This window comes from Leptosomus discolor, chromosome 18, assembly GCF_034619465.1.
Source record: "Leptosomus discolor isolate bLepDis1 chromosome 18, bLepDis1.hap2, whole genome shotgun sequence".
In the NCBI taxonomy this organism is placed as follows: Eukaryota; Metazoa; Chordata; class Aves; order Leptosomiformes; family Leptosomidae; genus Leptosomus; species Leptosomus discolor.
Genome location: NC_141408.1, coordinates 3763203 through 3835291, shown reverse-complemented (window position 1 = coordinate 3835291; position 72089 = coordinate 3763203). Strand labels below are relative to the sequence as shown.

The following is a 72089-nucleotide window of genomic DNA, read 5'->3' as shown; positions in this document are numbered from 1 at the left end:
AAGAGAATCTCAAGCGAGTTACTAATTCATCTGCATTTTCTGTTGCATTCTGCCTTCTCCTGGCATGTTTCTTTTAGACAAAACCCTCTGGGCAGAGACCATCTCTTTTGGTGTCTGGTACATCAGTCACATAGTTAGTACATAGTAATAAAGGAAAATAGATTCATGGTAGGAGTTAAACCAGTCAGTCTGGTACTGTAATTGGAACATAATCTTATATTGACAGTATTTAACACAGGATGTGCAGGGAACAGATGGCAGCACGCCAGGCCTCAATCGCTCTGCAAATATTGGGAAGATATTTTCCAAGTCCAGCTCCTGAACCTCATCTCCGATGTCGGAAGCTTTGCTTCCTCAAATGGGCCTAGATCCACTCACTAATCCTGGTTGAAGCCCAACCACCCGTGTGCTCCTCAGTTTGCAGACAGCCTGGCTAGCAGTGCTCCTGTTGCTGACTATCTTACAAATGCTTAAAGAGAGATTTGAAAAAGCATCAAGGGCAAAAGTCTCCGACATCCGTTGGTATAAACACTCCCAAACCTCTCGAGACACTCGCGAGCCTTTCCCTTGCAGACAGAGATCTTGCCTAGGACACAAGATGTGAACCCATGTGCACTTTCAGGGCCAGGGGTACCCACCAGCGTATCGGCCTGCTCCTGCTTTCATCTCCCAAATCCTCAGTCATACATCTAACTCAACAGGGCACACTGGCACACAGAGCTGTTCCCTTCTCTAAGCCTAAAACACTGAGACAAAGTGGGTGAAAGAGGAAGCACATTCATGTCTGAGATGCATCTTGTGGTGTGGAGTGAGAGAGTTCAAGTGCAGACACAAAGTCAGCTTTCCAAGGGTATGGGAGAAGTATACTGTGCTTCTTACGTCTGCTACAGGAAGTTTAAATTGATTTTTCTTTATTTCAGCAATTAATTCCCATTAATCAACTTACTGTACGATGCTGCACTATAATTCACAAGTTTTATGTATTATATGAATAAAATTGCACATATATTTTTATGTGATTTTCATTTAATTGAATTCTGAGGAGATTTATCTGCTGGGTTATTAATAAATCTTAATATGGCCTATAACACTCAATTGATATTTAATTAACCTGCAATAACTGCCTTGTAAAATGTAAATTAAATGCTTTATTTTTTCAGGCATATAACCTTAAATCAAATTCTTCATTCTAACAGCAAAGCAAAAAGGAGTGGGGAAAAAAAAAGATTATAGGCAAACAAACCTTAGACCTGAAAATACTTGATGTTTAAAGAGGTTCAAACTGGAAACTGGATCCATGCTTTGTAATCAGTTCTCCTGAGGAAGTACTTTTCCACTGTCTCCCCACCTTTAAAGATCATAAGAATCTGGGTGGATTTAGATGAAACATCAAAATCTTAGGAGGCTTGAAGAGAAGTGAGAGGCGCCCATTACTAATAATAAGGTTGCAAATTCCCGTAGGTTTTGTGGTATTTGGCATTTTTCTTAAAGTCTTGGCTCCTAAAGTGACATTATCAAATGAGAATGTCAATTTTCATTTAAAAATAAAAAAGGAAAGATGTTAGAGCTCTTTGATAGGGGAAGAAGTTTGCAAACCTGAATGTCAAAGGCATGAGAACTAAGAGACAAAAATACATAAAATTTGATCCTTATCTTTAAAAGTATCAGAACTTTTTGAGAGACTTGAGATGTTTGAAAACTGGGAGGTGGCAACAAATTATCAAAACAGCCCTTACAAGAAAAGATGAGAACAGTCCAAATTATATTTTAAGATCAAACTGTTCTCCTCCCCCTCCCCTAGTGATTTACATAGATCTACATTAAATACTGCAAACTGCAACAACTATTTCTGATTTCAGAACTAGGATAGCTAGCTACCTTTGCAAAGTGATTTGAAAACTTCAGGAGAGTATGACTGTCTAAAATTGATAAGCCTATAAAGTTTTAATGCCATGGCATCTAAACTTAGTATATCCTTCTTTTTTTAATGCATGGAGTGGCCAATCTGTCTCACAATATTCTATTAAATAAGGTATTTCCACTAAAGGACAGTAACCTTACTGTCTGTAATCTGTCTGCATTAGGTCACTTTAAAAGGTAGTAAATGAAAATCAGAAGTTAAATGTACCATGGATTTTAAAGGTGTCACAGCACGGAAGAGTAAAAATGAAGAGAATGGATTCTGACTTGCAATGAACGAACAGAAATGAATCCAGATCTTCCGTAATGGAAAGCCTGTCCTGCCTCGCTCTTCATCCTCTCCAGGCACTCATTCGCCACCCCGCTTGCACACGCTACAGCCAGCGAACCCCGCTCAGCCCGACCCAGCGCAGTCGTTCTGCCCAGGAGCCCACGAGGCTGAGGGGTTTCTTAAACAGCTCCAGTGTGCCACGCAGCACGAGGGAATGGGATCCTGCCGTCCCACAGTTACTCAAGGGCTCACGGGAATTGCGTCGCTTGGAAAAGCATTGCTGACTCGCCCAGATTTTGCCACTCTCACACTTTGTGAGGAGCTTCGCTGCTTCAGAGAGCAGTACCCGGAGCAGGGAGTCAGCAGATACAAGTGGCCTCATGCTCGCAGTAATTGAATGGAATTTTGCAGACCTGGGTTTAATCCCCAGCTCCAGCACGGACTCACTGGGTGATTTACAGCAGGTTTCTTCCTCTCTCTCTCTCTCTCTCTCTCTCTCTCTCTCTCTGTGTTTTATGATTTTGGCAATTGATCAGAATTAGCCTCCTCTCCTTCTCTTACCTTTCATCTTTTTAATGGAGGAGAATGTATCCTGCAAACGTGCTGCATCAGATCTGCTGTCAGCCATTGCCTGGGGGGAGCTGAGCCCAGTGTGAGCCTGCAGACCCAGTGCCTTCCCAGGACAGTTGTCTTTTACTCTACTGGATAAACATTGACACGGTATATTTTTTTTCCCCTCAAAGTGGGTTTCTAATTGAGCTGAATCTAGTACAGCTCTCATTAAGGACTGACCATGACTGACAGTTCACATTTACTTGGGCAGTACTTTTTACCAGGCAAAGTCACCCAGGAGCTGCACCAGGAAGAGACAATGCTCCTGGGAATTAAATCACAACCTGAGGAACAAATATAATGGAACAAACACTGGGGGGCTGCAAGTTCGCAAAAGTGCTTAGGACCTGACAGGCTCCCCGCAGAAATTTTACCACTGAGTTTAATAAAAGCAGAAGTGGGCCAAGCGTAGGACTGCTGGGGGCCCCTGCGTGAGCAGCCTGGCTCTCGAGGATGTAAGAGCAGACCCACTATCACCTCAATTACTTCTCTCTGCTCTGCCCGCTGAACAACAATCCGCATGACTATCCTATAGTCACACCCATGTCTAGTCCTGGTCTTAAACTCTGTTATCACCATACATCCTCCTCTCAAATCCCAGCTTGCATCCCCTTTGCTTTGAGAAACACAGTGGGCTAAATATTTCTGACAATTCCACGACGCTCAAAGTCACCTTTTGTACAGGGCGCTCACAGCAACAGCCTCAGTGGGAACGGAGGGAACTCACCTGCTTGGCAGATACGGCTGATAGCAAACCTGTTCCACAGCAAGTAACCGAGAGGCAAAGCGCCTACAGTCCTGCTGCTGCTGCTACCGCTGGGAGTAATCCCACTTACTTCTATGGAGTTAGGTACTGACTATGGGGGATCTTTAACAGAAGACAGACACAGCACTTGCAAGCTCTGCCTTTCTCAAAAATTCACATCTGGAAGCAAGCAATTGAGCAAGAACCAGCCCCACGAGACACATCTAAATCAGCCCATCTTAATATTGGGCACATGCTCTTAACTTGCACATTGCTGTGCATTCAAATGATTAATGGGTTCAATATAAAACTCCCATTGTACAAGGGTACTGTAGCACTTCACCTAGATCAATGCACACACCTTGCCCCAGGAGAAGAACTGGGATTTTTAAACCAAAGAGAATTAGGTGCCTAATTTCTATTACATTTCAAAGGGATTTAGAAGCTCTGCTCTCTCTTAGAAACCTCACCAGACTATCTTAGAAGCAGTACACATGCTTGACATGACACCAGATAATGTTTGTGGGCTACAGCATAAATGGGGATTACTGCCTCTGAAAAGGAGGACTTGCTGAAGTGGCTGTGGTTTAAGGAAGGATTTGAAAGGGGAGAGAAGTACAGAGGGAAGCTGTTCTAGACAGTAAGTCACATAAGAGAAGGCTTAAAAACTGAGAGCAGGAGGAAATGAAGGGATCTGAAAAGGAAGGGATTTGGGATAAATGAGAGGAGGAGGAGGAGAATGTCAGCTAGCAGCAAGATTACACAGGGCAACGTGTGAGTTCCTTCAGCCGTTCTCCATGGGGTAACTGGAGTGACGGGAAAGGAAAGATGCACCAGTGAGCTTCTGGGCCGGCTGCAGGAGAAAAATGGGCAACCACACAGTCGTGGTGGGAGTAGAGGGAATTTGGTGAAATTACAGCCTGTCTTGCTCCGATCACAGAGTAACTGATTGTGGTAACGCGTTACAGGCAACTCCAGCAAACCTATGGATCAAAACACAGCCAGCGGGCATCCAAGCAGAGAGTGAGCTCCGCCGCACGGGTCAGGAGAGGAACGGTGTGGGGAGGAGCAGGAAGCCGAGAGATGGTGCAGCTACACCCCGAGTATAATGGTGTAATGTTCAGTCACCAGACTGAATTAAACAGGACTGGCTCTGTTCATGGATTTTCCTGCACTAGTTTGCACTGGTTATCGCAGATAAGCCACATTAATGCAACTCTGTTACGATGTTGGGAAACCTCAATGATGGAAATTAACTGCTCTGCATGGACGGATGAATGGAAGTTACACAACCACTGCCCTATTTCCAAGCGGCACAGCAACATTGAGTGAGTGCTGCCAAATTTAATAGCTGTTATCAAAATCAAGGAAAAGACCTCCATTCAAAAGGTAACCAGGAGAAAAGCAAGGACTTGGTAGTATTGCACAATCACAACAACTCTGGACTCACACCAACAACAGTAACTCCAACTCTGGAACAATGTACCAGCTTAGTGATTTGACACGCAGCCAGGGGGCTTACAAAATACCTCCAAACAGTTAATGTAAATCCATATTACTAGGTCTATTAATGGCCTGTCATTGCCTGTCTGCAGATCACTTTTTCTGCCAGTAAGCTCTAGATTTCCTTAATCAGTTATCCTTAACTGACATTTCTAGCGCTGGTGGGATTCCATAAAGTCCTAAAATCAGGAGGACCAATCTCTTTTGTACCCGTTGAATCACCATAATATCAGACCCACCGTTACCCCACTCCTTGGCCTCAGTTTCCTTTTTCACATAATGGGGTCATCCTGTACCTTCATGGTAGCCGTGGGACATTTGTGTCCGACTGTTTTCAGACCTGAACGTGAGCTAAGTCAAGAAGATCTATTATGTTGATTTTCTTATTACTTTGATTAACATTTTAAACTGATTCTTACAATCTTACACACACACGCGACAAAATGATCAAAAGCCATTTACAGCTGGTTTTAAATGTGCACTAGGCTTTACTGAAACCTGGCGTTTCTGCCCCATTTGCAGAGGACTTGGCAGGGAGGACAGAAGGACTGCATTTCCCTTGTCTCGGTTTCCTTGTCTGTTAAGGTGAAACCTAAAATACTCCCCTCCATTTTGCATCAATGTCACATAACCTCATTTCCTCAGCTTAAGAAAAAGCCTTAGATTTTATATGTTGCACTAAAATATGTCAGCACCATTAGGTTAATAAACAGTGCTAAATCAAAACCAGGCCCCAGTTCGTAGATCATGTGAGCTATGTCAAAGACGGGGAGTGATACCATAGAAGAGATGTAATGGACAGACTCCTTAGCCTGGTTTTTATGGCTGTGAAAGAGAAAAACCTGGTGTTCAGTCACTTTTCATTCACCAGAGGCTGTCACACAATCTCTCACAGCTTTTTGGGTTATGTTTATTTTTCCTGGGGGTCCCAAGAGCCCTACCTTCTGATCCCCTTGCAAAACCTCCTGTGTGACTACCTAAAGGACTAACTTCTGAGTTACAGCCAAAACTTGACGCTTTTACTGCACGTTAGACCAGATCCTTACCTGATAAATCAGAATATCCCCCATCAATTTACACCCGCAGCAGAAATAATTTTCACAATTCAGAGGAACAAAGGTTTTATTTTCTTCTCCACATTGGCTTTTCCTATGTGGCGACTCTGTTAAAGTTAAGAAACTTCTCTCCCTCTCATTTGTCATAGGACATCCCAGCAGCTTGTCAGGCCGTAATTCAGCACCTATGGCCACCCTGGCCTGGCAGCAACTCCCACCTCTGCAACCAGGAGGCCACACTGCAATTCCTATGGGTCTCCTGGTGGAATTAAAGGAATGAATCTCATCAGGCAATTGCCTTCTCAGAGGCTCCTTGTTAGCGGCACCTCCTAACCCGCATCCACAATTTTGGGGGAAAACAGGAACGTGTTTCAGAGGCTGTCACACACACTCATTCATTCAGAACTCCCATGCTCCTGACGACCAGCGTGAGTAGACATGCATTGAGACACCCAAGCAGACATTCACTGTCCCTCATACTTGAAATACAACTGATTTCTGTGTACCTTCAGAGATTAATCGTGAAAATGCCCCTCTGTCATTCAGTGCAAGAAACAAAATGTTTTTGGCAAGCTGTTCATGTCATTTTATAGTGTCCAGTTTTTCCACTGAGAAAAGCAAAACCTGAAACCCACACGATGGTTCAGTTTTTCCCTTGGCACATCCCAGCAAAATGCTGCTCAGCGTATATATACACCTCTTGCTGCTGCTTCTGAAATCTGTCACGAATTAACGCAGTGATGCCAGCAGGCAGCCAGAGCAAGGCACAATCCAAGGCCACCTGAGTGCAGTGTGCAGGGGAATACTTGTGGCCATGGCAGAAATTACACAGTTTTGGTCCGGCTATAAATATCTGCGATATTGCAGCAGGCTGACATCCTACTGGAGCCCCCATCTCTGGCAGGGAGAGAGAGGGAGTGCCACCACCTTGCGAGAAGTCATACCTGTCACTCACAACTGAAAAATAGCCTCCTAAAAGTTAGTTTAAGTTCAAACTTTCAGCCTCTGCTGAAACAGAGAGAGAAATTGGCACCTATGGAGGGCTATTCATCCCACCCCAAGATAGCTATCTGAGGCAGGTAGGGTGAATTGATGCTGGAGGTGCCAGTGTCTTTCGACAGGGATTACAAAAGGAGCCTAGATGATTATCTTGGACTAGACACCTAACTTTTAGGCAGAGTCAGTTAAGGTGAATCTTTGTTGAATTGAAATCAGTGATGGTCTTGCCTTTGCCTTCAGTGGGGCCAGATTTTCACCACGGCATTCTGAGTAGATTAGAAAAGAAAAACAGACAAGGGAAACACATCTATAAGGGAATGAAATATTTATTTCCCCCTATTCACAGGGAACAATTAAGATAGACAGAGATTAGGGCAATTCTCCACAGACATGGAGTGGGCTTACACTGAACAAGAAAGGAGGGTTTGGAGTCAGTTTGCACACACAACTTGAGCTATCAGCCACCCTGCCTCGCTCCCAGGAAAAGCAACATGCAAATTTTAGGAAGGAAGGAATCGCGGTAGACATGCCATCTGGGAGGATGATGGACAACAAGCTGACTAGGAATAAATAGCAAAATATAATAAATTCCAAACCATGCCAACAGCAACTGTTGTGCTATGAATTAACAGTGCTATTAAATGTTTACGCACACACTTCTGTCAGCACCTGTCAGCATTTATGCAATACATACGTTGGCAAATCTGTATTACGTTATTTCTTGCAACTGATCTGCATTAATACTGCCCGTGCACATGTTCAAGCAAATTGCTACACTTCTTTTTGACCTATCCATGTGCAAAAGGTGCAGCAGTTCACAGTATTTTATGCCTATGCAGCAAATTACGGTTTTATGTGCTAGGCAGCAGAGCAAGGCTGGGGGATAGAGGGCAGCAAAGGAAAAAGAAAGAGGAGCAGGGAAGAACAAGGGACCTGGGCAGCCCCCGGCCAGGGCAGAAGGATGCCCGAGGAGACGGTGTGGGCTAAGGGCAAAGCTGGGTTCACCCCAAACCAGGCCAGAGAAGGGGAGTCACACAACAAGCCTTCCTGAGCAGGAAGAAAAGGCTGGGGCTGGAGCGGGGGGGGGACCCAAAATACAGCCCTAAGCTGCAGCCCCATTTGGCCAGGGCTCCTGCTAAAAGCGTGCTGCAGAGAACAGAGTTATGCTATAGCCAGTAAGACGGACTGCAGTGCTCCCAGCACCCAGGTAGTTCAATTAACTTTCCCCCTTTCATTCCTTCTTTTTGCTCTTTCCTCCCTTCCCCCAGCCCCGAGTGCAGAAGCTGGGGTGGAGGAGATAAAAATGTATAATTAAGGGAGTTGCCACTTGCTAAAGCTGGAGCCCGCTCGACCAAAAAACAGGGTTTGTGGTGACAGAGCTAAATCTGGGACCCACCAATTGTTGTTAATGATGAGAGCCTGTGGTTACTGTGCCACCCAGGCAGAATCGGTGGAAAGACAAGCTTGTTATTGCAAAAGGAGCATTTGTGCCCCACCTCTCCTCTGTGCAAGCGGATTTCGGAGCCTTGCAAAGAGAGGGTGTTTGCAGGGCACTGGGACAGCTGCACAGACGCAGGCAAAGCAGTGGGAATCAAAGCAAGGACCAGCAATGCAAGCTGCTGCCCTGCACATGGACATCCTAACTCCTTGGCCAGGTTTAATCTGAGCATGGGTCTTAGGCCAGGAGTACATGTGCTGCAGAGGAGGAGGGGACACACAGTGCCTTCCAGGGCTGCTGCAGACTTGGGAACTGTTCCTGTTCTCTCTCTCTCTGTGATTGTGCATAGAGACTGTGAACTTTTGTCTTTTTACCTTCAATTTATTTGAAGTACCAAAAGCAGCAGCCAAAACAGTCATTTAAAAGAGCAAGCCTTCAGAGTTGCTCCTCCTGGCTTGATTGAAAGAAATTTCTGTTGAAACTGAAGCCAGAGAAGAATCCAAAACCTGTTGTGAATAGCAGCCAGATGCAGGACACAGGCAGAGTCAGCTGATGCTCCTGACAGTTGGGTGCCACATATCAGCCCATCAAACTCACCTTGAACTCTGGAGTTGCAAAGGCCATTTGTGCTTAGCACAATCAGAAGTCCCATTGAAATCCAGAAATGCGTAAGGATGTTGTATTGACATTTTTGTGCGTGAATTAAACAGGATTCAAAGAGAGCAGGGAGTGAAAGGACTTACCCCGGCCACATTTACCCTCAGTCAACCACATTCATTCATCAATTATCTTCCTATGTCTTTAAAGCCACAGGATTTTGATTCAAACTAACTAAGGTTTTTTACACTTTACATTGGAATTAACATGACAAGCGATTAGCTGATCATCAAGAATAAGACTTCTCTTAACAATATTAATAAAAAGGGAGATATTTTTAAATGCAGTTCCTAGGATTAATAATTGCCATTCTGATAGAGTCAGAATTTCCAGCATGAGCCATTCCCTCCATAGCCACAGGTGCAGATGGATGAAGCAGCTCAAACAAGCTGAAGTTGATCACATTTTCCATGTAAAAGGGCACAGTAATTACAACTGATGAGGGTGCTGGAGCCAAAACTGGGTCTTGGTAGGGAAAAAAACCCAGATTTGTAATCAACAGGGGTAGCCACAGGAGAAGTTTTAAAATCCTAATTTAAAACCACTTAGCAGTAGGCATGCTATGCTCCTACTATTACTGAGTACTAGGACATTAGAGAAGAGGAAATAAGTGTCCCTGGAAAGTGGTGCTATGCAGAGCGACTCTTCAGCTTTACTGGGATTTTCAGTGCTCACACATCTCAAACTCATGGTTTTTCTTCTATTTAAGGAAGGCACAGAGTATTTTAGTGCATCTCCAAGATTAAGTGGAAAAGTGAAGAGGTTGCTGCTTAAGATTCAGTTTTGAGGACTGAAGTCAGCCTGTAGGGATAACAGCTCCATCCTGGAGTTAGAACACCCTTGAAAAACAGAAACATTAAGTTTAATACTATAAGTGTGCATTTGTGTCTTTAAATAGCATTCGCTTTGCTGAAAAAGATGCAAAGATCTTGTCTTGCTGAATAGTATGTAAATCAACGGCACTTAAAAGCCGAATTTCCAAAGGACTTCAGCCCCCAGTTTGCAGAGCAGCTTTGTACCACAGACTGATTGCTGTTTGTCTAAATGAGTGCTAAGATCCTTGGAAATCTTTACTCCTGGTTGTGGGTTCTGCATACTTTAAAACATGCCCTTGGTCTCTTCTAACACACTGAACCCCGAGGAGGAATACCAGTAGGGTTGGAAACCACCACCAGATATATTTTGAGCTTGATTGCCTGTATTATCTTAACACCCTATTGCTCCAAAACCTCTGAAAACTACATATCTCATCTTTCTATTGTTATTACACCCAAAGGATATGTCTGCACCGCAGCGTTGAGATGCCCATGCCAGCTTTCAACAAGCTTGCTGTGGTACTGGAAACAGGCTAGCTGCAGCAGCACTGAGCAAATTTCCTCTGCAGGCTAATTTACCCGGCTTCTCCTGCCCCGCTGAAGGTGGCTGCGAAAGAAAGCAACGTGATCTTGGCTTGACTCTTCTGGCAACACACAAATGCAACAGGGCAACCACTCCTGATTAGCTCGCTCCCACACCATCTGTTTTCCAAGGCTACATGGACTTTCTGGCACAGAGATTCCTGTTTGAGGGTATGAGCTTGTGTACAACAGTTTACCATAACCAGCAAATCCGAGCTGACACTCCCTCCCTCAGAGACAGCAACAGTTTTGCCTTTTTTTTTTTTTTTTTGGTAACCCTTTGCCTATTTTGCATCGCTGGGTACCACACCGGTATCACATCACAGCGGGGCAACTGCTGAGATCTCCGCATTCACGGCAGGTTTGTTGGCACGGAACATATCATCTCGTGGGTACGAGGTGCCGCGGCCAGGCAGCCCTAGGAAGGAAAAGCTGATCCCTGAAATCGCAACAGGCCACTCTGCGACAGCCCCTTTAGCTCCCTGGCGAGAGGCAGCGCCGAAGCCTCACCAGGCTGCAGGGTGAGGGCAGTAAGGAATTGTAGGTCCTCCAGTGCCACCCGGGAAGGTGCAGCACAAGGCAGGAGGGCTGCACGGCCCCTCTCCTCACACTCCTTCCTCCGTCTGGCAGCGATGGAGCAGCCCTAACACAATGCAGAACCCAGGCCAAAACCCATAGCCACTCTGTCTGTCTAACTCTGTCTGGCAGTGGTGCAGTACATTATTACCTTCTGTAATTCCCCCAAGTTATTTAGGGCTGTCTCCTTATTATCTCGATATCTTGGCTCCCATAATAATTACAGACCCAGTTTTACAAGGGCAATTTTTTTTTTTCTTGATTAGTTTCCAGGATTCTGTTGTTGCATCAAAGCTGTGCTAGTTTTTGTGTATTCCTGACAGATGTCTACTGGGGGAATTACAGAATGGGCATGCAAAGAGGAAACCATCCACAGTGAGATTAATGAAACAAAGGACAGTTCTGTGAATTTAAAAAAATAAAAATAAAAAAAGAGCATTTCTCACACACGTGAGCACATGCACACACGGCTGGTCGGGTGAACCCGACCACACTTCGGCACTTGAATATCTGTCATTTCTCCCTGCTTTTGCCTGTCCAGAGCACAGCATGTTACAGAAGTGCTGTGAGAACCTCCTCTTGTCTATGCAAGTGTAAGGAGGAATTAAACAGAATTTGCCATATCTAATTTCTTACTATTTCTGCTGAAACTCGTTGTCTCTACCCAAACCTCTCAAAGCCCTTTATAAAGGGGCTGGTTGCTAATTACACTTTTCATAGAAAGGAAACTTTGGTGAAAAGTAATGAAGTGGCTTGCCAAAAGCAAGGAGCTAGGAATAAAGGAGAGGTCTGCAGAGTCCTTCCATCTTCCCCACATGCTCACATGAGTATTTGCTCTGCTCTAAACTCAGCCTGTGCCACAAAGTCTGCTGGGCATCTGCTGCACGTTTGCTCGCTGCGTGCCTCCAGCTTGCAAGCAGGATTTGGCCAAGAGTAAACAACAAACAACAACAAAACACCCTGGTTATTTGTACTACACTGGTGCCTAAAAAAATACTAATTATCTATAACAGAGCAGTGCCTGCAGGCCTCAGGTGAGACTGGCACCCCATTGTGCTAGGTGTTACACAAAACAGATTATAAAAAGATGGTCCCTGCCCTGAAGAGCTTACAGTCTAATTATGCAAGAGGAGGAGTGGGTGGAAACAAGTTCAGAGAGATAGAGTAACTGATTCAGTATCTCCCAAAGCAGAGCTAGCTAACAGTTTCCTGGCCTCTGAACTGGTGCCTAAACCACACAGATTCCCTCAAACCATGAGGGTCTTCGTACTCTCTGTTGGCTTCTTCCTTGAGGCTCCCAAGCAGTTGACAAAGGCAACAACTTCACGGCTCTGAAGGGCCTAGGAAAGTGCCTCCGGTCTCTATCGCTTACACAGAGAGGTCAGGCCCCAAGCAGGGCTGTCTGAAGCTCGACAGGGAAAACAGCCACAGTGCCACCAGGATCATGCCTGCAACCACCATTTGCAGCAGCGAGTGACCCCTCTGGCTGTTCGTCTGCTTCAGCAAAGGGTGCTTCTGTGAAAGCATGTTTTTAGCCACTACCAAAGACAGTAGATTGGACTTGTTGGACAAAGAGCTCGATCTGGAATGGCAAATCCCGTATCTTAAGGGCTGGCGATGAGTAGATCAAACCGTGTGTCAAATAAATCACCCACTCAGTCCAGAACCATACATGAAAATACAATTAGAGATTAGCCCATAGAGTGCATAACTGGCAATATGTCAGCTACAAATCATTTTAAAAGCATGTAGCTGATCTAGCCTCCTTAATTCCTCGAGTTGTTGATTCCAATTATCAGCAGCCAAGTAGCAAAAGGTTTTTTCTCCCAGAAGATTTCTTACTTTTGGATACAATAAAAGTCAATTTATTCGATGATTACTAGGACATGGGCAGTTAATAGGTTGCGTCTGTTCTTTCTCCCCTCAGATACTTCAGAGTGGATCCATTAACACATTTACAGACTAGACTTAAACAATAATAGTGCTTCTCCTTCTCTGGGGGTAACCAAACCAACCCACTTTTTGTACAGGGCTCTGGGATGTTTTCTACTATTACAGCTCCAGAGGAATTTACATAATTGGTTATGAATAATTCGTAGCTTGTCTAAGAGTCTCCATGTAGCTATCTGATTTACCACAGCTTCCCACTCTAGAACCAGCAGAAGACTTGAATACAGTTTTTAATTGCAAGATCATAATTTAAGCATATCAGTGCTGCCTAGTGTAGACAGGACATGAGACAAGCTCCTCTCCACAGCCTCCCCCTGTACCCGGTATCCAGCTACGGGAGAACCCACAAGGCCGTGGAAAGGCTGCTGAGATCACCTGCAAGGCAGGGACCAAACGCCACTGTCTTCAGTGCAGACATCTCTTCCCTTCCATTACCTGCTTGCCTCCAAATTATTTCCTCTTTGGAGGGAAGAAGGGAAGAAAAGCCCTCATGGCTTAAGCATTGGCCTTCTGCTAGGGATGTCTGCAATCGGTTGATATCTCTGTGCACCTTGTTCACTCCGTTAGTCGGACCATAAGAGCAATAATGGGTAAGGCTACGGGAACATAGGCAGGCAGTACTCCAGGGATGGATGGATACTCTATGACCAGCTTTATAGGGAAAACAAATTACCTTCATCAGGGCTGGGGTGCTGGGGAGAAGTGACATGCAAAGCCAAAGACTTGGATTTTGAAAAAGCAGCCTGTGCACTTCAACTGCTTGATGGCAAGTGTTGCTTCTAGCGTTCTCTTTTGGGAATTTGTCCCTGTCAGGCAGGCGGAGATAGATAAAATAATCTGATTTTACATAGGTACAAATCACCTGTTCAAAAATCAGAGATCAATGCCCGTGACTGAGATGGTGTGTAGGAGAGACGGCTTGAAAGCCAGTGAAATAAACTGGGAGAGCCTCTGCATGAAGGAGACCTATGGCCTCTGAGTGCATGCCTTGGCCTGAGTGCTAGTTCCTACCAGGGTTTTACCTCCGGCCTGTTCCCCCCGGGATGCTCCGGTGCCTTGATGTTGAGGTTCTTGTGGCCAGACCTTGACCTGGGTCTGGGCAGTCACCTTTTTTGAGGCACCTCATCTCACAGAACTTGCAGGAGTTAGCTTTCTTCCAAAACCTCCACCCAGTTTGGAATAAATCAGCCATCAGATCCAAAGTCACTGAGCACCACAGACTGACTGCACAGGCTCCATTTACTAAGAAAATAGCACTAAAAAAAGATTCCATATTTTACTCAGAAGAAAGTATAAAGCACAGGACTGCAACAAACTTTCTCTAATTTTTTTGCTATGTGATGTTTTTGCTTCACAAATGGAATTTAGGACTAGGTCACTGAATCAAATAGTCCCAGAGGAAACCTCTTCATGTAGCTCATTTAATTATTAATATTTCTGCCCCTCAGTTCAATGAAATCACAGGAAAACTCCTAAATTTGTTTAACTTAAAGCAAACTGCTAATTTTCAACTGACTCCAACTAGTATTTCAGAAGGCAAAGGACATGCTGATGTGCCTTACAAAATGCTGGTTTAATAAAAGATTCTATAACTCTCTCTACAAATTTCACTATGCAAAGGGTAAATAATTGCTTAAACTCAGTCTTTAGCCAAGAGAGCATAAGCTTCACATTGAGGCAAGTCCCCAGAGAGAGTTTTAAGCATATGCCTAAATGCATCCTCTGAACTGGGGACTGAACAACTAATTTGCCTTTGCTATAATAGGTCCTTTACTGTATTATTTTCCTTCAGTTACACTTTCTTTTAAAAAAATTAATCCCATCAAACTACTAAAAGAGCCACCTCACTTCCTTCAAGTTTCTTCCCAGCATTTATAAAAAAGATGGTTTATTGTCCTGAAACCAAAACCATTACAGCCTGTCAAAACCTTTCTGTAAGGCGGCAGCTAGCTGAATAATACATTTCACATTAAATTACACAACTGTGTCATCGGGCTAACATTAAAGGTAAGTCATTAATAAAAAGAGAAAATAAAGTGGTCCTTAATTATACAAGACGTTAAAAGGCTGGGTGTTTTGCTTCTGCGGCACACTCACTTTGTGAGAATAAACGTTTTAAGACGAGTGTGAACTTTTCTCTGTGGAAATTACAGCTCAGAGATAATCCCTTACACCCACTAATACAGCTCATTGCTGTGAGATGTGTCCTTACACACCTTCTGACTTCTTAGCGCTAGTCCTATGGATGAAGCCAGTTTGCAAACCCTTGGCTCACACACACAGTTCTTGCTTTTGTTTTGTTATTTATGGGGAATATTTTCAAAAGACTCAGGTGAAAGCACTTAATAGCTAAACCCCATTGATTTTCTGTAAAAATAGGTCATCTTGGTGCTTCTGACAAACATCTGAATACACTCTGGAAATTGGAGCCTAACAGGATAAAGCCAAAGGAGCATAGGGGGAATCCAGGCACAGAAATCTCAGCAATCAGGGCCAAGTGTAGCCATGAAGGACGGTGACAGGGAGAGAGGGGCACTTGCAAGCACACAGCCACTTCTGCATCAGCAGAGGATGAGAGGCACACTGCCCCTCCTGCTTCCCAGCTGCCAGGTAAATCCACACCTGGGAATCCCTGCAGTCCTACTTCAGCAATTGAAATCGTGTGGGGACAGTGTGTTTGCTGCAAATCCCCATTCGCAATACTTTCTTTACCTTGCAACTAAAAGCAGAAACTCCTTGGAGCCTGAACTCCTATAGGAAAACCACAGATTTAAACCTTTTGGGGACTGTCACCAGTTCTGCCTGCAAAATACCTTTTCCCAGCAGAAAAACTATCGTCTCTCTTCTGTATAGTCCTTCCTGGCTCCTCCTTTGTCCTCGAGCTTCCAGAAGTGCAAAGCTACCATTTTGAGAATGTGAATCCTCTATCATTCCTCATCAGCTGAGCCAGCCTTGCCTTGTGGAACAGGACTGAGAAAGGTACCTTTTTTGGCGGGTCACTGGGAACCGCTGAGGTACACCTGCAAGGCTGAGCTTTCTAGCAGGGACCATGACATACTTCTGTTCATGGCTTAAAGCAGAGCCAGCCACGTGCAGCCCTCATCAGATGTCCACAGGTCACCATCATTTGGTAGCTGCAGAGCGTTAAGTAGGAGTGAGATAAAGTAAAGGCTTAGGAACAGAAGGGTTAAGGGGCCACAGGAATATCCGTGACATGCTTGTACTAACCCTTCTCTGCCCACAGAGCCATGGTTAAGTGGAGTAACTTTGTGTTAGCCTGCTTTTGAGGACTTGAGTCAGGTAGGCTGTGGATCCTTCCCCTGCGGCGGGGTGGAGCCCGAGTTCTCCAACAGAAACAAATTAGAAGGAAAATTTCCAAGGAAACATGAGAGGCTGTGAAAAGCGTTGGTTTGTGTGGAAAATTTTTGCCCTATTTTTCCTGAAAAACTAAATGCCTAAAAACAAAAGTATTTTGGCCAAACCCTCGAGTTTTTCAGTATTTGAATTTCTGAACCATAAAAGAAGAACTTTTCTTGGGAACTGTAGATCAAAAAAATCCCCCTGAAATGAATTTCCTTTTAGTTTTCATTTAAATTGTCTGCTTTATTATGGCACTAATTCTAGCTTTTTTCATTTTTAAATAAACAAACTATTCAGCATTGCAGTTACAGTAAGATTCAGACAACCTCTGTGTTGTGGATACAGCCTTTCATCAAGTATAGACTAAAGTTTTCCACAAAGCTTCAATACTAGGGAGCCATCATCTACGGCTTTGCCTCATGTAGCCAAATTGCCCAAAAATTAGTTTGTAAAGAAAACATCAGGGATTTAACCATATGCACGTCCCAAATCACGCATCTACAATCTAATCAGCTGGTTTTCTTTCTGTAAATGCCAACAGAATATCTGCTATGTATTAAAGAATGCTAATAAAATTCATAAGATAAAATAAACTTCTTCCCATGGAGCACAGGATCTGCCCCCACTTTGCACTTTCCGTGCTTCAGCAGCGTGGTAGAACAGGATGCACAGGGTATATCGAAATCAGTTTGCAAACTGGAGGGGCGCTTGGGTGATTTCCTCGTGCGAAGGCACCCTCTCTCTGGTGCCTGCTAAATCATTCTTGCCAAACACTATTTACCCCTGAAGCTAACAAAAATACTTTGAAGAGCAAGTCTCAGCATACCAAGTGTTAAATATTTCACATATGCAGGGGTAGCCTTCACATTAAAAGATGTCTACTTTACCTCAGAGTAATTAACACATTTGAACTGTCCTGGGGTTAAAGAAAAAAAACCCAAACCCATAAAACCAAAACAAACCAGAAAAAAAAACCCTCAACACCAAAGACCAGACACCTGAAGTTAACCATTCATCAGGGTTAACCCCAGGAGAAGATAAAGGGCTGGTTTTGGTGGATGCCCCTCACAGTAAAAGTCTGGGCTTCCCTTTATTACGTATAAACCTTGCTGAACTTGGAAATGAGCACTCCTGGGTAAAGAGAAGAAAGAAAGAATAAAAGAACCTTAAAGGGGGCAGTCCCCATCCCCACCACGTACAAAACAGCGAGAGACGCCTACCCCGAGAGGGCCAGCCGGCATGAGCAGGACCGGCCACCACAGGACACGACAGAGCAACACCTTCATCGATTCTTTCCCCGGGCACACCATGAAAAAAATGGCTTGTGCCAACCCATCTCGTGCTCCGTTCTTTCGCCTGCCCGCCTCTCTCGGCAGCACGCTTCCTGTTCCTCGAGAGCAGTCAGCCAGGTGAAAGGAGCACGTTTTTTAGGGAGTACCCTGCTAAAACACCAACAGCGTGTTCTGGCTGCCTTTCAGATCAACTTCCTTTCCACCTCTCACCCCCAGCCTTTGAAACACTAAGGAATGATTCACTTGCAGACACTGTTGTATTTCCCTTATTATTAAACACTTAATCCTGTCCGTCTGTGGAGGGGCACGGAAATCACTGCAAGTACACACACACCCCACGACACCCACACACTTCTGCGAGAGACATCTTTACTAAGAGGCACATGGACTGGCTGGGAGAGCAGAGGGCTGAGGACTGTGGCAATTACTCAGTAACGGGCTGTGAGCCTTGGGCTTTCAAGTGGAGTGACTTTGCATTAGTGCAGCGTTTTCCATCACGGCTAAGGAAATCAGTTGGGAAACCGAATAAATCGTCGAGACCCCATCTGTACAACCTGAACAGCTCTCGGGGCAGGACTTCCACCAGGTAGGTGAGGATCTCCTGGAGTCTCCCATGCTGCTGGGTCTGCAAAGCAGCTTTGGAGCCCACAGTGGTGCCAAGCAATTGGCGGAGCATCGCTGGAGCCTCAGTGATGAGCCGCGGATCAATGGAGCAGCACTACTGCCTGTATCGCTGCCAGGCAATTACTGGAGCTGCGCTCGGCAGTATTACTGCAAGCTGCTCTATGGAGCGGCACTGGTATTTCTATTGCCGCCATTTCATGAGTGAAGTGGCACTGGAGTCTGTCTCCCTGACAGCTGATCGATGAGGAAGAATATAATAATCATAATGTGGTGTTTTACAGGATATAGGCCTTTAACCCAAGGACCTCAAATCCCTTTTCAGACATTCATTAAGCCACAAATTCCACAGGCGTGGAGATGGTCACAAATATCCAGATCACCAAGGTATTGCAAACTCATCTCTGTTCTTGTTGTATAGATGAGTGATCTGAGATGCCATGGACAGGTTAAGTGTCCTGGTTTAATTCCCAGTGATACTAAGGGTAGGGTGAAAATAGGTCCTCAATACAGAAAGTCTAAAACAGGATGGGTTCTCCAAAAAGCTTTCCAGAAAGCCCAGCTAGAAATACCACAGTGAGAGCTAAAACATGCTGGAAATAAAAGCATGCCTGACACCAGACTTGCAGGTCATTCTTTGACTCCCGAGAAGTCAATGACAGACTTCAGTACACAAAACAGAAGTACGGAATGCCTTGGTGAAAGCCAGCACCACTGATGCCTCAGCAGGACCACGGCCTCACCTTCTCTCTGTTCTCTCTCCACAAAAGTATCCTCCAACTTCAACAGCAGAATGAAATTCAGGCGTTTAAACTCCTCGTGCTCCCATCTATCCCTGCACTCAAATCCCACACGTGGATTTGGGGTCAGCCTCAGCACACTGAGACGGAGCTTCACCCTCCGAATCTTTCACGGTGCTTTTTCCAGCAAGTCTGTCAAAGAGCTAAGGTATTATTTTCCTGAGCTTCCAATTCAGCATCACCATGCCTAAGTAAGCTGCTCAGCTCAACAATTCTTGTTTCAAAGTTATAGAGGCCAAGCCTAGCTAATCTTTCTTTATAATTCATTCCCCAAATCCCCGAATAACTTTGGTTGCCCTACACTGCCCCTTCTGCATTCTCAAATGTGTGACACGCTTCCCATAATAAGGTAACTAAAACTGCACACAATAGCCTACGTGTTTTACTTCACGTTCCCCACTGATTAATGCTGAATGCTTCCATACAGTATATCCACACACTTTACACTTAATGCTTCAATATATACATAGTGCAATAACCTCGTTGCTTTTACTTTACAGCTGCCAATTTGTGCAGATGGCCGTAGCGTATTAGTCACCACCAACGCTCCCCTCCTCCTCCTCCCGACAGACTTGTTCTCGGTCAGTGTTTCACACGGCATTTCCTTTCAAGGTATCTATGGCTATTTTTGGCCCGAGAGTTCCTGGTATATTAAATGCAATGAGCCACATCCTCAGCTGGTGTAAATCTGCACAGCCCTAATTCGGTCAGCGGAGCTGTGCCAATTCACATGAGGGGAAAGAGTCCCGTAAATCAGTTATCAGACCAATACATTAAGGCAGCTTATTTAAGCTGCTTCTGCTTTGTTTTTATTTATTTACAGATAGCCCACAGCATGTAAGGATGATGGTCCTGCACCACAAAGCCCACAAAATACAGGCTGACTGACTGGGGATAAGGACAGACACACAGACAGGGCAGCTCAGTTCACTGTCGCACCACCACAGTCAAGCACTGCTCTGGTATTAGTGAAACAACCTTCTCTGTTCGGACTCCTTTTGCCTGAACAGCAATTTGTTTCAGGCCCAGAATGGGTGAAGATGACTTTTACGTAGTGAAACAGAAGTGTAGCTAAAATTGACCCATGCCACACATCTTCATTCTGAACCGTTTCCTGGCTGTAACATCCTCTATTTTCTGTCCAAAAGCTAATTTTTAACCCATCTCTACCCTGGCTTTTTAGAGCAATCTGCTTCATACAAAGTCTTCCCAAACGCTTGATAATCTGGCGCAGAAGCAGCTCCACGTTCTGTGGCTACAGCCTAGAAACACTGGAGAGGAGCAAGGCACAAGGGAAAAAACCCAACCCGTTAGACTCTTGCCTCAGTTCCTTAATGTTTTGAGGTGTAATTTAGGCTGTAAGAAAAAGCTTCCTGACAACAAGATCTATTAGTGTATGGAATAATCTTCCAAGGGAAGCGATGGAAACATTTCTGCTTGGCACACAGCTAGTGTTTGTCCAGACTAGTTTTTAAATATACAATCCTGAGTTGGCAGAGGAAAAGTCTAGTCGAGGTAGTTGCTCTTATCTATCTCCATATTCCAGGATAAATCAGGTCATCTCCTTTGTTCTTGTCTAAAAATTGAAGAATGCACTTAAAACAATTCATGCAGTTTTAATCAGCCATGATCTCCCTTTTATGATCCACATGGGTTGTATCTTACTAAATTAGATATATCTAGCTGTTTCTTCTTAATCATCGAGTTTTTCTAATATAAGGCAGCAGCACTGTCTAGCACAGCTGGCATGAACTGGGGCTGCAAACACCTTCAGTTCTCTCTTTGGCTATGCCCCAGGCTCCCAGGCAAGTAAATAAACCCCTCACTTAAAACTAAATAAAATAAAATAACTCCCTACTTTGTTTTTGTCACTCAGAGAGCCTGGGACTGACTTTCGGAGGTCATGAGTGTTCGTGGCTCTGGTCAAAGTCACAGTTGAGGGGAGCTTGGGTAAATTTATGAAAGAGAAGGACTCAAAAGCATTTGGAAACCACAGCACTTTGTGTGATATAAAAGCATGAAGAGACACTCATACTAGAGGATGAATTAAGACTGAAATCACCGCATCCTGAAACAGAGAATGGGAATTTCAGCCTTAGTGTTATTTTGCAAGTGTAAATGATAGCTACAATGCTCAAAACTGGAAATCAAGACCAAGTGCAGCAGACCCCTGACTGACAGATAGAGAATTTTGCTTTCAGAGACTGTTAGCATGTGCGTGTGTGTCCAAAAAAAAAAAAAAAAAAAAAAAAAAAGGAGCATATGATATTAGCGAATTCCTTTCTGCTGGAACACAGCATCCTTCCCTCCCTCCCTCAGCTAAGGGATCACAGACATGATGTCAGTAAAGGCAATGACTGGAGGCTTCTTCAACACTGTTAGCATCATCCTGCAGGACAGAACACAGAAGCAGCCCTAGAAAATGGCAGATTTCTGCCCTGTGCCTGCCCAAGGACTTTGCATATGATCCTAGGCACGACCATACGACAAGAATGGATGCTGAAGGGTATGTAGAAAGGATTTTCTTTTGTACAGCAACCAGCACTGTGAGACCCTGATCCTGAACAAGGCCTCTCAGGAAGGATTTGTACCCATCACTGTTCAGTACCAAGAAATCTCAATATGACAGATCACTAATTCATTTGGCTGTCCTTAAAAAATTTGCCCCCAAACAGAGGAAACTTCAGGTAGGAGGCTGTATGAGATTTTGTTCATTTCTTATACTCTTTAGATTATTCCTTGAATGCACTGGAAAGAACTTTTTTTAGTGACACAAAATTGTCTGAGAAGCAATAAATATACATTCAGATGAACGTAAAAAATGATAAATAAGATACAGAGCAACCACTCCAGCAACCATAAATTTAGCTCTATTTTTCTTTCCGAGGCTTCTATATCAGATCTTATCTCCTGTAGGAGACTAGTTCTCCTTCCCTCAACTCCCAAACACTCATCTATTGTTTTGAAAATGAAAAGCCTGACAGCAGAACAGGACGTCCTTTTAAGAACATGTCTGATACTAGAAAGTCACAGCAACTCTGGTATTGCTTAAGATTCAAACCACTGTCTCTTAGTTCAGAGTCTGCACCGTTACTCGGTATGTTGTACAAAACAGAGTAAGCATGCTAAATTGGGTCACGTTGTGACTAGAGAGGGTGTAGAGGGTCAGAATACAGGAAGATGCAATGGATTTCATAGAGGGCACAGTCACATTTGGGGGCATTGAATAGTTTTCTCAAGCAGGAATGAAGAATCAAAAATAAAGCATGTTGTCTTGCGCGGTTATTTTGTAATCTGCTCCTAATGGTGGTATGGGTTCTTATAAATATGACGGCAATGGGACTTCATCAAACGTATTAAAGCAGATGAAAGTCTTTTGGTTATTATTGAGTCCCCTCTGTAGCTTCTTGTGCAAAAGAACTTAATTCCTAGCTTGATATTCAGCAGGACAAATCCACTAGTCTGGCCACTGAAGAGCTATTCACTGGTGTTTGCAAGTGTTGCCTGTGCATATTTTTCTATCTGGAGCACTACTGCATTTAGCAAAGCAGTTCTACCCCTAAAGGTATACATATGGATCTTAAAGTTCTCTGGAAAGACAAAGCTATTGGGGGCTTCCTGAACTACTTGTTATCACTTTGAAGCATCTGGCTCGTGGTCAGCTGTTTCATGTTACTAACTTCTACATTTGTTTCTGAAGAAATTAGCACAGCTTCCTTCAATGCTACATTCTGCAGCGGTTTTGGTTTTGATTGTTACATCTCGTTGTTCATCTTGAAATCAAAGTCATTTATGGAAGCTGCAGAATTTTAATGATCCTCAGACTCAAAAGATTTGTTTAACCACCACCAGACAAGGAGATGAATAAGAGAGACTGTCTGCTCGTGATTTAGTGGGACCAGATTTTTTAGAAGAGCTCAGCAACCAGTGTATGTCTTCAACGCAGTAACTTCTTTGGACGGGCTGGGTATTTATTATGTGCTTAAATAGAACGACTCTCACGAAAACCATGACCTTAGTGGACTGGACAGTTAATACACACTATACATTCCTGTATTTCCCCCTGACGGAGGGGATTTATTCACAACTTCAACCTGCAATTTAAAAACAGCTTTTGATTCTCATTATTTCTGCATCTGTTTTATTGTTCACCCAAAAGGCCTGTCTACATGATTATTGAGCTATGAGCTGTGTTTAAGAATCACTGCCTAATACAAACTGATATGCAGGACAAAAACAAAGAGACGGTATCTTCTTAGGTTACTTTTGTTTAAGCCCTACACAGAGAACAGAATAGATTAAAGCAGTGGGAAAATAAGAGATCGAGTCTTGTGATGTGGCAGAGGCTGCTCCTTCCAGCCAACCGCACTTCATTTTTCTCCACTGATGCTTCCAAGTGGTTTTCTAGGATACCCCTGAGCAGAACTCATTGTAATAACTGGAGGAAATAAATTAATGGAGAATTACCGCAAGGTTCATCTAAGAGAAGTTTTGATAAACAACACTTCCAGGCTGAGATATTCAGTGCAGCCTGAGGAATGTGGACTTTCCCACTCCTGTCAAACTGAACGGGTATCTGTACCTCTGAGTCAAGCTGGGAAGTGGCTGCCACAACCACCAAAAGCAATCCTGGATTTCAGGTGCAGTCAGAGATCAAGAAGTACCCTTAAACTGAAAAATTCAGACAAAGCAAAAGGTGAAACAAAAAGCGTTTGACCTATCCAGCTGGCATTGCTACCAGACTTAGTCTCAGCAGCAAACTCTCCAGTGAGTTGCAATCTCTGCACTCCCAGTCTCAGTCAAGAAAATGGCACAAACTTCAGGTACAGAAGAGGAAACAGAACAATGGACAACGGTGGAATCACAGCCCAAATGCCACCACACACACATGGAGAGGTCCCACACACGTGCAAGCCAGAATGGAACCTTATAGAAATCCGGGCAATTTAAATATTATCTTATTGCTTCTGCCAGATTCTCCCCAGGCAAAATCCCCTCTTGGCAAAGGGATAGCTCGCCCCTGAGCATTATTTAAGTCCTTTCCAGACCAAGGTTTAGGCAAACCTTAATTGGTGCGTGGGCTTTAGGCTGCCTGTCTGGATGGACAAAGTGTTTTCCACTTGAAATGGTTTTGAAACCACTGCCGACACCTATGCAGCCACAGATACATTAGGTGCTTCTGTGTCTTTAAAAAGCAGCGCACCCACACCTGGCACTCTGAACCCAGATTCTACCTCATTTGTACCCATGGGATGCTGGTGAAGTCATCATGATTGCACAGGATAAACGAAGGTTGAAGTTGGCCTGTTTAATTTAGGATTTTTTTTTTTTTTTTTTTTTTTAAAACCTGTGTATTCTTCCCATTGCTAAATCTTTTACAGAGGCTACTAAGGCAGAAGGCTGCTGAGCTAATCCTCTTTGACTCCCTGCCATCCTGGCAGGTATAGCAAAGCCTAAGGTAAAGTGGAGCATCAAAAGGAAAATTAATGTCTTCTAACAGCAATTAGAGGAAATTATTTAGATATAAATCTTGTTTTATATCTTCTCATACTTGTTTTTCAATCTTTCCCCTTTGATTTTTTTTTCCTTTCAGGCTTTTCAGAAAGAAACATTTAAAATCCCTCCTGTAAACCAGTGGCATAATTAGCTGCATGTTACACCTGGTATTTTACTCTTCTACAGAGCAATTCCTTTGAGCTCTCTTTTTTACTAAGCCCCGAGGTCTCCTGAAACTGAATCTACTTGTTCTCTCATCTGCTGGCTGACAGGAGTTCGAGGGGAACCAAAGGCAGGGACTGTGGGTGCCCTCCTGCTGCCCACCAGACGACCCGCCGGCCACCGCAGGGGGTGACCAGAGGTGCCAGACGCACGCAGGGCCTCCGATGGCAGGAGAACGCACCTCCCGGTCGCCCGCACTTGGCCTGTGCCATGAAGCAATGCATGTAACCTAATTGTACTCTGATAACAATCAAACAAAGTCTCTCTGATCCAGCACCTGGCAAGCCGCCATCCTATCTGGGGTCTGATCTGACAAGCTTGCCGACTGATCAAATCATTATCTGGTCATGTAGGTGTATCGTCTAACACGAGCCAAATTCCTTCAGTTGCTTCGTCTCTTTTCTAGAGAGGATACAAGGCTCCAGTGGGCTCCTTGCCCCTGTGGTACATGACTGATGGCTTCAGCAGCATCTTTTACGAAATGCAGAGTGGCTCTCGTTCACCCAAGGAAGGCTATGCTTTTTGCTTCCCAAATATAGAAGAATTGCTTTGCCCACAGTGTTATCATAGAAAACTTACAAAACGAAGAAAGAGAACTAGTTAGCTCTTCTCAGCAGCACAGCAACCTACATTTCCAGGGACAGCCAGGGACAGCTAAAACTGCTGACCCTTCTAGTTTTGTCACATCCTCTAAGCTGAACTCACACTGGGCAGAACGTGGCACTGGAACTTTTGGGGTCCTTTTCCACCTCGTTACTACTCATGGGATGCCTTGTTGGTAAAAATCCCAATTATTGCACCTCTGCAACCTATTGTCCACATGCACCCTCTTTCCCTGACCTAGGCAAAAGGACATGCCTTCTCCTGGAAATATGTCCCTGTTAGTGCTCACAAAGGACAAGACCTCACTTTTACACTTCCCTCATGTAGCACCAGGCTTCTTAAACTCCTTAAACAGATAATTTGGGGACAAGATTTCCCTCTGAGCAGGAACACCCAATTGCTACAGGCTTTGAGAAGGCTGAATTGGCCATTTGTCTGGAGCTGAACAACCACACCTAAACTGACCAAGACTACAAGACTGAAGGTTAGACACGAGCAAGGCCCACACAGACTGTAGATCCCAGCTGGCCGCGCTTCATTTCAAGCAACTTTGCTTTTGTTCCCATACCAAGAGGCCGAGTAGAGCATGATGGGGTTCAAAGTCTCAGATGGCCACTTCTCAGAGAGAAAAAAGGGTGGCCACCGACCACACTGCAAAACTCCGCAGAGACCACTCGTCATTAAGCTCACGGTGAAGCCATTCCGTTTGTGACATACCCACCCCATCTCATCAGTCCCAAAGGAACAAAGATGACACAGGTGGATGTTTTTCCTAACAACCCTTTTCCTCCTTTTGTGAACTTCAAGTTCAGAGTTAAAGAAAGGGCTTGGCAGGGGCAGGAGATGGTATACTCATTTTAGCACCACCAATTCAGCTCAGCATTTCATCTGGCCACCTTGTGGCACTTCCCGGAGTCCTATTTCAAAGTAAGCTATCCAAGGTAATTTATTTGGTTTATATGCTTTATTTTATCCACATAAATCATGAAACAAAGTCCATAGGGAACAGGCACTCTATACTTATCATAATATGTAACTTAGTTCCCCAGAGACTGAGTATGTACAGAACAGCTAATAAATGGTTCAAAAAACCCTGGGTCATTAAATCTTGTTTTATATCTTCTTGTTTCCATCAAAGTATGCAGGAGTGGAAATTCTCTTTCTAAGACAGGCTCCTACTTTTCAGCCAACTGGGAATAGAGCCAGCTGAAAAGAGAGAACCCCACATAGAGCACTGACAGCTGTGCACAAAATTCATGAGCTCAAGAGACAGACTGCTGCAGAGACAGGTGTCCGAGATCTAAGTTTAGCTTGAAAGATTAAAACAGCATCTACAAAGAATGCATTTATTCTAATCCTCTCTGTGCTAGAAACTACACGTGCATCACCGATGTACGCATCCTGGAAACATTTGAGATATGTCTTTCCTCTATAGGATTTCATCCCATTGTGTTCAGGGATAAAATAGGTTAGTGTTAAGACCACAGAAATGCACAAACACAGCAGAGAGAGATGTTCCTGCTGTCTGAGGAAGGGTTGCAAGCAGTCAGGATCTACAGTTACAGAAGAGGTAGGATTCAGGCTTGCGCAGTAATGACGGCTGCCCACCCTGGCAGCAAGCAACCCCACCCCAGATGTTCTCAACACAGTGAGGATGTCTTATGTAAATTAGAGCTGGGAGGCAGATGAGGTGTGGTTCTTCAGACAAATGTGCTGGGGAATTATGTATGATTCCATGTTTAGCTACCCTGGTATAAATCCAGAGTAATTCTTTTGATCTTAAAGCAGCACGGCTCTAAATATACGTTAAATGGAAGAACATACCCACTGTCACTAGAAGAGCCAAAGGTCCAGGAGGACTCAGCTTTTGCAGCTCCCCAGTGTAGCTACAAGTTTGAAGGAGGCTCTCTTCCCCTCACTGGTGTAACTGGGTGAAGAATCAATTTTCTTGTCACAAACTATAGATACAGCACAGCAGATTTTGATGCCTTAAGCTTGTAGTCTCTAAATTAGAGACAGTCTGGGAAGGCAGGAGACCCAGATTTTAAATTCACAAGAAACAAAGGATGAATCACTCCTTTAGTATCATGTGATATAGTGCAGTTGCATATATAATTGTCTATCAATACAGGCAGAAATTATCATATGTTAATACAAAGAGAATTTGATAATCTGGAGGACATCAAAGTGATGAAGTCAACAACAAGTCAGACTTAATAAACTTCACCTCTTTCACTGAATAAAACAAGGGGCAGGTGCTCTCCTTTGGAAAGCTACAGAGCACAATTCCTGGGTTGATAACAAAAGATTTACAGATTCTTTCCCCTCTGTGATGCAGAACATATTGAACCATAATGCCAGAATTTTTAGAACAATTCTCACTCCCAAAGAAACAAGAGTAACAGAGGCCAGGGTATTTTAAAAGGGCAGAATCACTATTTAACCGCAGAATTCCTCTACATATCTAATTTTCACAGATTCAAGAAAATTCCCCAGTTTTGTTCAGGGAATGGAATTTCACGGTCATTAAAATTTGCAAATACTTGTTTAATTCAGCACTTTCACAGGGAGACAACATATCATTTCTAAGATCTTAGGGCAAAGCTGCTCCTAAGGCTATCACAGAGATTACTTAGTTGGCGCCAACCAGCACAGAATTATAATACATGGCTGGAACTGCCATGCAATTCTTGCAAGCAGAAGTAATCTCTATCCTTGCATCATCAGCTCTACCAAGCAGGAGGTCATGTGATGGGTGCTCCAGACAACGTGGGAGAGGACAGAAGTAGGAAGGATGTTTTTAATTTATGTATTTAACATATCTGTATGTATTAAACATATCTGAGAACAGAAGCTGCAGAGTAACTTTTCTGCAGCCTCTGGGAAAATCTCTTTAGGGAATTGGCTGGACAGAGAGGGGATGCAGAGAAGAGGAACAGGGTGCAACTGCAGCCAGTAGATAAACCTGCCTATGGGTGGTCACAACCACACACAGCCACTGAGTTCATGATTTTGAACATCCCCACAGCATGCAGAAAAACCTCTTCTCACTGGGGAAGAGTACCCACTTGACCCATCACTCGGGTAACACTGGTCATGTTCTCCCACCACTCCAGCATCCCAAGCACCTAGGAAATAACAATGAGCATTGCCCTGCAAAACCCCTGTGCGGCAGGGAAGCACTGGCTGTCCCTGCTGTGCAGAGAGGGACACAGGGTGCACAGACTAAGCATCTTGCCTCAGACTTTCCCAGTATGAGTGTGGCAGACTTCCAGCATGTAGTGCTTTCACAGCAGGATCAGCTTTCCATGCTGAAGAATGGTTTGGAGGGGGAGCAGAGGGGAACTCCGTGGGCTGTACGTCAAAGCCTCCTCCTAGGGCTTTCCCACAAGCAGATGGCAAACTGACTCCCAGTTAGCAACTCATCACAAAATGAAAAACATCTTCCCCGTCCCTTCTCATTGAGGGCGGGCTCATGTGTTAACTGTTTAGCTTTGTTTACAGGCTCCTTGGGGTTGGGCCTTTTGTATTTTACAGATTCTTGCCCTCATACAATAGCAGACACCAAGAAAAAAGAATAATAATGATAAAAAAAATAAATCAGTCCAACATTGAGAATCATGAACATTGCTCGGGTTTTGACAACCCAAGTGTTTTGGCTTTGTTGAGATTCCTTGGTAATTCACAGCTGCTTCTACCCTCTCCCTGGCTTGCCCCCAGGATCCCAGGCACTCACAGCCTCACCACAGCTTCAGGACATAACAGGCCTGGGAGTGGTCCCATGCCTCAGAGCAGTGAGACCCTCCAAGAAGTGGTTTCCTCAGAAGTATGAGATTAAAACTCAAGAGGAAGGAGCACTAACATTTATTTGAAAGGGAGAAAAACAGCCTGGGTAGCGAATCTAAGAACTTTGTCCCAGGGTTAAACCCCAAGAGTCACTCCACATCAAGAGCAAATGGTTGTTCCTTCCTTCCAGGGCTGGGGACACCATTACCATCCTGCTCCACCCATCCCATGTCAACACAGGAAACGCAGACCCGATCCAGCCACCAGACTCATTCTTTTCTCCTCCTACTCAGTAGCATATTACAAGGCCACTAAATTAAAAGGAATGCTCTTTAATTCTTCAGCTTTCATCCCTTCCCTTCGCAAGCACTGCTTCTTTATAGATTTTAAACCAGTTTGACAATATACGGTTCTTTTGGTGTACATGTGGGTTTTGGAGCAATATTTAACAACTAAATTAGAAGTATGTGTAAAATATACACAAGAGTGTCTAGATATAAGGTGGAGTGTTATTACATAAAGGCAAGAACAAAGACCATTTCTATTACAGTACGCAAAACCAGCACACAGATTTGCGCACAGGTACGCCGGTTATAAGCGAACTAATAGCTCAGGCATTTTATGCGGCATTATTCATGACTTTCATATTAAGCCATCCATATTCTTTTAAATTCCATTTTATGTTGCCCATATTATTTTTAATCCGTGCCGTTTACGAGGCCGTAGTGGAAGAGGTCTGCAGTTATGTTGTGGTGAAGCCTCCATAGCGTGGCCACAGACGTGTGTGGTGCAGGACTGCTCCATTATGCGAAGCAGCCAGCCGTGAGCGTATGCTCCAAGTACGAGATCATCACCTCTTCAGACAAAGCATAGTGTAGCATTAGCTCAGTGTCCTCATTGTTTGTCTATGTTCCTTGCAAGTAAGAAGTAGTTCACTGGCCAGAGGCCAGCACTCTTCAAACCAATCTGCAAATGGCCTAATCAGAGCTGTGATCTGTTCTGTATACTCAATTTGTTGAGTCACATCAATTTGTTGAGTTTCCTCTCCCATTAGAAATACATGCAAGTGCCGTTTTCTAAACATATTAACTCTCTTCAGGCTATTTTGTTGTGTAAACAGAAAGAAAAGTGACTAGGCATTGCAATCAAGACAATGATGTTCACCGTGGCCTAAATTCTGTGCAAGTTCACCAGTTTTGTTGCACTTTCATTTCATTTCATGATGCCGTTTTGACAATTATGCGATGCCCTTTTTCCTAGAGAACTCCAGTTTAACTGCAGTTAGAAAATAACATACACTACGCAGGAGAAGTATGCTCTTCAGTTAAATAGAAAAAGATGCACCTTTTTCAGCCATGCTCAGATCCACCCAATACCCAGATCACCAACGGGATTAACCTTGAGGTTGCCAAAGCCGTAATTTACCAGTGGTCCCGCCACGATCCTGGGACCATTGCTCAATTACAGATCAGGGATCTTCCCACCACTGCCAGTCCTCCTCTTCTGAACCGTGTCTGGAGCCAGCACAGGCTCAGGGCACAGAAGCCAACCCACAACAATCCCACCGTTCCCACTTCTCATCACTCCTCCCCAGTTCTGCTTTTCTCTACTACCCACGGGGAAGACAAGCTGGCCTCAAAACAACTCCTAGGAGGGCCCAACTTGCAAATTAGGAGGCCAATATAACCGGCTTTGCTGCAGGCTGCCAGAAACAACACAGAGACTGGTTAAGGTAACTTCAAGGTCAACATCAAGTACTGCTGTAGACATACCCTTTCTCTTGAATTTTCTGCCAGTATCTTCTGTCAGTCTCTCCACATCACTTCTGTGAGGTACAGTCATCTTCTTCATTGCTGTTGCTCATCCCAGAACAGGCTCGTTTGGGACAGGGCTCTGTACACTCTGAAGCAAACCATAAAACGGGATTATTCATAGGCTGCTTTTTCACAGGATGTTTTCTGTGCCACCATGCACAGCTTGTACAAAGGTAAAGATTTTCAGCTTTCTTCGCTCTGTACAGTAAAGACTTATCAACATTTGTTCCTTTTTGTGTTGCAAGATCACAATCAAGCTGCCAATCATCTGGCCAAGAGGGTTATGCAAGAGTCAGGTTTACAATAAAGTTGGACAAATTTTATAGCACCACAAACTCTTTAACTACCATGATGCTTAAAACTCAAGAGCATTTGGAGAACAAGGAGAGTTATTCAAGCTCCACACCATTTTGGCTGCATGTTTTCCAGGTGTATGATTTCACCACATGGAAAAACACAGCTATTGCCAAAGTGAACTCATAAAAACCTTTGATGAGTAAAGTTTGGATAAGCACAAATCATTTGAACCGACAGTTGGTCCAATTCTCAAAGGGGTTTGGCAGACATAATATAATTCGTGGTTTCACACACAGGCCATTTTTCCCCTCCCTCCCCCCACCCCCAATCTTCACAAATTCGGAAGATGTTGTTCTAGAAGGTGCACTGGGTTGGGTTTGTCATGTTTTTCTTTTCCCCCGAAGGGTTAGGCACCACACTATTGCAACTCAAAGCCATTTGGGGCTGTGAGTAAGCTAGCAAACAGGTTTTCCAGAACTGTGTTTAGATAGTTGCATGATCTGCCTAATAGACATTTAAAAAAAAAAATAAAATTAAACTCTAGGTCTCTCACCACCCATTTGCTAGCAGGCAGGTAATGTAAGGCAAACGCTTTAACAATCTCTTCCTCTGACACATTTGGACATGTTATTTCAAGATGTGTGGCGTCATTTAAGGCTGTTCCATGAGATAACACAATATTTACATCTCTGGGCTGGGAGCAATATTGCTACAGCTTTTAGACATTATTGACATAATATTTTCTTTGATTAACAATCTATCAGGAAATTGTCAAACTCATAACTGAGGTAATGCCAAGGACTAAGCAATCCTACACGGTCCAAGAGGCAACTAGAAATAACATTAGAGAGCATAAACACAATGAAGATGATTCCTGTTCCAAACGGCTTTTGTTAAGCCCTGCTAGGGAGAAAAGCATTCATTTACAGCTCATGCGGTCTCTTCTCTAGCCACACGGGTAGGTGGAACTGACAGCGGAGGTCTTCCTGATTAACCTCTCCATAAGCAAGATCAAAAACTGCTTGCTCCTCCAAAACTGGAGTGAAACTCTCATCCCTTTAAATAGAAAATTTGAAATCTACCAGTAATTAGTAAGTTTTGGATACTTGGGTGTATTTGAGCTGAAGAATTCTGTGTTTTGCACTCCACAATGCAAATGAGGAACAGGTAGAGACTGGACATTTAATCCATAGCATTATAGTTCTAGTAGACTTTATGCACCTCATCTTCAACAGGTCACTATGTCATCTTACACCTGCATGAAGGGGCTTACAGCAAATAAGTAGAGCTTTTTCCCCATTTTTCATTTTATGAATTTCTCCACGGTTCAGAATAATTTGTAAACTGATGCTAGCCACATGCAACTTTCTAACATTCACACCAAACCTAAAATACAAATTGCCTAAGAAGAAACTTGGAGTGGTCACACGAGGTGCCTCTGTCCCTTGTTCAGGCATATAAAAGAGAATCAGCTGCAGCAGCACCACATAGATTTTTGAAATTCAGTCTCCATCCAAGCTTTGCCATATTTCCTTATAACCTTTCCCAGTGAATGCTCCTGAAGATTCATGCCTGCAAATTCACTGGATGGAATAATCAGGGTAAGCACACGCAAAGTGAGAAGCAATCCGAATCACCTTTTTGTTTGTTTTTTAAAAATCTTCAGTCTTTGCACAATTTGTCACAATCCTCCCCTTCTTTACCCTCAAAAATAAATCACATTTCCTCCTACAGGAGCTCGATGGATGTGACAGAAGTTGCCCTCATGCAAGTCAGAAGCAAAAAGGAAACAGAAATAAGCACAGTCATCTCAAAGCATCACTGTCTTCTCACATCTCCCTGCAGCGAGGCCCAGTTTTCCAAAGCAACCACACATCTAAAGCTGTAACAATTGCCCTTTTCTTTTAAGATGCCCATATCGCTCGGGCAGTTTGGGGCCTCAAGTGTGCCACTTTAACACGTACATAACCGCCTGGTGAGGCTGCAAACGAGCTGGGCCTTCCTTCTTTCCATGGGATTTAGTAGTGACATACTCCCCTTGACTTCAATCAAGCCCCTAAGTTGTAACATGCTTCCACATTCAGCTTCTTGGTTTGTTTTTAAGTGATCAAGCTCACACAAGCCTAACGATTCCCTTCAGTTTTACAAGCATATTCATGTTTGCTGTCAAACGCATGAGTTAGTTTTCTGCAGGCTATTGCAAGAGAGCAACCATTAATTACTGCAACTGCACAAAATGCTTTTTTATTTAGAAAGGTATTTCAAAATGTTTTCAGTGATTATACCATCACTCTCCCAAACTAGGTAGTCACTGGTAAACAGTTTATCTGCTCTGAATTTGTAGAAGATTGGTGTATTTTGATTTCCAACAGAATAGTATTTCCTCTGCCCTTCCCTTTGCCTTCTGTGTGAACTGATTTTTACCTTTTTTTTTTTTTTTTTTTCCACTGTGCCTTTAGGGGCTTAATGGAAGATTTCCAAACACAAGGAAGTGTCTTAAAGGGTAACAGAAATGCACATTTACTCATTACTGAAGCTTTGCAACAGGATTTGTTCCAATGGAGAGAAACTCAAAGGTATGGCTTCCACCGAGAGCCCTGGGAATGGCGCTTCCCTTCCCGCACTCGTGATGGCACCAAAGCTGATTGCTCAGAAGTTCAGTTTGCAGTTAGATACCTCACAGCTGCAGCCTTCAGAAAAGTCTCGACATTATCAAATGCTACTTAGCATGATGCATGCTTTTGGTAACACAACTTGTATTTAGCTGTCTAAACGAGGTCTGAATGCCTTCCAAAAAAAAAAAAGTTCTACCTGTCTCAGAAGAGACCCCAACCCTCCAGCTTTCTGCCAAAAGAAAAAGTAGCTCAGGAAACAGAAATTTAAGTTTCAGTTCATTAGTTTATGAAATTAAATTAAGATATATTGTTATGTGTAATATATTTTATAAACTTATTTATATAGTTACATTCAAATACTATATATTAATATACAACATGCATTATATAATTTTTTTACGAAATTCGAGAAAAATTCTGCAGTCCTCCAGTAAGTTATCCTTTCCAATGAGTCCCACAGTTACACTCATGACAGCTATTTGGACATCAGCAAGGACTGTCAATAGGATTTTTCCCAACACGGTAAGTAATTACAGGCTCAATCCTTGAGTGACACCAGATTTCAGATTTAGAAATGACATAAAATCATATTTCTCTAATTAGCTATTAATCAAGCATTAGCAAGTAAACATTTAAACAGCTGAAACCAGATCCCCTTTTAGAAAATTGCTTCCACTGACAATTAATGTTGTTAACTTTTCCTATTGTCCTTTTGCAAAAGAAAATATTGTTGTTATTGACAACAACTAAAGAAAACTTCTGCTTTTCAACCCTGGTTATACACAGGCAATAAAGGACCCTTTATTTTAGCGAAAAAGAGGCTCAAAACTCTCTTGAGTTTGAAGACCAGTTACTGGGCAACTGAGACAGCGTTCTCACCACTGCTTAGAAGATGAAGGCTGAAGATAGCCTGGAAATGGTGGTTCTGAGATATCAGGTCTCCTACGGCCTCTGCTGCCCCACGCATTTCTAAACACGTGCTTCTTCACTCACGCACATTCTAGCTCAGGTCACCCAGCAGACGCTCACCGCTTTGATGGGCACTCACAGCTGTACTCCCACCACAGAAGCCACACTAACACCTTACAGAGCGACGGGCTAAGCAAGACAGCTGACTTTCGTCAAGGCATGCTCTCACTCATGCTTTCTATGAAAATAACCCTGTACGTTTGCCTGGCAAAGGGGTTTTAAGCTACACCATACTGCCCAGTTTCTTTCAATTTCACTTTTTGTTGGTTCGTGTGAAATCCTCCACTCTTACAGTGCACGTACTAGCTTCCTGGGTTTCATTTCCATCCAGTTATTTGTCTCCTTATTTATGAATGAAAGTATCCTTAGGCAGAAGGTGTTGTCCAGATTAGAAGCAGGCAGAGTTTCTCAGCTGAAACTTTTATCCCTGCCCAAAGAAAACAGGCATATTTGGGTCAACAAAAACATTGCAAATTTATTTTGGATTTGTCACTTCAGCTGAAAAAATAAAAGTCATCAGCCTGAAAGTGCTTACACATTTTCAAACTTAAATTAATAAATTAATTTCAATTAACAAGAAAAGATTACAGGCGTTTTAATGAAAGAAAGCATTGTGTGTTGCATCAAACAACATAATCTATTCAACCTGAACCAATTCCCCTTTTTGGTCCTTTCACAAGTATCATCACCCTCTCCTGAACCTGGGGGGGCTTTTTTTTTTTTTTTTTTTTTTTTTAAGAAACATTTTCCTTGCAGCCTTTTGGAGCAGACTGTTCAGCTTGTTTTGGTCCCTGCAGCGTTCCAACTCCTTCCTGCCTCTTCCCAGACAATTTGTGCCTACCAGTATCAAGACTACTGTTACTTAGAAACCAGAGGGATTCTTGCTGGAGGGAAAGATCAGGGACAAGCCAACAGTTTGTAAGGCAGGCTAGCACTACACTGCTGCGGAAGGCGTTTTTTGCCGATGCCCAGCCTGCCGGGATAGGCGCCTGTGAACACGCACCCTCCTTAGCAAAGAACTTTTTGACTCATTCCATGCAAGCAAATGTTCCTTAAGAAAAAAAAAGAAAAAAAAAAAAAGAAAAGAAAAAGAAAAGTCAATCCCCCCTTGGCCACTGTCACCCAAGGGTCAGAAACTACTTAAAATACACAGATGGATCTGAAGGAGTGTAATGGTCTGTAATGACAGATACAGAGACCCTCCAGCTGGATGTCACAAAAATTAGAGTAGGCACTTTACAAGGAGATGTGGGAAAAGGGATCCCTTCACTGATTCTTCAACTAGAGATCTATCTAATTACCTGCCAGACGGGTGCTAACATGCTCAGAGGGGCTTCTAGCATTGAGAGGAGACGTGTTTAACATACCCTCCCCAGATATCCGGGACCGATTAGTTGCTGCCCTCTGCCAGTGCTTCACCTTTGATGTCATATGAATGCTCAGGCTGAAGATGCCCAGCTCTCAGCTGGGATGCGATATGGATCCATTGGCCCTTTCAGCAACACTCAGGGACATTTCTGCTCAGCGGTTTGCTCTCTCAGCAGCAGGGGACTGGCCAGTCTGCTCGGCTGGCTTAATCAGGGGACCCTCATGACTGCAGCCCTTCAATATTGAACCTTCCCTTAGTAGCTCCATTCTCCTGCATAACCATAAAACGCAGCCTTTCCTGGTTGGCACAGACTCCAGGCTTGGATACACAACAGAGCAGGACACGTGTCTGAGGAGGTCTGGCCCACAGTGAGTCAAGGAGGGGGAGGACAGACTGCTAATGTCCATTCATGAACCTTTGCGGCTTGTGACCCATGAGAAAAAATACGGGGTGTTATTTGCTCCCAATGCTTCTCCAGAACTATTCCACCTGACTACTGCCTCTTCAGCCGAACAGGCTGGGATTGCTTTCTTGGAAAGAGCTGGGAGATGCATGTCCCCTTTCTGCATACTGCAGCGACCACCTCTGAAAGAAAACAAGCCCCATTTCTGGAACATTAAATACAGGGACTCTTACAGATGTTCAGAACTGCGTAAATGGTTTCTTCAAGGTTTATGACCCTATGGAGCATACCCCAGAAACGGGGGCTACCGCATGGCAGATGTGATCAGACCAGCCATGGTGTAATCACCCTGGCAGGAGCACAACAGAGCATGGAGGAACGTTTGCACGTCAAGCACCATTTGGGACAAGATTACTTGCAAATCTGATCTGTGTAGCCCTACTTATTGCTCCTTAATAAAGTCTCTTCATCAGGGAGAAATAACTAGACAGAGAGAAATTTTTATACAAGAAATGTCTCTGGGGCTCATTCTTACCACTTCCTTCTGTCCTCCTTATAACCAACCCAGTATCTCACAGCCACTGCTGCCGTGCAAAGCTGCATTACACCCTGGTTTGTGGGATTATGTGAACGTGGAGAAAACCTCCTGATCTTAATAAGCACCTCACCCTCTCACCAAGACATGGTTTGGATGGGCAGATTTTGTCCTGTTAAACCCAGCAACGTCACAAATTACAGCGTGCAAACATTAATCGAGACCACACCCGGGAAGAGAGAAGGGAACTGGTGTGCAGCAGCGTGACAGAGCTGGACAGTGGCAACACAATCTTTCACACGAAAGCTACAAATCAGAGTTTAACTCGTCTAACCAGCTCCTCTACATCACGTCAAGAACAAAGCTACCACCACCCTGGAATTTGTGCTCTCAGATCTGTGTTCCTGGCTCATCAGCATTTAATGCATGTCTCAGGTGGAACCAGCAAAAGCTCTTGTAAAATTGATCTTGGCCTGCACGTGTAGGCCTAAGGTGTCAATTCACCTGGATCATTTGCAAATGGAAGGTTTGCGGACTGGCACGGTGGAATGAAATTCACTCCATCAGAATCTGCAGGTGATCAAATTCAGATCCCTGTGCATGGTCTGCGTGGACCCAAGGAATTCCGTGGAATCGCTGAAGATCCTGGACAGAATTTGGGCGATAATGATAAACATTATTATTTCTGGAAGCAGCAAGTTTTCCTGGAACTCTACATAAAGTCTAACCTTACAAACAGGTGTGGTGGGACACGGAAGACACAGCAAAAGCAGCATGGAAAAACTAGCATGTGATCTCTCTCATACAGCTACAATATCATGCCCAGAAATACACAGGTAGATGATAACCCTGCTACAGGACAAAAGAAACTATTCCAGCCGCACCTCACCGTTCACACTAGAGAGACCCTCCTTTATCAAGGTATCACTGACTAAACAGAGAAGTTTAAACACCAGCGATCCAGGTAGAGGCCAGTCTGGCTCAATGTGCTGTTGACCCAGAGCTGAACTAATTAGCCCATTTCCTTTTAAAGTGTTCTCAAGTGCCGCTTGGCCATGTCACTCCACACCAGAGAACTCCGAAGCAGACTAATTACACCGGCACATGTTTGATTGAAAACTACACTCAAATGACGTAGACTGCAAGAGGTTACCTCCCTCCCAATACAAAATGTCTGATTCAGGACTCTGGGGCAGCTCCCCTTCAAAGTCAGCACAATTCTGCAAGTCCAGGAAGCATGGTAATAGGAAAAAAAAAAACAAACTTTTTTTTGGCTCATAGGCCAGATTCATTTCGCTAGCTGTCCCCCCTCTGATGCTGATGCAGCCCAAACATGGCTGATGAGCCTGGTACAGCCGTGACTAGCTCAGATGTGGGCAGGAGGAGGGAAACACTAGCGTTATTCTCCATTGGCGACCACAGCCCAGAGGCACAGCTCAGTGAGAATTTTAAGTAGCTAAAATGCTAAACATCGAAGTGAGATTCTATCCCAAAACTTCCTGTGGGTTGCATTTGCACCTCAGTTTCTCTACCTGTAAAATAATAATTACCCAACACACCAGTTCTTGTAGGACTTAATTAGCACTTGTCAACCTCTTAGAGCTCCTCAAGGGAAGAGGAGCTATGCACCACAAAGTACTAATTAATGGAAGAATCCTTTGGAACAAAGTATACGATTCTGTTGTTGTCAGATCTAATAGAGTCATAAAAAAACAGGGCTGGAAGGGATATCAAGAAGTAACCTAGGCTGTTCCCCTGCCCTGAGGCATGATCAAGTATATCTAAATCACTCTTGATAGATGAATACCCCTAAATCTTGGGATGCTCAGGCTGTGGATTAAAATAGATAAAGATGGACTCATATTACACGTGTGTTGTACTCTTTGGCTCTGCTGAACGCAGATAGATAGTCCCTTAAGTGTGGCACATGGGGCCTCTCAAGTGCTGTCTGCACTGGCCTGAAAGAGGCTTTGCCACACCCGCAGTGAAAGAGTTCTGCAAGATCTACCCATCTTTCCAAGTCATTATTATTACAGCTTATGAAGTAAAAGGCCCCACCATAGCACACAATCCCCAAGCCTCAAAATCGCAATGAATGAGATGCACAACATGTGAAAAAGACCTCCAAATGGGGAACGGAGCAGAGAGGCACTAAGGATAAGCTCAGGTTATGTGGGCCTTCAGCGAGAACCAGAAATTTGGTGCCCATCACCCAAGTCTCACGCATGGCTGAATTCTAAGTCTTCTATAGTACCTTCAAATAATTTTTGTTAAATTTTTCCCATTTTTCTCCCCCCTTCTCCCTCTCCAACCCCAAGAGCCCATCTGAAGTACAGTTTGGCCTAATGTATAATTCAGATGCGGCTACTGAAGCATTGCACAGCCTTAAGTTTAAAATGTCCTTTTTTTTTTTTTCCTTTCTTTTTTTGAAACTGAAGTTAGGCAGGTCAGGCCTGGAACTTTAGGTACACAAAGATTTTTTTAGAGGGTTTTTTAAAATGCTTTAATTGTAAAAATGTGTCAGTTCAAGCAGTCTTTCCAAGACATACATGCAAAGTACAGTAGGAGATAGGTTTTATTTTATTAACTTCATACAGGAAAGCTTTTGAAACTTATACTTTCTTCATCGGGCTAGTGGATAAAAGCTAAGCTAGGGAACTGATACAGCACTTCAGAAGTTTATTAAATTAACCAATTAAACTGGGGCAGTATACAATATACAGAGGCCAAGGCAAACAATAGAAGGTGGATCACACTCCTGGGGCTGAGATGATAGTGTCGTGTCAGCACTTCCATTATGAAGCTACTTCAGAGTTATTGTGGGAGGTGTGCAATAAAGGAAAAAAAAAAAAAAAAGAAAGAAGCTTAAACCACTGAATTTAGTCATTCTGAGGGATTCCCAAACATGCCCAGGCGGATGGAAGAGCAAGACGCAAACCAGTTTTTCACTATTTTTGTCACTTGAATTAGAAAGCAGGTTTGGCCTGGAGAAGCAGGTTGGCACATTACACAGGAAAGAAAGAAAGGCTGGTTCTCTGGAGCGGCACGATGCCCAGCATAAGGGAGCCCTGTTCTTGGTTGCTTGAAAATACGACCATAATGAACATGACTAATCAAGTACAGCATGTTTGCAGGTTTGTGTGGGCTGAGACACAGAGCTTACTCAGTAACAGAAGGTCTTTGTAGTAAGGCTGGCATCTTGTATAGCACCTTACCCTCCATCACAGCGTCCCTACGTGTCAATGTATTGCAAACTGTAAATCAAGACAAGTCACAAATACAGCAAAGCTGTTTGTGTCGGCAGAGTTGAACCACAGAAGTGCACCCGACTCAAAGGTTTGTCATCTCTTCAGTGCTAGACAAGAATTAAAGTGAATATTTTCGCAACAGGAAGAATCGAGTGGGAGCTGAAGTCTCCTAAAATTTCGGGTGCTCAGCATCAGGTTCAGATCCCAGTTTTGAAGATCGCTCCTTCCCTGTCCAAACAGCACAGATTCTTTGGGTAACAGAGATTCGGTGGTTTCATGTTACATTTTGCAGCACATGAAAACCTTTTCATGAGGTGCAAATCTTTTCATGAAGCCCCAGAAGAGCTCATTGAAGGGCGAAAAAAGAAAAAAAAAAGAAAAAAAACAAACAAACAAAAAAAGAGGACGATAATGGAAACACTGACACATTTACTGTAACAGCATGATCAGCAGCAACTATAATTCTCCTTCAGAAAGTTACACCCACGATGCTTTCTTTGGCCTGTATACCTTGTATATTGCCTTGGTCTAACTGGTTAATTTAATAAACTTCAGAAATATTTAGTTGCCTGTCTCAAAAAGTTGGACACAATTTAAAACCAGGCAGCCTGGTTTGTGACCACAAGTTGATGGTATATCCAGGGTTCAGTACAGCATCCCGGCTCTGCTCTAAGGGCAGATCTGCTGTGCTCCGTTTCCCCTCTGGAAACCTAACGAATCCAGCTCAGTTCCCAGCGACACAGAGCAGCCACACGGCTCTGGATATAAGAGCAGCTCAAGAAACGGAAGTTAAACTGAATTAGCTGAACCCACAGAGCATTTCAGCTCTGCGACAGAGTTTAAGAGAGGCTGGGGAGCGCTGGGAAAGCACACAAGCGTTTTAGAAGAGACAGGATGCCATGGTGGGTAAGAACCAGCCTGGGACACGGGAGACCCACTGCAACTCCTGCCTTTGCCAGTGACCTACCACATGACCCTGAAGAAGACATTCCACTTCACGTGTTTTTCTTTACCCTCTTGCCCTTTTTCTGCTTTGATGATAAAGTTTTCGAAGTGATTGCATCATCCTGTCTGTACAAAGTATGCATTTGAATAAGATCTCGCACAACAAGGCCCTGATCACAGCTGGGGCTTTTAGACACAAGAGTTATAAAGAAAAATACTAGCAAATTCAATGTGTTTCAATGCCCACTATGGGTATTTTCTAATCAACATTTCTTCATTAAAGATTCTACTATGTTGTTTTGCCAAGAGACATGGGATAGAGGAAAGTCCTGTGTGGAAGATGTTGGCTGATGCCATTCCTTGCAGACAGAACTTGAAGGGCATCTTGGAGATGGAAAAAGGCTGGACTAATCTGTAGGTAACAGCAAAAATCTAAAAATTTAGTACAGCTGCATAGTTCTGACAAAGACATGGGTCTCTTAATTTCACTGGGTCTCTTCACAGGTTGTTGGTGCCTTCAAACTCAAATTCATTGGTTTGGCCTCAGGTGGACACACAACTCAGTCCTGATCCAATCAAAGACTGTGGTTGAGAAAAATGCCTTTTGGATCATTCCCAGAGTTAACATGATTTCTACTCGGTACGTTTCCCTTTGTTCTCATCTCCAAAATGGTGAATAGCACATGTAGAGAAAGGAGAAATTAGTATGAGTAGTGACCAACCTTCCACACCCCAGGTTTGCAGCTGACAACTGTCTAATCAGAAAGCTGCAAAAGAGGCATCTGAGCCAGCAATAGCATCAGCAGGAGCTGAGCTGGAGCCTCAAGTTCTGGCAGTAGCAGTGGCAGTGCCCCAAGAACAGTACTTAGAAGGAGTAAGGCCAGTGGCAGCAGCTCCTTGGGCTGTCCAACAGCTAGAATCCCCATCTTTCTCATTGGGGAAAGTGCAAGATTTCTGGGCGCACCCAGAAGTCTGGCATTGCAATCTGAAGGAGGGAGGAAAACCAGCTGTAACCCTGATCCCCTTCCAAAACACCACAGATCTCCTACAAGCAGAGGCACAAGAATGAGACTGGCAGGACGTGCTGTTTAACAGCAGGAAAGAAACAACATCAGTGTAGATGATGTAGTACGCCCATTCCCAAAGCTTGGATTTTTGACCTTTGTCTTGTGAACTTAACATGCAAACTGGGTTTGAATAACGCGATTCCACACAGCCCAAGAAACAATAATGGATATGCAAGTTATCATCATCTACCTGGCAATTCCTATGGGTCTTGAAGACTCCTTCTGCAAAGCACCCACCTGTACAGTGCCAAGAATCCTAACAAAGTGCCAGGACTAATCCAAAGACAATGAGACGGGTAAGTGCAAAGCAACTTGTTCAAGGGTTCATTAAGCCAGTGACAGACCTGGGCTTTCTTAATCTTCACCTGGTGTCCTACACCCCCACCCTTGATGCCACAGTGCATCCTGTGGCACATGGCCAGACAGCATGATTCAACTGAAACAGTCAGTACTGACCAGCTCCCGCAGAGCCCAATGGAAATTCTGCCACAATTTCTGTGAAACTTGCGATTTAGGTTCTCACCAGTGAAAGCCGTCACATTCCTTACACAAGTGTCATAGCACAACTGCCACATTAATACCCCTCACAGTTCAAGAGCTGGAGTTGTAACACATAATGCTGCCCGACATGCAGGTACTCCAGCCGTCTGGAGTACCCTTTCACATTGAACATTCCTTCACTACGTGCTCCAGCTGAAGCTGGATGTTCTCTTCTTGATCTCAGGTTTGTTTTGTTTTGTTTTCTTTTTCTATTTTAAAATTCTTAACGTTAAAATGCAAGGATTTGCCCTTTTAAAGGGGAAAAGAGGCTGGAATGAGTTAAATACCCTTTCCCTTTAATGATCCACTGCACAGCCGGCTGGGACAAAGTTGGATATGATGTCAGATTCCTGGTGCTTTAAAACAACAGGGCTGTTTCTGCTAAGAATTGCTCTCACTAAGCAGAACTCAAAGGTTTCCTTCTCCAGCAAACACCTGAGCAGAAATGACTCACCCACCATGTCGGCAACTGGCACAGGTCTCTCAGCCTTAGCGCCAAGCCTACTTATGTTGTTGAAATACTGAGAGGGGAATTTTCTTTCTGTGACTTCCAAAAAGGTCTGTCCATCTATGTGTTGCACAAAAAAAGTAGCCTTATACCTGTTTTTGTCAAGAGGTGGGCAAGAGATGAGTTGGAGTAAAGCATACTTGTAAGACCAGCCATACAGCAAAGTCATTTTTTCAAGCTCATGAAACATTATAATGCATCTATCTCTAATCAAATAATGTTTTTTTTTCTGCCTGACTTCCTTCAAAAACAATGCATATGTGATCATGGTGTGCATGAGCATGCATCTCTAATAACTTTTGAATGAGTTGGTTGCTTTCAGCTCAATTTGATAGAGACAGGAGGTTCAGAGCTCTCACATTGCCACAAGTTTCATGAAAATAGGCAACTGGATAGAGAAGAGAGATCTTGAGGCTAGAAAGCTGCAACAGGAGTTCACTCTGTGTCGGGTACCAGAAAATGACATTGTAAAGGCACTGACATGTGGAATAGTCTCAATGGAAGATTACAATCAGCCAAGAGACAGAAAGCTGCAGTACACCAAGTACTACTTGAATATTTATTTTGACGGACATTATAGCAAGTCAGCAGTCAAAATACGAATGGCGTTCAAGATATAACACTCAAAAGAGCAGGCAAGACGGCTGAATACTTCAAAGGAAGCCTACAAGCAAAAATACTATTAATTTTAGCTAAATCCTGGGCTGGACACTCCTCTTGCACCCATGTAATTATTAATTTCAGAAAAGTGACTTCTGATATACCCCACGGTAAGCCCCAGATCATACAAATCCACTCTTCATGGCTTGAGTAACACCATTTAAAATCAATAGGATTACTCATAATGGTGAAGTTAAGCACCTGTGAAAGCATTTGCAAGATTGAGGCCTAAGGCCTGGTCTAGGCACAGCTTTTGTACTTGAAGAACTGGTTCACTTTAAGGTTTGTTTTGGTTTTGGTTTATTTTTAAAGAAAACAACAGAATAATTAAAGCCATGCAACCACTTTAAAGTGGACACAATTTTATTACTATAATGGGAACTTCCAACAGCACAGCCATTCCCAGGTCAGCTACGCCGCTCCAATTGCACTCACACTGTAGGGACCTACATCAATGCCGTTAAGAGCATCCCCAACTCTTGTACCTTGAGCAGTTCAACAAGGAGATGCCAGCCCACTAAGTCTACGCAAAGATCCCCAGGCCATTCATCCATGGAAAACATCTGATAGAACAAGCAACATTGGTAAATCCATGTTTGAAGAACATTTGATCTGGAGTGTGTCAAAAAGTAGGATTATTTTTTTTTTACCATAGGTTTCTTCCTAACCTGTGTGTGTACACCCACAGGGGAAAAACAAAAAACAAATAACAAACCAAAACCAACAAACAAACAATGAACACACACCTGAAAACTTTAGAACTTAGAGTTCATGTGTGCAGAATTAAGGGAAGTGAAAAAGGTCAAGAATGCCTCAAAGACGACACCAAAAAGGAGTGTCCATCCTAAGGAAAACAACCCAAACTTTAGGAGATGCTAGGAGGAAGAGGGGGTGGAACAGGGAACTAACACATTTGGATTGCTAAGAGGTTAAAAAAATGGTCACACTTGCAACGAAGAAAAGACAAAAGACATTAAGAGTAAACAGGAAATTTGGGAAATTGATTTCACTCAAAGTAGCGAACATCTGGAATAAATTGTCAAGAACTTAAGACCATCAAAGCAAAGTATTAATGAGGTTAAGAGGCAGCTAGACTGGAGGAGGAGACTGAAGAATACAGTGACAAAGGAGAGAGGTGGAGCTGAGACAAACCTAGAGGGAACAGGCTCGTTACCCTAAAGGGCTTTGTTTCTCTCTCTGCCCAATACTTCCTTATCTTCTCCTTGCTTCAGGGTTAAAATGGGATGTATGTGTGTGTGTGTGCTGCTTTTTGGTTTATGGAAAGGAAACAATAATTATTTTTTCCTAGGAATTCCATGCTGGGATCTGTGACATAGTAATTCACTGTTGAGCCTCTGAATTTCTAAGTTTAACTCCGAGAAGTACAAGAAAACTGAATACATGCTTGTCCTTCCATCAAGTAGAGCTTTCTGAAGTCTGGAGCCCTCATTCTTCCTTTTCACACTTCAAATTAAAAATAATCCTTACTTTTGTTACAGAATGTTTCTTAACGAAGAAAAACCTCATCCCTTTAATCAAAAGGATTTAGTAAACATCTCCATGGATTCAAGAGCTGTTTTTTAAAAGACTCATTTGTTTTAAAGTAATTCAAACCAGGCTAAACAACACCTTTAAAGATGACAGAAAACAGTAGGCATAAATGAATAAGGACTCTAAGAAGGAAATACTTAGCATGACTTATCCCTTAATATCCAGATCCCTCTCTAGAAGGGATAATCAGAAAGCTATGTTGGCCCTTATTCAAAAGAAGAGAACGGTCTTCCATCTCTGCCTGGACTGTTATTAACTGTATTGGTAACATTCATGGTCATTAACATCCTTTAAAAGATGATCTTGGGATTTCATTTTCCACTTCCCATCATTGAGCAATGGAATATTCATAAAACAGTAGACGGAAACAACTCAGTAGAAAAAGAAAAGAAAGCCTCCGAGTTGCATTTCTGCCAGTTAAATTAAACTAAACTGAGGATTCAACATGAAATTGATTCAGGAACACCAGAGTATATGCACATTAAAAAGCACACTGGGGGGGATATAGAATAATAAAACATGCGCTTGCCTGTCCTCTGCCCTAATAACCACATGCAAACGTCAGCCAAGCCTGACAGAGTGGGAGAGGTTTCAAAGATATGAAGTTCCTGTGGGTTTCACAGTATAGGCAGCTGAGTAAAGGATGAAGATGCGCTTAAGAGCCCCACTGAAGTAAAGGGCTTATTAGACATAAGAGAATCCACACCAGCCTTCATTACTTGTCTAATAACACAGGGCCCGCTCATGCTGTTTGTTATCAGCCAAGCACCCACATCTAAGGAGTCAAAGCTTTATTGAGAACATCTGCTCTCATCTTTGCAAAAGGCAGCTGAAGCTCCGCTTCAACCTCAACCACTTTTCCGCCAGCTGTTCCCAAATCCCCACCTGCACCTTTGTGGCCCAGGAGGAGCCAACGGGGCTGTTGTGGGGCCACCCGACACTGGCAGGGGCACAGGGAGGGTCTGACTGGCACTCACTCAGGGACCCCCATGCTGTCCCACAGCACCAGGGTTTTATTTTTAACCCAAAGCAAAAGAAATATGCCTTGGTACTTGCAAGGAGCAATGAGTTAGACCAGAAGAGTTCTGAATAACTGGATGCATTCATATTACCCACATCCACTGGTGAATTTAGCCACCAACAAACTATGAGAGGTCACGAGAGGAGGGATGTCTCCTTCAGGAGCCGGTTCTGACCTGGTTCCTCACTTCAGAGGTCTGAAGTGTCCTCTGGGCCATCCCTCACTAGACTGGCAACGAAGAAAGCACCAAACCCCCTTATTCCTTACTTCAGCACTTCAACAAGATGCCACAAATACCCATAGTGGTTAAACTGGCCAAGGCCTCTTATTTTTCTCTCACTTCTAACACAGAGTATCAGTGATAGAAGGCTTTCAAGGAACTCTGCTCCATTTTTCTCCACTGTTTTTACCTTGGCATTAAAACATAATTAGCAGAGCCATCTGGAAAAAACAGGATTAAACTTTTGCTCCATCAGCTGGGTATGTGGCCAGGCAATCCAGCCAGACCCTGCTGGTGCGAGCGCACTGCCCGGCACCTCACTCCCCGGGGCTTAACCGATACCAGCCTGATACTTGCAGGCACAAAACACAAGAGAACTTTAATACTGAAAGCAGGCGGTTGTTTTTTCAGTGGCTGAGGGGTGCTTTAATGAGCACACCGTGTTGTAGTGGCTGGAAAAAGGTGATAAGCTCTATATGTTATATGAAAAGCCAGGGGGTTACTTTGTATAATCAGACACAGCTGACTAAACAGGGCACTGAAAGTCATTCACAGCCAAGGTAAAGCAAAACAAAACAAGAAAACCCCCACAACCTTCCCGTCCCACCTCCCCCAAAGAACCGGTTCCCCAGGCAGAAGCCTGGGGTTGATCGGAGGCCTCAAACACCCTAATTAACATGCCACTTGGAAAAAACCACTGGCTTACCTTGGCATGTTGAGGCCTCACCTCCATGTTGGTGGTGCCAGAGCAGGGACAGGAGAGCCAGGCCGTGCGCTCTGCCCAAGCCCGGCACCCCTCCTCCTGCCCTTCCCCTGGCCCCGGGGGGCAGAGCCGAGCCCGTTAGCGTTAACCCCCCACACCTGGGGGCTGGAGGGGCTGGAGGGGCCCTCAGAGCTGCCCTCCCGGCCCCACACGGGGTAGGAAGGTCCCAGATGTCGGCCACGCTTGGGGAAGGGCCCTGAGCAGCCGCCCTCAGCTCACACCTGCGGCACTCCCGGGGAAGGCAGAACCCCGGCGGCGTTGGCGGAGCTGGGCTGCCGCGGCCACCGCGTTCCCCCAGCGTGGCCACGGCTGAGGGAAAGCACGTGCTGCCAGCAGCCAGGCTGCGAGAGGCTGGGGGGGTTGCCCCGCTCCAGCCAGCACACCTGCAGGGATGTGCTTAACACAGGAACAGACCTAAATTTTTCCATCTTTTCCGGGAAAAACAGGGCAGCACGTGGTATTTTGGCATTACCTGCACGCGACTTGTTGAACACACTTGGGTGAACTGGAACACCAATTTAAAAAGAAATCACTGATATTTCCTTAAGGCTTTTCACAATTCCAGGCAAAATACGGATCCTTGTACTGCTTCAGCACTTGATTCACACCAGTTTTATTATTTTCCAAGCACTAAATTCTGTCACAGCCTTTACACTCTCAGCCCGGTTGGGGAGGGCAGAGATCCTTGCTGAAATGAGCTAATTCCTGCTCTACAAATAGCTTTCTGGCTGCTATTTAAACTGCATCCTTTTTACATAGGACAAAGCACTGACTTACCAGTACAGTCATGGAGATTTATCTCTTTCTGGCCAGTTAGAGGAAGCCCCCCCCCCCCCCTCCGCCCCAACTGGTGGTGAACTTTCTACTCATCACAGCTGTAGTGGTACTTACAGCTTCCAAAATTTAAAGGGACAAGGTAGGAGAAGGGAAGGTACCTGCCATCCTCACGTTTCCTGTAAAGCAACTTCTTTTTGAACCATGTGAGCCTGTGACATACTGAGCAACACCACTTTTTGGTTCAGTGTGGAAGGCTCATGCAGGAGGCCAAAACCCATACAAAGGGGGAATCAAAGAGCTTTCAGTAACACTGTGCAAGTTAGCTAAAGAGAACCAGCTTCCCCCTTTCCCAAGTGTGGAGCGAGATGCGGTTTGTCTGTGCTGTACAGGCATATACAAACTGGCTGCTGCTTCAGCTTGGTAAGTAGCATCCAAATAACCACATTTCTTCTCCAGGAATGGCTTTTTTTGATGCTCTCTGGTAATAAAAAAGATAAAAGCTTTAACACCTGCAGCAAACACCTGACCAAGCCTATCAGGAGATTTGTTGGGAGTCAGTTTGCATGTACGGTTTCGCAGGATCACCATCTGGAAAGCCAATGTAGCCAACAGATACTGGTCAACAGAAGACATGGCTGATCCTGACTCTCTCCCTGCTTGCTATGTGGCCTCAGCCAAGGTGGTTTTTAGCTTACTTTTTTCCTTCGGTCCTCTTGCTGTTTGGATCTCCCTTCACTTGTGTATGTAAGTTCTCTTACCCCATGAAAGGGCAGCTACTGTCTTCTAATCATTATAACAAAAAATTCCTGCCTGGCCTAGCATCTGAGCTCTGTATTCCTGCTGAAGCAGCTGACAAAACATCAAGCTTGCTAGTATATTTTGCAAGAAAAATTATGTTCCTCAGGTCAAAAGACACATTAAGCAATCATTTAAACTGAATGGGACAGTAACAAATGGCAACATTTCCCCAGATAAGGGCTCAAGGAGGTATTGCCATGCTTGACCTTAAATACCTGAGTTAGCATTCCTGGGCCCCCGCTTTATAATCAGCAGAGTTACAGATGCTTGCAGAGGCTGAATCAGAGGAGAAATGAACTTAAGTGCCCTGAAATGCCTATTCAAGGACCCCTCTCCCTTCAATCACTGAAGAGAAGCCCTGAAGAGATAAGCCTCCTTGAATATACACTAAATTTAAGTGGCCAAATTTAAGTCAATACACATGAGAATCCTCCAAGTTCTATAACTTTAACAAAAATGTCTAGGTTTGCAAATCAAAAAACTGTTATTTCAAATATTATGCTCACATATGCTTCAAGGATCCAAAGTCTGGCTCCTTCAGTGTGAAACCCCTTTTATGCCTTCCGAAGTCTTGAGTTTGGAAAAGGGCATCATAGCATGTTGAAAGACAAGGGACCTCAGATACTGTCGCTGTACAGACAGTTCTGCACAGCATCAACATGCTCAGAAGTGTTCCTTCGCAAGCTGTGAACCCATCCATGCAGTCAGAGCTGTGGGAGCTAGGAGTCTTTTCTGGTGCAAGCCATGGGCTTGCCTTTAGGAATCCAAGTGGATTTGCTCTTGCATATAAACTAGCTTTCTGGAGGTCATTTTTTCCCCATTCATAGTGGGAAATCCATTGTCTTTGGGTATAAGCATTATTATAGGTTGACTTAGAGAGATATGTCTGTCTCTGATTCATGGATGTCATCTTGCTGATGACCACTTGAATTTAAGCAGACTGATGTGGAAATGAAGCAAGGCCCACAGGTGAGGAACTTTTCCTGTATAGTTGCCTACAGGCAGGTTAAAGACCAGTGACCTAGAGTATAGTTAAAAAACGTGTCCAACATGAATTATCACTGCTAAAATCAGAAGACATTTCAAAGCTGACAAGGGAGAAAGAGGGGGAGGAGGAGACTGTCCTAGGGTCAGGTACTGTTCAATATTAACAACTTGGAGGGCAAAACATGGAACACATATAAAATTTGTGGATGGACAGTAAGCTAAGGCAACTTACGTGGAGTTTGGAGGACAGGGACAGCATTCAGAACAGCCTTAAATTGAAGGGGAGGTAAAAGAATCCACAAGAAGGAATTAAAGATCAGTGCAGATTGTTACATGTTAGAAGAAAGGCACCAGTAAAATTCAGAGAGTAATTGGTTTGGCTGTAGTTCCTCAGAAAAGGATTTGAGGTTCAAAGTGCAGCACAGATTGATCATATGTCAACCCAGCAAAACGCAAGTGTCACTGGGGCTGTGTTAGCAATGCTGCCATAGGTAACATCACAGCATCACAGCTTTACTGAAGTTGGAAGGCAACCCTGGAGATAGTCTAGACCAAAACTCCTGCTCTGAGCAGCACCAGCTAGAGCAAGTTTCCCAGGACCATATCCAGTTGGGTTTGGGATATCTCCAGCGATGGAGACTCCATGACCTATCAGGGCAAACTAATGCAATACTTGACCACCATCACAGTGAAAAAGTCTAAATGGAATTTCCTGCATTTCAATTCATGCCCATTGCCTCTCATCCTGTCAATGGACACCACTGGGAAGAGTATGAATTCTTTGTACACACTCCTGTCATCCAGGTCATTAATGAAAACGTTAAACAGTATTGGCACTGTATTTTCACATAGAAAACTCATACTTCAGACAATCTGCACCTTTTTAACATTAGCGAAAATTCAAGTTATGTCCTTAGATAACCTATGCTGGCATATCACCAGGGTAACAGAGGCAGAGGGGAATCAGATCTAAGAAAGTTTCTGGGATAGATAGAACAGGCTACAGGGGGATCAGAAGCGAGCAGTTACTAAGACAGATCTGGAATAAACTTTTACCCACATTGCCTAGAAACATACATAACCTTCACTGCTGCTGAATCATGGGGGGTGGTTTGGGTTTGTTTGTTTTTTTACAGATAACCAACCTTGAAATAATTATTCCATTCTGGCTAGCACTGGAATTTTGCGTCCAAGTTGGCATGCCATGTTTTAAGAAAATTATCCACAAATTTAAAGTAATCCTAAAGAAAGCAAGAAGAATTTGAAGTGTAGAAAAGATTGCTGAGAGGAAAACTTGGGAAAAGATTGAAAAAAAGAAAAGTAAACAGTCTTCCAGTGTGCTAACAGTCATTACAAAAAGGATGCAAAGGATGAAATTGGCTTAATTTGCAGACAGAAAGATTTAGGTTAGATGTTAGGGGGAAAAATGCATAAATATAGGGCTAGCTTTGGACTTGAGGCTACCTAGAAAGTTTAGACAGGTCAGACAAACATTTCTAACAACGATCCTGCCTCCAAGCAGAACAACAAGCTGGAGGAAATTCATGAGAACCTTTCTCTGCCTTTTATGACAGTATATTTCAAAGGCTGCTCTACACATTCACAAGGTTTCAGAAAGGTTTACAGGATTAAACGTTTAAGAGTTAATAAAACACATTATCAATTCTACACTGTTTCTTTGGTTTTTTCCATCTAAACGGTAATTGTTTGTGAAAGGGCTGACACTAAAGAGCAACTGCCAGGGTTCATGCAAGTTCAGTTCCCATCTGATCATTTTAATGATGCTTGGTGAGAATCTGTTTTTGTGGAATTAATCTCAGCTCTTTGTTCCCTTTAGTTATCTGAATTTGCACCCAAAACCCATAAGTACAGCCCTATGTCCCAAAATGAAAATGGAGATTGACATGAAATTGGGATTGATAAAAATTCCTAGAACAAACCTGTAATACTGTTATGATATTTATCTGAACATCTGTCCTTCCCCCTTACAGAAGGGGAGGATTACAGCTCCAAATTCTCTTGCATGGTGGTCCAAGAGCCCAAGGTTCAGAAGTCCAAATAAGTAACAAGCTTGGTGGTGTAGCCCAACTCAAAGATCTCTTCAAGCAGTCTCTAATAGGCATATGTCTACTGCACTGCCCTTAAAGTGCGGTAATCGTAGGGCAACAGACAGCAAGAAAAGGGAGAAATAGATTTTGAACAAAGAGAAGAGTGCACCAATGAGGAAGGAGCAGCAGAACTGCAAAAAACCTGAAGGCAAACAGGAGGGTCACCTGGAACTTGGGGCTTTATATAGCCTACAAACCACTCCAGTGTCATGAGAACTCTGGGTGGTTGAGAGCGTGAACTCTGTGCACGAACTTTTGGTAGCTGCTGGAGGATCTCACAGCCTTCACCCCAGTTTGGTGCCCATCAGGAACTGGAGGGAATTTGGTCTGAATTTCAAGCAAAGCCTCAGGTTTAGTTTCCTCCAAAACAGCTACCTAGTTTGCTCGAGGTAAGTAGGGGCAATCAAGTGATTTGCTTCAAAAGTGCACTGCTCCTAAACAAATCACTCATCTAGACAAAGCCTGGCTCAACCTAACCTGCACTGAGGTGGTCCTATTTTCAATTCTCCCCACAGCTCCATGCTCCTGCCCCATCTGCAGCTGTTAGGGGCCGGCTGCTTCCTAAGGAGCAGAGAGCCTGTAGCAGGGCATGGGTGAGGCCAGCAGGAAAGCGGCCTCACTAGTACCCAAGCAAGGCAAGCTCAGAGATGGTAGATAGGTTCAAGAATCTGGATCACCAGGAAAGTCTGTGATGATGAGGCAGGTCCAAGATCAAGCTGCAGGTCAGATTTATATCTGGTGACAGTTACTAGAGTCATACACAGTTCAGTGATTGCTAGGCAGGTCCACAGTGATACAGAAAGCCCAAGAAGTACTGTAGGTCCAAGACTGTAGCTCAAGAAAGGTTTAAGGGCCCTAGGCTGAGCTTAAATGGGGCTCTTGGGCCCAGAGACAGCAGATGTGGGTGGAGGTTCCAGGTGAGATCTGTCAAGGCCATTAAGGCCTATTAGTGCACTCAGGGCCCCAACAGTTGCAGACAGGCAAGAAAATTTAGGGAGCTGATGTGACAGAAGAGCAAGGAGGTTTCTTCTCAGTTAGCACCTGATGTGTGTCTACGAGCTCTGATGCTGATCTGAGGGAGGGAGGGGGTGCAGCCACGGGGAGGGGAGAATGTGGAGCTGCTCAGACCAGACTTCCATCAGCCTAAGATGTCACAGAGCTGCACTTGAAGAAGTTGTGTAACTAGGCAGTAACAGATGAAAAAGAACCCATCAAAAAGTGTGCATGCTTTGATGGGAAAATGTGACCTCATCTTTCAAAAGCATTATCCTCAAAGTTCTTGCCTACCAGTTTATATGAGGAAAAATAAACCTCTCTAGCTTGAAGACCAAAGGTAAGCCTGTATGCCACTTTATCTAGTCTTTGGTTTCATTCTGAAATCTTTAAACAGTGCAAAAACCATAAGTATCCTCTGACATCTGATGCCTGAGTGACTTCAGCTTGTATTAATGGAACAGTCAGTACTCATTTGGTTGGGTATGTGATTTTGTGGAGCTCATATGAGATAGTGTTAGACTTTCCTTGTGTGTTTGCACCATACGAGAGCGTTTTCCAGACCCATTCCTCAATTTCCAAATTAAGTCTGTAAATGAAACATCCATTTTGCAGCCCTCTCCCATAAGCAGCTCCTTTCTTTGTTGAGAAGTGCTGTCACTTGTTTGGGCTTGTGTAAGAGTCTAAAGCAGAAGCTTACGAGTCATCTTTTCTACTGTGCCACCAAAAATCCTCTACCTCCATGAGCTCCCACTGCCTATCTACAACGCCATACCATAAGCAGTAGTTACACACCTATGAAGAAAAACACATTCTGGGGAGAAAACCCATTATGTTAAACAGAGGGAAGAACTGTGCTTGTACAGGAAAGCTCAGCTTCTGGTGAATAAGTCATGAAGTAGAAAAAGAGGTCATGTAGACCCTTGCACTGCATGAAGTTTTACTAGTTCCCAAAGCCCAGTCAAGCTGCATACCTTGTTGGGAGGGATGGGTCTGGTTGTCATATGGCAAGGAGTGCTAAAGCCCTCTCCACATCTTCACCAAGATTCAGGCAAGAAAGGGCCACATTTTGCTTCTAGCTGTGTCCACTAACATTTTTAAAAGAGATAATTACTGGTAGCTACCACTGGGAATCGCCTACTTATACTAGAAAAACATTGCTGTTACAGGAATATGCACAGTGCTTCTGAACCTAGGGCCAAGGGGTGAGATTATTGTGTCAGCTTTGTGTCTGCTAGTTGTTCTGGCTGACATTAATTCTCTTCATTCCACATTCCAGTTGTTCTATATTACCGAAGTGCACCGAGTGCAGCGTTTTGCTGGAACAACACAAAATGCAGGTTGGGATGAATGTCACATCCCCGAGTCATGCAGATTCTAAAGCTTTTTCATGTAATTTCTGCTCCTCCTGATGAGGGCAGAATTTGACACCTTGCCCTCATGTTCTTTTTGTAGAAAGACTAAGATGGAAATAGAAAATAAGTGACTTGTTACTTCCTTTCAATGTCTGGGGGACTGTGGTGCCAACCACACTGATGCAAAAGGAAACCATTTTCATTAGTTAAAACAGCAGAAGCTTGTTTTACTTTGGCTGCAACATCCTTCTGACTCCCACGCAGGAAGTATTCAAGCAATATTCCACATAGGCAGAATACGTCCACTTCCTAGAAGTCCAAGTACAAGAAACTGTAGCCCATTTTAGAAACTACGCTGATCTTGGATTATAGAAGTGAGGGATAGGCTGCTTTCATGTGTAACCCTGAGCTACAGTTTATGACTTCTCTCCTTTGTCCTTAGACTTTTGACGATCTTTGGCAAAACACATCCTTCCATGTGTGCCTGAGCTGTAAAACACAGCTCATGACCAACGGGTGAAAGGCTAGGCATTATTGTTATTTCATGGACAACATGATAAAGGTACCTCTGAAGGGGGGAATTTGTTATTACTGGTTTCTGAGAGTGCCTAGGTAAAATGAGAAAAATAGCTGTTATTCCACTATTTCTGTTCTTTTGCACCAAAGCATATGAGTCAAGTGGCTTATGAAACTGGCCACATCACTGAGATGGAGAGGGCACATTGCATATTCACGAGAGCTTAAGATTGTTTTATTTACACTTTCATTGCTAGGGGCTGTGAAATGGAACAGAATTCTATTTACCAAAAACTCTTCCTGGTGCAACAACTCATAGGATTTCTCAATTAATATATGGAGCTTATGTATAAAAGACAAGAGGTTAAGCAACACTGCAGTGCCCAGTGGACCATCTGGTGAACATTAAGATTGTCAATAAATCACGAAAGCACCAGTTCATCAAGAAAATTCCATTTCAAACCGCTGACAGAAAAAAAAAAAAAAGGGTGGGAAAAAGCTCACAAAATTGGTATTTTCATCTTTTATAAAAACAGGAGCATTAAATAACTTTCATCTAATTTCAATTGTTTTATTGGTTCTCTTCTGATGACCATATGGCTTCACATACCGAATGTTTAGCCCTTTGTCTTACACACAAAAGCGTTATGAAATAACTTGGTGCATCATCCCACGAGAAGCTCATCTCTTTCCTCTTAGTCTTTCTCCTCACCATGGGTGATAACGTAACAGAGGTTCTTATAGTCAAGATTACCAGAGACATCTGGAGGGAAAGCAGCGAACATCTGCTTGATCTGCCAAGCAAACAGGAGATAAGCGTTACAAACACGGGACTGTGGGGCAGTGACATGTACTGCTTTTCATTTTCAACCCAGTTCAGCTCCCTTCTGCCTTGATCCATTAACCACTGTGGAAAATTTTTACTTAACTTCAGTAAAATTGAAATAGGAATTAGGACACAACTGGTTAATACAGTCCTGTTAGGATTCCAACAAGTTCCCTGTCAAAAAGAGCTCTCCCTTTAATCCAGGTAATCCCTGGCCAAATAATGTACTACAGTCTGTGCTCCAGTCTATTCTTGCCACGAACCAACTCCACTCAATCTCCTCTTCTGAAAATAAAGTCCCTCTAAATTCTTCCCAGCCAGCAGAATCCATGTTCAGTCTCACAGAAACCACAAAGTCAGTACCTCATTTCAGAACTCATTTCAGATTTCAAACAAAATAACTCTCACAGAAATGGAAAGCAGATCGCAGTCCCCACCCAAACCCACTTGAACTCTAGTAAATCCATTGCCCACTTCACCATAGGAAAGAACAGCAAGAGATAGGCCACGCTTACACTTGGATAGAAGTCCAGAGAATCAGTTTGACTTTGATTTAGCCATGGAGCTATTCAGAAGAGATGCTTTGAATTGTTCCTAATTGCTAGAGCTGGCATCAGCCTTCTCTCAGTCTGGATTTCAGCTGAATTCATGCATTTAAAGAGGGGCAAATACTTATTGCTGAATAGTAACTGGAGATAGATTTCTATTTTGAGTAAGGAAGAAGGTCCTTACCTCTTCTTGACTGAACCGGTCTGCCTGTGTCATAAGCATTTCTTTGATGCTGTTCAAATAAAATGAAATAACCTGATTAAAGGGTGATAATGGCACATGACAATTCAGATGGCAAGATCCCTCCTGAAGTTGCATGAAAGGAAATCTGTGTGACCGCATAAATTAGAGCTGTTAATCCTTACATGATATTGTAAGACATTTTCTGTGGGCACCCATCAGTGTCAATGCCTCGCTCTGCCAACTTATTTTGCTTTTGTGACATTTTATAGAGGTTTAAAATTGTTTAAGGTTATTACTCTAATTGAAATACAGCAATTTTGTATGCTTATCTTAACCTAAAGTGGTTTCTCACTTGCCGTTTAAAGTTTGGAAAACTTAACTAAACCAAAAGAGAGTATTTTCTGCAAAATCTGAGGATGAAAGGAACAGAGCATGAAATGAGAAAGAGGACTTGAAAGAGAACTCCAACAGCCATTCCAAATCATCATCTGAGAATCCCTTTATTTGCATGCAGTCATTCCCAGAGGAGACTGTGAAACTGCATGAGACCTGTTGTATTTCATGGTACAACGTCTTGATCTGGAGTTACAGCACTGTAACAAGGAGCTTATCCCACACACAATCTGCTTCCTAGGCAATTACTTCAAGGAGAATTTTTTGGGACAGACTCTCAGCTGATTTACCCTCTGTTTTCAAACCCATTGTGGGAAGTCAGTCGTGCATGTAATTTTTCTACCTAAGTTTACAGGTGAACAGAAGAGCCAGGAAGCATGATTACTGTTTCTAGTCTAACCCTTTTAGATAAAATGTCTTTATGTTTCACCCAGTTACTCATGTACTCCATGTGTACCTGCACAACGTGCTAGAACATCCACCAGTATGAACTCAATTATATCACATAAACACCCCCTTCGCTTGCACTAATAATTTCCTCTTCCTGTAGAAGAATTCCTATATTAATCCCAAAGTGTTTCCATTCACAATGAAGAGGCAGAGTTGTCTCCTTTTTTTACTACCAAAGGTATTTATACATTATCAGGATTTTTTCTAGATCAGTAAAACAGACTATAAATCTGTGATAACAGATGAGCAGTCTGTTGTACAAAACCAAAGCTGAAACAAGTACAGAAATCTGGTTTAGTTTGTAGATTTGAAAAAAAGACTGGTTTTTAACAGAATTTGTTGTGGGGGAGTGAGAGCAATAGCTTTTCTGGAAACAACCCTTTCTGCTTTTTAAAGTGAATATTTAAAACTAACTATTTATAATAGAAATCATGCCTGCACAGGAACACTTCCATATGAGCAAAATTTACCTACTGTGGATGCAGATGATCAGGCAAAATAGTAAAGCTTCCCTTTTGGCTCCCATACACCATGCATCTCGAGTGAAAAAGTTACACAGATAAAAATGTAGTTTTAATGGCAAAGCTACAACTATACTTCCTCATACCTCTGACACACCTTTTTTCCCAGTAAAAGGCTACAACAAAGACATATCCCAATTTATGTAAGAGGCATGTACACTTCTGAACCGCTTTCTTGTTGGTGTGAAGTGCTCCTTTGGAAGGACAGAAAGGGAAAACTGAAAAAATAAGTTTCTGGGTAATGGATAAGGATCTTGCCCACAAGGACAAGAGTGAAAATATTCACGCAAATTTTAGGAAATACTCTGAAGTCATAGACAGATCTTAAGCTATGGTATATATTTTTCCTTTATTACTTTAACCACTCTGTTTACTTAGCAAAATCTTCATCTCTTTCTCTCATATTGCTGTTCCTGTTTTCTGTTTTGTTATGTGATTGCATTTTTTGCAGTGGAATTCTCAAATGATCAGTGGGTGCAAGAGTAGAGAGATCATTCTTACCAGCATAAATTGATTATTGGATATATGTGCACTGGGGCAAACAGCATCAGTAAATGTAAATGGGAAGCATGATACAGGAAAGAGCTTGGGGAATAGAAGGAAGCACTTAGCAGTTTCGTCAGAAGTAACAAATAAACTTCATCACAAACAGGACTGAATTAAAAAGAGATTGGGGCACTATGTGTCTTCTACTCACATGCTTAAAGTATTTAGGGGAAAAGAAAAGATCAAATATCTAATTACAATCTTCTGATGCACAGCCCAGTAGGCTCTGGCACACTCATAAGGAAGAAGGACTGAGTTAAGGATCTATGCACATTTTCCATTATTTATTTTATAGGGAAATGAACACTCACAATTTCCAAAGCTAGAGATTATGCACTCTTTTCTTTGGGTATCTTGTTTTCTTTTTTAAAGACTATGTGCTTCTCAAAAAAAAAAAAAAAAAAAAAAAAAATCAAGGTCTTTGGGCAAAAAAGAATGTCCATTTGCCTTGATGTAGGTGTCTAAATTTTATCTCTTGTTCTGGTTGACATTAATTCCTACTACAATTACAAATACTTTGTTGCATTCTTACATTTTCAAATCCCTTTTTAAATTATCTGTGAAATCTCTGGGACATTTGGTTTTCCACTGGGTTTGCCCCTTCTACAGTGCTTGTCTACAGTGTCTTGGAGAAAAACAGGTGAGTTGAAATGAGCAGTGCTCTGCAGCTATGATGGGAAACATCATTAGCCCAGCCAAACTAATCTCCAAAGGTCCAGAATACATGTAAACTCCCTGGGTTCATTTTCATCTGGTACAAATCTGAAAAGTTTTGTTGGCATCAGCATTAGACACAGTTGATGTTGGCCTGACTCACTTTGTCCAATAAATGGCATTTAGGGCTGAATCATCTAAGCTTTCCAAATGCTATGCCAGTTTACACCAGCTGAGAATGTGACCTAAAGCATTTTCTCTTTTTGACATCACGCTATAGGAAGGATTTTATGTGTGGTATAACGATGCAGAAAAACAAAGTCTGTCATTGAATTTGGAAGTAAGTTATAAACTCCTGGAGCTTCTGGAAAGATTAGAAGACTCCATCCCAGCTACCATCAGATGGACTAAGTGAGTCATTTCCAGACTAGAGGTGAAAACACGCAGAGGGAAGAGACATAAAAATCCCCAGAAGGATGTTAACTCCATGAACATAAAAAGAAGTTCTGATTAAAAGGTCAATGTGGCTGGTTTTGGAGAGAAACATTCCAAGATTTTTTAATATGGAGAAATATTATTTATTAACATTAACCGTCATATTGAAATGGCTGTATGAGCCAACACAAAAATTATTTCAAAACCTTCAAATGTCTAAATTTTGGAAGCATATGAATAGAAGTTAAACCTCAAAGACATTCACGGAATTGATTTAATGGTTTGTTCTGTAATGATCAACATTACCCTCGGGTCTAATAAGTAAACATTATGCTCTGTTGTGGTGATGAACTAAAACAATTGTCTAATGTTAGCAGTGCAGTGGGGGTGGGGACAAGGTTGACCTTTTCCATCAAGGAAAAAGAAAAGTATTTCTCTCTCATCTTCATCTTGGAGCGTGATACTGCATTCCTAATTTGCCCCAAACTCCAACTGGCTTTCAGCATGCAAGGAATGTAGAACTGGACACAGGGTGGCAAGCTGGAGATTTTGTACGCAGTATGTTGTTACAGATAGTGGTGGGAAATAAAACATTTCACGGGTTTTGTATTATCAGAAGGTTGTATTTCATGGTCATGATTTCACTACTGTGTGATCTGGCCCATTTGGCAACAGGCTACACTTTATTCTGTTTGTTCGAGTCACTTCTGATCTGTTTCTCTGACTGTTCTTCCCAAGCTCTTTGGATAGTATTACCCACAAAACAATCAGGGTGACTGTTAACCCTCTGTTCCTTCTGATTGTTTGCTACATCCACTTGTTGTCTTTTAATTAATTTGGAAGTGCTTTAGTGAAAAGACTATCTCTTTGCTTTTATTTCGCATGTTGCGTACCATAATAGGACTCTCATACCTACTGGGGTACTGTCACAGAAAAGCATATTAGTAATGGAAAGAAATATTGCACGTGAATTTTGTATTTTCAACTAACTTCCATGAGAAATTGGTAATTGCAGATAATGTCATGGCAAACTCCACCTTAGAGGTTCTGGTAAGGGGTTTAGTTTTCATTTACCTTATCACAACATTAGCAGAATTAATTGATGCAAATACAATTTTGTGACTCATCGTTCCCTCATAAATTTTCTATACATACTATTCTTGATAAAATCTACCTGAAATGGCTGCTGCAGTGAAAGTATAGACCCCAAATTCGCCAAGAACTTGAAGCATATGTGTAAACCTAGGCACATAAAGCATTTCACTGAAGCCATAGGTCAGACCTCCTCACCCACTGCCCTGATTTGATGTCATTTATCTCATTTACCTGAAGGCCTGCTTACACCATTCTGGCTGTGCAATGAGGATTTACTTTTGTGCAATTAGCATGTAAAGCCCTTTTACCTTGCTTTGCTGGTGTAACAGGTTATGAATACAAATTAATTCCTGCCTCCTTATTTAAGAAATAGCCATATTGACAATAATTGCCATATTATTAATAGTATTATTTTGGTTTGGCTCCTGCTGCGTCTAGTGGAACTTTACAGCAAATTGTTGTCTAGAAGCAGAAGGCTCAAACAGTAAACACGTAACAAGGAAAATGTCCTTACTAAAACCATGTCCCGGGGTTAATTAAACTGATCACTTTTTTTAAAAGGGGACTAGCTTTCCCATTTTAGTCAAGCACTCTGAGAGTTAGGCACCAGACATTCATTTTAATTTTACATATGGAGTTAATCTCCGAAGAGTCATATGTTGATTTATATCCAGACCTTCAAAAAAGGCTATCTAATGGCCTACATGTGATTATATTTCCGTTGCCTCTTGCAAGGTCTGAAGACAATAACAACTCTTTTCGGTATACAAATACATTCATACAATAGTCCAGTCTTTTAACTCTGGCTTACAAAGCTAAATGTTTCTCTGCCTGACAGTTCCTCTGTCTCTTAAAATACTGTGAAAAATGTAGCTTTTAAGCAGTTCTTTAAACTTGTGCAATTATTATTATTATTTTTAAAGGATTTGAAATAAACTTACTAGTCTGCCTTTATGTGGCCTTTTCCTTCTGGGTCGAAAATCTTAAAAGCATTCAGAATGGTTTCTTCTGGGTCTGTGCCTAAAATTAATGAAATATAATTAGGAGCCTGGATGTATTTCTATAGCTGCTGAATACTTGCTAAGTAATTGCATTCACTTGAAAACAGTGCAAAACGGAGAATTTTGCAGTTGTAGGTTTGAAGACAAAGGTTCCTTAAGTCGGCAGCATTTGTCATGTCAGATAAACAATAGAGGTGAATAGTTCAATGCTCAGAAGCTTAAAAATAATAACTCGTATCTATTCTGTGTCTGCAGGAGAGAAAACTTCCAGGAACTGGTCTCCAATATCAGTACCCAGAGGATTAGTGGCTTTCAGAAATGAAAATATAACAAACTGTTTCCCTCACTGGCTTCCTCTAATCTTGTACTGTACGTTCCTTGTAACAACACTTTTTGATATTGCTTGTTCTTCACTGTAGAGAGAAGAGGTTATTTCCTTCACTGAAGAAAGCGGAGCGCATCATAAAATCAGAATGTCGGTGGAATGCAATGGAAACAGGATGCTCAATGTAAAATGGTGATCTGCACTTACGTTCTGTCGTGCGCTTCCACTTAAGTGTCTCTTCATTAAGTGCTACTTACAGAAACAGGATGGTTTAAAGCACTAGACTATGGCTCCGGAATTTTCCCTCTGCTCTCAGGCGGGCCACAGACTTTTGGTGTGACTTTAATTTCCCTGCTCCTCTGTTCCCAGCAGTAAAATGATAGTAATAGTCTTCCTTTTCTTCCACCCTTTATCTGTCCCATCTATTTGGTCTGGAAAAAATTTGAGTCAGGGACTAGCTTCCACAGTGCCTTAATCTTGGCTGGGGCTTCTAACTACTTTGTGATACTGCAGAGTCTGAGTATACTCACAGTCAGTTGCAAGCCACACCAAAGGATACACTACACACTCTGTTTCGGACTGTTCCCCAGTATTTTAAAATATTATGGTAATATATATAATACAAATCACTATTTATAACAGTAGGAAAGCAAATTTACAAGCAGGTAGACTAACCCGCGGACAACTTAAGCTACTTGGGATGCTGAAATGTTGAAAGCATGATTAAAAAAAGTAATAACAGGAAGATCTGGAGTTTTGAAGTTTGTTTCCAAGTTTGGCAGAGAGAGAACAAGAAGAGCACCCAGTCAAGTTCCCTGCTCCAATGACTGCAAACTTTCTTGATGCTGCCTTAGTTTTCTTTGTTTAAAAAGTTTCACAAGGATTAGTAGCAGTATCTTAGTGTATATAACAGTGAATGAACCTAAGGCTGAATGGCCTTTTCTTGTCGCACACTGGCCATGTATATTATTTGCCAAGCTGTAGGCAATGTATTCAAACTGCAATGGATATATGATCAATACAAAGAGCGCTGGTATTTAATGAGTGTTTTGATTGTCCCATGAAGAGAAATGTCTTCCAAGGAAAGGACTGCATTTTAAGTAGTCGCCACTGTGTGGGGGATTTTTTTTCCTTTCTGTGTTTTACATTTTCTACTCTGTCATATCCTTGGACTTTGGCTTTGAAGAGAAGCAATGCAGCAGGCATTCTTTATTGATTAGCTGGTAAATAAAGTGGTTTCTTTGATGTGCGGCATCTCTGTTTTCTGTACAAATTGTATTATTCTGACTCCCTATAGAAACAGCTCCATGTGGTTGGCATTAACATAAACCAAGTTTTGTTAGCTGTTCATCTGGCATCATAATCTCAATATATAAAGCTAAAGCTCATCCTGAAAATCCCAGCTTCCCTTTTATGACAGAAATCAATTATAGCACAACAAATTTTACTTAGAAAGCACCTTTCACCAAATTCTCTAAGTGGTACTTAGCTAATAAAGAGTGTTGCAAAATTGCTATATCCACTTCCTCTAGCCCTTTCTCCCTTTCTAATTGCACTACAAAGGCTCTTCATCCCAATTAGTTTTGATTGGGAATGTGCAGTCTTTTGGCTCTGCTTCCTTTGCATGACAAACCCAACCAGAAGGGCATGACAAGCACAGCTGTGATTTTTCCCTTCACCAAATGGAAATTAAGAACCCCTCCTCCTCTGCTCGTAGCCAACAGGAAACCTGCAGACAAGAGGGGTATGCTTTACCATCCACCTTCCTGTGCTGGCTCGCGTTTTAGGCCACACAATTGGCAGGTCCAGACTCTTTGCCAGCTTCAGCGATTGTAAGAGGCAAGAGGGAAGAGGAGAAAGGAAGAAGAGCTCATTTCCATGCTCTGAGTGATCATAAGCATCACAAATAGACTGGAATGGGTAGCAGGGCACCCCAGAAGAGACAGTCACCTGTCCCAGGAGGAAGATTACGGAGAAGTGAACTGCCTACTCTGCAAGACGACATCTGGAATGTAAAGGTGGCGACACCACTGTGGTCAAGACAGATCGATGTCTGGGTGACAAAATCACTTCCTCAGTGTCAGTCTACAGCCTTCTCCATTGCCTCTGCTTCTCAGACATGCTGTGTTCCTTAGCAATAGTGTGTTTCTTTCAGGACTAGCTCCATTAATTCTTTTTTTCAGACTTCTTTATTTTTTCTTTCAGACTTCTTTATTTTCTACTCCAAGTGAAGAAAGCCCTTCACTGAAATTGTGCTTAGCAATACAAAGCCAGAGTCCAGCAACAATACAGTAACTGATTTTAAGAAGACGGGATCAGATTTTTCCATTTTTCTCTTCATTAGTTATTTTAACAAACTTCTGGAATGTGCTTGGCTAAGGCCAAACTTGCTTTGAATGTCAAGGCTTTCACCTATCTCTAACGCATATAGGCAGATGACCAGAGGTTTCTCTTGGCCTCACACTCCCTCTCTTGCACTCTCTAGCCATTAACAAGAGATAGGACTAAATTACTAGCTCACACAACAAATTTAGTACCCACATTTTCTGAACTCCCTACAGTGATCCCTATAATCTCTATGGCAATTGGCAAAATCCCTCTCCCTTATCATTGTAAGTTATTTCAATTTGTCCACTCCATTAAAAGTTATTCAGCAAAATCTTCATCCAATGGCAAAATCACTATTGATCTCACGTGAAACCAAGGCTAGATCACTGGGTTACAACAGATACAGAAAATAAGGGGAGGCCATGTTGCTCCTTCATGCCCTATAAGTGCAAGGGTGACACAGAGGTCACGTTTGCGTAATGAGCCAAAGGACCACAGAAAGCTTTTTGCAGAAATACTGAAAATGCTTTTAAACCAGCTAACACTGGGAGTGGTACCACTATAGCATGAGCAACAGACTGCAGCCTAGGAACCTACTGACAGTGAATAACTCATCCACGCTGTGCTCTAGGCTGCTGTGATTTCATTACATTCTGGACCTCAACTTACCACTTTCATGTTAGCTTATGTAAGCTGAAATCACACCTTTGAATTGTCCTCTGGACCGTCCCTTAGCCTTTTCAAACTTCAGCTCTGTCTGCAAAAATGGAGATCACTCCTTGCCTTTAAGCACTGTTCTGTGGATACATTATTATAATTTGCAAGGTGCTGAGATATTTCAGTGCTGAGGATCTTTGACAGATACCTCTCCAACTCCCCAAAGGTACTTACCTTTCAGCTTTTCCCCAAACATAGTAAGGAAGACAGTGAAGTTAATAGGACCTGGCGCCTCCTTCACCATGTCTTCAAGCTCTTCATTCTTGACATTCAGACGACCTGCAGCAGAGATCATTTTTCATAATAAATCACAAATTGTGTTTCAAAAAACGATTCCCATTCATCTCCTCCCATTGGGGAGCTCAGGGCTCTGTGCAACTTTGCTAATAACATGGTAGAACACAACTCCAGAATACCCCAGTGTAAAACAAATTGGCAGAGCTGGCTCTAAGATCAAAGGGTGACTGAAGGAGTAAGAAGGATAAATAATACAGACACGGCCAGCAGTGGACAAAAGAAGGGGCTCTTCCAAATAAACTGTTTTTCTTTCTTGGTTTTGGTTTGGTTTGCTTTTTGTTGGGGTTTTTTTGTTTGTTTTTCACCTCAGGTGAAATACAGGCCCCGCTGATATTAATATAGCAGAGTTCAAAGTGACTGAAGTGAATCCAAGGTCTCAGTCTTTGTCCTCCTGTATATTGAGATGCCTTTCTGAGTAGAGGGCAGATGGATGAGTTGAGTAATCATATCTCTCCCCCATCCTTCTGCAGTTCTATCCCTTCCACAATCTTGTGCAGTCCTACCGATGAGAATTTAGACCCTGGCAGCCCTACTCGAATTGAGTGGTAATTTGCTGTGACTGTACTTTATAGGCATTGAAGGGCTTCACTGAACAGGAAAGATACCAGAACTTGGCCTTAAGAAATAAATATTTCAGGGTAACAGTAGCTACGGGCCGAAGTTTGCAAACCTCATTGACACAATAAAGAGTTCAGGAGCTTCTGCTCTTTGCACTGACTCTGCCGGCGTTTGATTCCACCCCAGGGAGCACTAAAGATTCTTATCAAACTCTTTTTAATAAGATCCAGATGGCAAAAGCCCAATTGCCTACATCACTGTTCAAGCCTCAAACTTTACAACAAGGATACAACTCCAGGTTTGGGATCATGAGCATTTTGATTTTTTCTTCCTTTGGAAGATTTGTTTTAATCTGCTTTAATCAGAACTGTGATGTGCATGGAATGGACAATACGTGATCTCCTGACATGCACCTTCCACCCCACATAAATGCACAGCAGCACAGAACTTCATGTGAAATCCTCCTACTTCTGTGTGGGCAGAGGGGCAGCTAGTGCATGACAACAAAGTTAATGGGTAGATATTGCATGGCTCCTAGATGAAAACGGTGCAGCCTGTGAAGGCTGGATTCAGAGGCAAATCAGAAATGCCTGGCATGGACCCCTGCTTGGGTGGGCTTTTTATGAAATAGTTGCAGGGGAGGGATCAGTGCCTTTGGAGGGCTGCCAGCTGCACAGCTCTGTAGCACCCGCCAGTGAGTCCCAGAGAGACTTTCATTTCATTTCTGAAAGGGACTGCTCAGGAGACTTCCCAGCTGGAGCTATGTAGTAAGACAGCAACTACCAGAAAGGAGGAAGATCAAACTGAACAGGTTTCCTTTTGCCTCCTGTGTATCTCATTGCTTCTCCCACTGTAATTCTAGTACAAACTTTTCTTACATGCTTGAAATTTAAACTTCATTTCTTTTAAGTATTTAATTGTTACTACCAGTTTACCTAGCGCAGCAAATGTGTCTCTCAAGTCTGCTTTGTCAATAAAGCCGTCCCTGTTCTGATCCATGATGGTAAAAGCCTGTTGGAAGAAAAAGGAAAATTTATTGCCATTGCCATGTTGCACGGGACAGTGGTACAATCATACAGACTGATCCAGGGGGATATTATATTTGTGCTGTAAAAAAGGATTTTCAGCTTCCTTTGATTCACCCACATCATGCCACATCATTGTACTTTCCTCACTTTCAACACACTGCTGTATCTTGGCAAGGGACTTAATTAAACCCACCCAAACTTCTTCTTACTAAATTAATGCTCAGTGCAGCGTGTAGCTGGGCTGAAGCCAATGCTGGCAGTTCCAGCCATTCAGTCCTTAAACCATAAAAGTTTGAATTAGGGAGGCTTTAGTTAGGGAGGATTTAGTCAGTGGTTACTCCGTGTGTTTTGTATCTTTCCCATACCTCGTTCCTTTGGGCAGCTATCATATTCTGTAAAATGTTTAATTACTGTAGATTTCTCCCTGCTATCAAGCTAAAGTTGATTTCTTCTGGGCCTTAAATGACCCATCGTACAAAGACAGCTGAATTTTCAAAGGCAGAGAGAAATGTGGGTTTCATAGTATTATTTATTCAAAGTTTGTTTCCCTTTCCAATATATTGTATCCTTCAGACTGTACTCTGTGCTCTGACTGACCTTGACGTGTTGACCTTAAATGAGTCTTGTCAGGCAAAATCTAACTTTCGACAGAAAAAGCCCAGTTATTTTTCTGTTTTCAGCCAACACAGAATTGATGTAGTCTAACCATTATTTATCAAGCCAGCTAACTGCCTATCTCTCTATTTACCTATTTGCATGTCTGTCTATTCACTGCCATCACACTTCTAATGTTTCATTGATTTTGAAAGATTTTAATGACGTGAAATTCCCCTGGTCATACTGTGGGGAATATTAGTCGAACCAGGCATGTCTCTGAAGCTGGTTTTCTGTCTGACGTGCACATCAATATGAGAGTGTATCTTTACAGTGACCAGGAATTACTCTTACTTCACTATTATTATGAAAGACAACGTCCTCCTGAGAATACAGCTAGTCCATTGCAGCTCAGTAACTTGTAGAGTTTTAAAATCTACTGCTCTACAGGGTGCACTTCTTTCCATGATCGTATTATATCAACATATCTTCAGGTAGTTTTACCTCCAGCTTCTTGCAAAGCCCCACTGCTCACATCCCAGTTTGTCCAGCTGATCACTTGCAGCATGCATGTTCATAACCCTTCGTTTACTTGCCAAATTAAGCCCAACTCTTTAGAGTTGTTTTCCCTCATTTGCAGGGGGGTGGGGCTTGGTTAAATGGTGATCCCCACAATTTGGAAACAAAACAGAAGAAAATATGACAAGCAAAGCGAGCTCACAGAAGCCAAGAAGAGCGTTAGGTATGTATTGTAATGGGTGAGCTTAAAATAACGTGGTAACAACAACGCTGAAACATTTCCTGGTGAGCCGGCTGAAATCTCTAGATAAAAATGTTCCGATCAGTAACATCTTTTGAGAAATACTTGTCCCAAGTACTCAGGTTTTAGACACAACATGGTCTTGGTTTTCATTTGGCCACTCCCCTGCCTTATGCTTTTGCCATTATTCTGCCACCATCCTCCCAGAAATGCTGCTAGTATTATCTTATTTAGAGTAGAGCAAATACAGCATTCTGGCCAGTTCTCCTTTGTGTTGGTACATCTTCATACAGTAGTCCTTGGAGAGAAAAAACCTGGAGGTTCATAGGATACAGAGGAGAGGTGGGAGAAGACTGTTAAACATGTTCCCATTAACTGGGGAAGAGGTTAGTGGTTTCAATTCATTTACCTGGGTCATATTCAGAATCCTTTGTATGGGTTTTTGAGCCTCATTCACCACTGAGCTTTAGTGGTGGGAATCCTCATGAAAAGAAAAGTTAAAAGCCACATGCACAAAATGAAACAGTAGCTCTTTATCACATTGGAAATTGCTTTGGAGTTGTGAGTTAGCAAAAAATGGGGAAAAAATTTCTAATTTCAAATGACAAACCAGTGCAAAATGTGATGGCCTCGCAGACATTCTAGAATGTCCACTCAGAAAAGGAGCATAAACTCATCAAACAAATTACCCATCTTTAATATGCTTCAGCTTTTATGCCAGCCCATTAGATTTACCTCCTCACAGGTAAGTGGTCAAAGAATCTACAATGCATGGTAATACCAAATTCTTTGGGAGCTAAAAGATGCTTACTTAGTTAATCTCAACATGTTGTTTTGTTTTATTGGCATTTATGAAGAAAGCCATCTGAGGGCTTCTTGGTATTTTTATTTCTAGTTTGTGGGCAGTATTAGAAGGGCACAGAAGAATATTTTCTATGGCTATTGTGGAACAGTCCACTAATTAAAGCTCTGGTTCAATAAGGCATCTCTGTTCAGGATAATAATTGAGCACATAAGACAACTCTTATTTAAAATACCACTTAAACTTAACTTTAAACTTGTGCTCAAGTGGTTTCCCGAATCAGGGCTAAAGTGGATGAAATTATAATTTTCCTCCATTTTGGGGCAGGGGCTTGGGGACTTTTCAAATCAGTCCGGAGCTTGAAACAGGAGAGGGAGGGAGGGATAGAAAGAAGGAAAGAAAGAATGAAAGAAAGAATGAAGGAAAGAACAAACAAACACACAAGGAAAATTATATACCAGCCAAAACCACAGAGATGATTCAAAAAACAACTGTGTGTTCTATTACAGCAGATGGAGAATTGAATAAGGATTACAAACTAAACTGATGTTATTCATTAGCAGTAGACTATAGAGAACAGCAGAATAGTGACCAACCTCTTTGAACTCCTGGATCTGGGTTTGTTCAAACATAGAGAATACATTGGAACCACCTTCTATCTTCTTCTTTGCCTTTTTTGGAGCCTGTAATACAGATAAGAAGATCAAATATATACTACTTTGTCTGTTAAGCATCCATGAAAATAAATTCCATCTTTAACAGAACGTAAAATATATGTGGTCAAGTAATACAAGGGGATTGTGCTTTGTTATGACAAGGTTTTTAATTCAATCCGAAAAAAAAAAAAAAAATATAAATGGGATTTAAAAATGCTGCTTTAGTAACAGATGAATCTCTCACTGAGGCTTTTTGCCATTGCCTTACTCTGGCCTGGAACCTGACAGCTCAAATAAACAAGGACAGCTTGTCACTGTGCTGTCTTAAAAAAGGTGAGGGACCCACTCTGAATATCACAGCTGGTCCACTGCTTGTTTCCCCAAGGAACTGCCTGTTCTTTATAGGTAGAGTCATCTTTGCCAGACCATTTGATGCAGGACACTGCTCCCCCTTCTGCACTGGCTCTTCAGAGCTCTACACTACAGGAGGAGTGATGTAAGCTTGTAGTCTCACTTGCAGATGTAAGCTAAAATTCCCAACCTCCTCCTCTCAAGAAATACAAGCAATTCAGGTAAGTGGTTACAGGTACTGCTCCTTCCCAGTTCCCATGCAGGGAAAGGCAGCCAGACTCAAAATGAGGCCCTGCATGAAGACTCATTTCAGGCACTATCAAGGGAAATTATATAATTTCCTACTCACATAGAAGTGTTTAGAAATCCGCTCTGTCTGGACCAACACTGACCAAACAGATTCTTCCAATGTAGGAACACCTTCTATCTTGGAGGGCAGTCTGTATTCTTGCACCGACCTGAGACACTACACTGCATTGCCTTACCAGCCCATATAATTCGAATATTCAAGATAGTCGTCTTAAATAAATGGGCAGGCCTGCCTTTATCACTATTCTGTAGTCGGAAGACTGAGACAGAGAAAGATTGGGGAAAGAGCTACAATGATATCTAAGAATCTAACGCTCACTAAAAAATCTGTCAGAACTAGACTTCATTATATAGTTTTGAATAAGGGCCCAACCAGCTTACCTAAGACAATACAGTTCTTGTTCTGCAGTAAAGAACAAAATCTGTGATTCCTGAGGATTACAGAAATGTTTTAACCACAGCATTATCCTTACTTGGGGCAAGATAACGAGCTACATCACCTTTTGAGTTCCCTTCCAGACAGATTATTTTTTCTCTATCATTTTTACTTTTAAACTTCATCATCATAGTCCCACCTGGTTCTCATGTCATGGAGAATTAATCTTACTTAGTTTGGGCTATTCTGCATGAAACAGGAGGCAACTTCTACTGTCTCACCAAAATAAAAAAGTCTGTGAAAGTTCAAGTTCAATACTGATTTCAAATATCCAGAGGAGCAGAGCAGCTCAAGGAAATATTCCCACTTGACTCTGTTTGAAGTATACATTGTCTGATCAATTTAATTTGCCAGGCAGATTTGTGCACTCAGCCACCCTGTTTTAGATCCCATGTTGAAAATTAGGGCTGCAGTAGACACTCACCCGCATACCCACACTCCAGACCTGTCAAGCTCCAATCAGCTAATGCAAAGCACTAAAATCTGGAAATAGGAATGGAAGCTAAAAGAAAAATGTATCTGTAGTGAGGGTAAAAATAAGGATAGAATCCCACCACAGGCATGGGGGAAAAAAAAAGTGAATAAGTGGAATGTTTAATGAATGAAGAAATATTGATTTTGGAATAAACAGATTCCCTCCTCCTCCTACACATGAAATAAGTGTTATTTTGAGCAGTAATGGGCAATCTTCCATGTAACGTGAAGTGCCTGGTGGAGGTTTTCAACACTTCCAGATTGAATGGAAATATTAAGAACAATCCTACGTATTTACATGTATTTGTTCCTTGAGGTAAAAAGAAAGCAGATGTTGCCCAGTGGAATCTATCGCAAGCTGTCTGGGGGAATGGACCACAGGGCACAGGGCTGGCCTCAGCATCTGCAGATGGGGTGGTAGAACTGGTTCTCCTGTGCT

The 72089-nt window shown here is 42.8% G+C and overlaps 1 protein-coding gene across 1 annotated transcript; it reads right to left on the bottom strand.

The window, feature by feature from the left end:
- Window positions 1-56057: 56057 nt before the first annotated feature.
- Window positions 56058-70101, bottom strand: MYL10 (myosin light chain 10). Its single transcript, XM_009956201.2, has 6 exons — window positions 70021-70101; window positions 67176-67251; window positions 65560-65664; window positions 61956-62034; window positions 56921-56969; window positions 56058-56156 (listed from the first exon to the last, which is right to left on the bottom strand). Exons 1-6 carry the CDS (start codon window positions 70054-70056, stop codon window positions 56058-56060), a joined length of 444 nt encoding a protein of 147 aa, XP_009954503.2. The 5' UTR covers window positions 70057-70101.
- Between the last annotated feature and the right edge of the window lie 1988 nt (window positions 70102-72089).

Coding starts and splice junctions, on each gene's coding strand:
- MYL10 (XM_009956201.2), bottom strand. CDS start 70,056: ATGTTTGAACAAACCCAGATCCAGGAGTTCAAAGAG. Junction 65,665..67,175: donor AGACACATTTGCTGCGCTAG/GTAAACTGGTAG, acceptor TCTCTGCTGCAG/GTCGTCTGAATGTCAAGAAT. Junction 62,035..65,559: donor GTTTGGGGAAAAGCTGAAAG/GTAAGTACCTTT, acceptor CATTAATTTTAG/GCACAGACCCAGAAGAAACC.